The 72,089-nt window shown below is 45.3% G+C and overlaps 1 protein-coding gene and 1 pseudogene across 1 annotated transcript; both read left to right on the forward strand.

Moving 5' to 3' along the window:
* The first annotated feature begins 9,293 nt into the window (after positions 1 to 9,293).
* LOC147103023 (uncharacterized) lies at positions 9,294 to 14,751 on the forward strand (annotated as a pseudogene).
* An 18,679-nt stretch (positions 14,752 to 33,430) lies between these two features.
* Positions 33,431 to 38,785, forward strand: LOC147103024 (somatostatin receptor type 5-like). Its single transcript, XM_085962290.1, has 2 exons — positions 33,431 to 33,531; positions 35,032 to 38,785. The coding sequence occupies exons 1-2, from the start codon at positions 33,462 to 33,464 to the stop codon at positions 35,937 to 35,939; spliced, it is 978 nt and encodes a 325-aa protein (XP_085818416.1). The 5' UTR covers positions 33,431 to 33,461; the 3' UTR covers positions 35,940 to 38,785.
* The last annotated feature ends 33,304 nt before the right edge of the window (positions 38,786 to 72,089 follow it).

Raw genomic sequence — 72,089 nt, forward strand, 5'->3', positions numbered from 1 at the left:
TCCTCAGGATTATTGCATTTTCTGGCCAATTTATATGTCCTCTCCTTGGATCTTAAGCTATCCCTAATTTCCCTTGTTAGCCACGGTTGAGTCACCTGTTTTGTTTTATTTTTATGCCAAACTGGGATGAACAAATTCTGTAGTTCATCCATTCGGTCTTTGAATGTTTGCCATTGCCTATCCACTGTCAACCCTTTGAGTGACATTCTCCAATCAATCCTACCCAACTCGCTCCTCAGACCATCGTAGTTTCCTTTATTTAAATTTAGGACCCTAGTCTCTGATTCAACTACTTCATTCTCCATCTTAATGAAGAATTCAATCATATTATGATCGCTCCGACCCAAGGGGCCTCGTACAACAAGATTACTACTTAATCCTTTCTCGTTACATAATACCCAGTCTTAGATGGCCTGATCTCTGGTTGGTTCTTCGACCTGTTGGTCCAGGAAACCATCCCGTAAACACTCCAGGAACTCCTCCTCCAGAGTATTGTTACTGATTTGGTTAGCCCAATCCATATGTAGATTAAAGTCACCCATGATGACTACTGTGCCCTTAATGCACGCATCTTTAATTTCCCTTTTAATGCCATTCCCAGCCTCCGCCTTACTGTTTGGAGGTCTATATACCACTCCCACTAACGTTTTCTTCCCATTAGTATTTCTCAATTCTACCCATACAGATTCCACATCATCAGAGCTTATATTCTTCCTTACAATTGTGTTAATCCCTTCCTTAACCAGTAACGCTTGGCCACCTCCCTTTCCTTTTTGCCTATCTTCCCTGAATATCAAATAACCCTGTATGTTGAGTTCCCAGCCTTGGCCATCCTTGAGCCACATTTCCGTAATCCAAACCAAATCATATTTGTTTACCTCTCTTTGTGCAGCCAATTCATCCACCTTATTAGGAATGCTCCTCACATTAAGACACAAAGCCTTCAGGCTTGTTTTTTTAACGCTCTTAGACCTATTAGAATTATTAGTTACTGGGGCCACATTTGATTTAAACCGTTGGTTTCTCTGACTGCCACTTTTGTTTTTCTCCTTCCTATCTTTTGCTTTTATCCTTGTTTCCCTTTCCTCTGTCTCCCTGCTCAGGTTCCCAACCCCCTGCCATTTTAGTTTAAACCCTCCCCCAGAGCACTAGCAAACACTCCCTCTAGGACATCGGTTCCAGCCCTGCCCAGGTGCAAACCGTCCGGTTTGAACTGGTCCCACCGCCCCCAGAACCGGTTCCAATGTCCCAGGAACTTGGATCCCTCCCCCTTGCACCATTCCTCTAGCCACGTATTCATCTGAAATATCCTTCTATTTCTACTCTGACTAGCAGGTGGCACTGGTAGCAATCCTGACATTACTACCTTTGAGGTCCTATTTTTTAATTTACCTCCTAACTCCCTATATTCCGCTATTAGGACCTCATCCTCTTAGGTCCGTGGGACTTCAATTATGCTGAGAGTGTGGAGAAGCTGAGATTGTTTTCCTCAGAAGGTTAAGAGGAAATTTAAACGAGGCTTTCAAAATTACAAGGGGTTTTGATAGAGGAAATAAGGAGAAACGCTTTCCAGTGGCAGGAGGGACGATAACCAGAGGACAACGATTGAAGATAACCAGCGAAAGAAGCAGTATGTGGAGAATTGTCTTACACAGCAAGGGCAGAGGCCTAATGAATATCTTAATGCTCAGGATAAGTTATCACCCAGGCACTCTTTCATTCCAGTCTTGCACACGTTGCTAATATTTCAAATGTGGCATTTTTCACACTGGCAATGAATTGATTGATAGCTGTGCTGTGATAAGCTAAGTTTGTTAGGGAGATGCAGTCAGCAAGAAAATACTTGGAAGACGGATAATAACCGTGACTGTTCTGACACTGCGAGGTACAGTTAAATGTGGGCATGTAAACATTTAAAGTGTCGAGTTCCCAATCTCATTTCCTGCTGACTTTGAAACAACAGGTATTTTACAGAAGGCAAGGAAGTTCATTTTGTATCTTATGATGCGCTGCTGACTGTTGAGGCAGCAGCAGCGGTGTGGAAAGTTTGATCAGGAGCAAGCATTGCTTCGCACGGGTGCTTTGATTGTTGGCATTTCAACCAGCCCCAAAATACACTATTCCCTGACCGGTAACCGAACCCCGGCTACGGGGGTGTATGCACCGAATCCTAACCACTAGACCACCAGGGAAGCTGCGGGAATCGTCCTGCCAGCAAGCAGAGCAACGCAGTCTTTCCTCCTTGCTGCTTTGAAATTCAGATCACTATCATGCCAGGCAAACTTTTCGTAAAAGATGATATTTTTTAGGCGAGATCACAAAGGACATGTATTGTCATCAAAAATAATGTTAGAATAGGGTTACCACCAAAAATGTTAGAGTTGGCTGACCACAAGTAATGAGAGTGTAAACTCGCCAACCGTAATGTTACTATCGGTCTCCGCAAGTAATGTTAGATTAAGGTCACCACCAATGAAATTATAATATAGTCCCCAGATGCAATGTTAGAGTGGGGTCACTACCAGTAACAATAGCGTATAGTCCTCAACAGTAGGATAACAACTAGCAATGCTAGAATAAAGTCCTCAACACCTATGTCAGTGTACGGCCATTACCATTAATGTTAGAGTAGGGAGGTCACCAGCGAATTTACAATAAGGCTGCCACCTGTAATGATAGAGTAGGGTCACCACCAGTAATGTTGATTAGAATCACGACCACTAATGGTAGACTAGATTCACCACCAGTAATATAACAGTAGGGTCACCAACAGTACTGTTACAGTAGGGTCACCACCAGTAATGTTACATTAGAGTCACTGCCAGTAAAGTTAGTGTACGCTCATCTACAGTACTGTTAGAGTTGGTTCCCCACCAGTAATGTTAGAGTAGAGTCACCACCAGTAATTTTGGAGTAGGGTCACCAGCCGTAATGTTAGAGTAGAGTCACCACCAGTAATTTTAGAGTAGAGTCACCACAAGTAATGTTAGAGTAGGGTCACCAGCAGTAATGTTTGAGTCATAGGCCTAGAAATTCGGTTGGTTGCGCCAGCGATTAGCGCCTAAAGAGCCCGAGAATTGGGGCGTTACCCAATATTCGGGCGGGCGCAATGAAGATAGCGCCACCTCCCATATTGAGTATCCTTTTAGCACCTGCGCTAACTCTTTGCATGCGCCCGCGTGCGCAGGCAGATCCTGACGTCATTTCAGTGTGCAATGCCTTTTTGGCGCCCCGGACCGGATATTCGGTGGCGCCCGCAACCTTCCGCCTGGCGCTATTAGTGACAGTTGGATGGAACTTTCCCAGGCCCTTCTCGGAGTCGGGGGCGCTATTTAAAGAGGACAGCTCTAGTATAAAAGCTGCAACCACTTGGCCTGTTCATTCTGATCGTTGCTGGAGAGAGTTGCTGACCTTCTGTTGCACAGTAATTTTCTGATTTAACCTTCGGAGACTTGGGACCTGAAGCCCTGTCCGGAGCAGTTGGAGCGTTAGACTTAACTCTGTCTTGCCCGTCTGGCATAGCAATGGGAGCTGCTTTGGAGGGGAATGTACTCATGGCCGGACATTTGGCAGGGGCACAGAGACGTTGGGAGAGAGGGCCAGGATTGGCCAGAAGGAGGAGGGGCAATGGAGGTCAGCCAATCCAACGATACGCTGAGAGGGTTTTCAGGCAGCAGGTGTCATACGTTACCATGTCGGAGGAGCAGTGTCTGCGAAGGCTCAGATTCATAAGAACATAAGAAATAGGAGCAGGAGTAGGCCAATCAGCCCCTCGAGCCCGCTCCGCCATTCAATAAGATCATGGCTGATCTGATCCTAACCTGAAATCTACTATCACTCTCCATCCCACCCGAACCCATGTGATCTCCCGGGAGAGGCGAAAAACCAGATTTTAAAAAAAAACAATGGCCAATTTGGGAGAAAAAAATCTGGGAAATTCCTCTCTGACCCATCTAGGCAATCGAAACTCGTCCAGGAGATCACTCTGTCCCTGTATTTTCTACAGTACTTACCTTCTGTAAAGGCGATTTCCACCCCAGCCACGAACAGGAATAAAACCATCTCCTGAAATCTAACACAGAATTAGAACACAAGAAGTAGGAGCAGAACCAGGCTACACGGCCCCTGGGCCCGCTCCACTACCCACAGGGCCATGACCATTCCGAACCTAGACTCATGTCCAATTTCCTGCCCGCTCCCCATAACCCTTAATTCCCTTTACTTCTAGGAAACTATGTATTTCTGCTTTAAATTTATTTAATGATGTAGCTTCCACAGCATTCTGGGGCAGCAAATTCCACAAACCTACCACCCTCTGAGCGAAGAAGTTTCTCCTCATCTCAGTTTTGAAAGAGCAGCCCCTTATTCTAAGATTATGCCCCCTAGTTCTAGTTTCACCCATCATTGGGAACATCCTCACCACATCCACCCGATCAAGCCCCTTCACAATCTTATATGTTTCAATAAGATCGCCTCTCATTCTTCTGAACTCCAATGAGTAGAGTCCCAATCTACTCAACCTCTCCTCATATGACCACCCCCTCATCCCCGGGATTAACTGAGTGAACCTTCTTTGTACTGACTCGAGAGCAAGTATGTCTTTTCTTAAGTATGGACACCAAAACTGTCTGCAGTATTCCAGGTGCGGTCTCACCAATACCTTGTACAACTGCACCAATACCTCCCTGTTTTTATATTCTATCCCCCTAGCAATAAAAGCCAACATTCCATTGGCCTTCTTGATCACTTGCTGCACCTGCATACTAACTTTTTGAGTTTCATGCACCAGGACCCCCAGATCCCTTTGTACTACAGTACTTTCCAGTTTCTTGCCATTAAGATAATAACTTGCTCTACGATTTTTCCTGCCAAAGTGCATAACCTCACACTTTCCAGTATTGTATTCCATCTGCCAAATCTCTGCCCACTTACTTAGCCTGTCTATGTCCCTTTGCAGGTTTTTTATGTCCTCCTCACTCACTACTTTCCCTCCCATCTTTGTATCAACTGCAAACTTTGATATGTTACACTCGGTCCCCTCCTCCAAATTGTTAATATAGATTGTAAAGAGTTGGGGACCCAGCACTGACCCCTGCAGAACACCACTAGTTACTGATTGCCAGTCTGAGAATGAACCATTTATCCCAACTCTCTGCCTTCTGTTAGATAGCCAATCCTCTATCCATGCCAGAATATTACCCCCAATCCGTGATTTTTTATCTTAAGCAATAATCTTTTGTGTGGCACCTTGTCAAATGCCTTTTGGAAGTCTAAATACATATGTCCACTGGTTCCCCTTTAGCCACCCTGTATGTGACTTCCTCAAAGAATTCCAGCAAATTTGTCAAACATGATATCCCCCTGTTTGTCCAGTGTTGGGATATTCTTAGTGTCCTCTAGTGTAAAGACTGATACAAAATATTTGTTCGGCGTTTTTGCCATCTCCATGTTTCCCACCATTAATTTCCCGGTCTCATCCTCTAAGGGACCAACATTTACTTTAGCCTCCCTTTTTCTTTTTATATAACTATAGAAACTTTTGCTGTCTGTTTTTATATTTTTTGTTAATTTACTTTCATAATCTATCTTCCCTTTCTTAATGAATCTTTTAGTTATTTTTTGCTGTCTTTTAAAGACTTCCCAATCTTCTATCCTCCCACTAGATTTGGCTACCTTATATGCCCATGTTTTTAGTCGGATACTATCCTTAATTACTTTACTTAGCCACGAATGGCTATCTTTTCTTTTACACCCTTTTTTCTCAGTGGAATATATATTTTTTGGAAGTTGTAAAATAACTCCTTAAATGTACACCACTGATCATGTGCCGTCTTACCCTTTAATCTATTTTCCCAGTCCACTCTAATCAATTCCGCTCTCATACCTTCATAGACTCCTTTATTCAAGCTCAGCATGCTTGTTTGAGATCCAACCTTCTCACCCTCTAATTGAATATAGAATTCAACCATGTTATGGTCACTCATTCCAATGGGATCCTTTACTAGGACATTTTTAATTAATCCTGCCTCATTACACAGGACTAAATCTAAGGTTGCTTGTCCCCTGGTCGGTTCAGTTACATACTGTTCAAGAAACCCATCCCTAATACACTCAATGAACTCATCCTCAAGGCTGCACTGCCCAATTTGATTTGTCCAGTTAATATGATAGTTAAAATCCCCCATAATTATAGCTGTTCCCTTATTACAAGCCTCAACTATTTCCTGATTAATACTCCACCCAACAGAGTTGCAACTGTTCGGAGGCCTATCGACTACGCCCACTAGTGTTTTTTTCCCCTTATTATTCCTTATCTCCACCCAAACTGTTTCACTATCCTGCTCCTTTGACCCAATATCATTTCTCTGCATTATAGTGATTCCTTCTTTTATTAACATAGCCACCCCACCTCCCCTCCCTTCCTGCCTGTCCTTCCTGATTGTTAAATAACCTGGTATGTTTAATTCCCAGTCATGGTCACCCTGCAGCCATGTTTCTGTAATGGCTATAAGATCATACCCATATGTCGTTATTTGTGCTGTTAACTCATTCATTTTGTTACGAATGCAGCGTGCATTCAGATAAAGAACTTTCAAATATGTTTTGTGACACTTAGTTCCTGTTTTTTCCCCTTTTGCTACTTTACCTTTTACTCCATACCTTCTGTCCCTTCCTGACACATTCTGTTTTTTTATTCCCCCACTGTTACCTAAGTCTATGACCTTCTCCGTTGTCATTTCTATTATTTGCTCTCTAGAAACCTCCCCCCCACTAATTAGTTTAAAGCCCTCTCTACAGCCCTAGTTATATGATTCGCCAGGACTCTAATCCCAGCACTGGCCAAGTGGAGTCCATCCCAACGGAACAGCTCCTTCCTGTCCCAGTACTGGTGCCAGTGTCCCAAGAAGCAAAACCGTTTTCTCCCACACCAGTCTTTGAGCCACGCATTTAACTCTTTAATTTTATTTATCCTAGCCAAATTTGCTCGTGGCTCGTGTAATAACCCAGAGATTATTACCCTTGAGGTTCTGTTTTTTAATTTGACCCCTAGCTGCTCATACTCCCTTAACAGAACCGCCTTCCTTGTCCTATCTACGTCGTTTGTACCAACATGGACTATGACAACTGGATCCTCCCCCTCCCACTCCAAGTTTCTTTCCAGCCCAGAAGAGATGTCCTTAACCCTGGCACCGGGCAGGCAACACAGCCTTCGGGACTCCCGCTCTTGACTGCAGAGAACCCTATCTATCCCCCTAATGATACAATTGTCACGGGGCGGTGCATTCACGGGGCCGTTTTGCTAGGGTTTCGGTAGCGGTGGACCCAAGTGCAGGAAACGTATCCAAGGACTCGAGACCAGGTAGAACTTGAAAGATGCTTCCTTGAGGCTCGAGAACATAGAAACAGGGTAACACTCGAAAGGAGATTCACTTGAGACTCGAAAACACAGAAACATAGTAACACTCGAAAGGCAATTCCTTGAACCTCGAAAACACAGAGACTCGAGAGAGCTGCTACCTGCAGGCAGGCGAAGACTGAGCAAAGAGGACAGGAAACAGGAAGCTTAAATACAGGCCAGAGTGGTCACGTGACATAATTAATCAAATGAGACAGGAGACAAATACATTAACAAGACACAGGTGAGGCCAGAGGCATAGAGACAAAAGAGGGACAAAACCAAACAACTTTAATAACTAGCCTGATTACTCTGATGAGATCAATTACTCGAGAAACAGGTGAGGAGAGGGGCCCAAAGGTACGGCAGCAGCGCACCGAAGCCTCAAAAACCGCCCTCAGGCGGCGAGCAGAGGGAAGTGCCACTGCAGCCGTTACAACAATCCCCTACCACTACAACATTTCTTTTTACTCCCTCCACTTGAATGGCCCCCTGTACCACAGTGCTGTGGCCAGGTTGCTCATCCTCCCTGCAGTCCCCGCTCCCGCCCTCACAGGGAGTAAGAACCTCGATCCTGCTTGACAAGAGCAAGGGCTGCGGCTCCTTTAACACTTCCTCCTGGATCCCTCTACCTGCCTCACTCGTAGTCACACCGTCCTGTTCCTGACCACGGACTACATCTGCATTAATTAATTTCATAGATGTGACCACCTCCTGAAACATAGAGTCCAGGAACTTCTCCCCCTCCCTGATGTGTCGCAGTGTCTGAAGCTCGGTCTCAAGCTCTTTAACATGGAGCTTGAGTTCCTCTAGCAGCAAACACTTATCGCAAATGTAATCACCGTGAGCCTCAATGGGGTCCACCGGCTCCCACATTTCGCAACAGTGACACATCACCTGTTCACCCATATCTATGTGTATTCGGTAAGGAGGTTGTGACTGAGCTGTGCCACTTGCTTGCTGAAGATCTGCAGCCGCGTCTACTGTGTAGGACCTCTCTGTCGGTGGTCATCAAAGTGACTGTTGCCCTCAACTTTTAAGCCACTGGGGACATCGCGAATATATCACAATTTGCAGTGCATTGTTGCATCCGGCAAGTGATAGCTGCCCTCTATAGAAGCAGGGGGAGTGCACGCAGGGCTTCGCTGCTATTGCGGACTTCCCCATGGTGCAGGGGGCCATTGATTGCACACACGTGGCTTTGCGGGTGCCATTACAGAATCCTGAGGAGTTCCGCAACCGCAAGGGGTTCCACTCCCTCAATGTCCAGCTGGTCTGTGGCCACCGGCAGATGATCATGGCAGTCAATGCACAATTCCCTGACAGCAGCCACGATGCGTTCATCCTGCGGCAGACCTCAGTTTCTGAACTTTATGAGGGCCCGGCTCACCCACGAGGCTGGCTTCTTGGCGACAAGGGCTATCCTCTCTGCCCATGGCTCATGATCCCACTCCGTTTGCCCGCCACCCCGGCAGAAGAGCTTTACAACAGCAGCCATCAGGCAACCAGGAACATTGTGGAGCACACTATTGGTGTGCTCAAACAGCGTTTCCGCTGTCTAGACCATTCAGGGGGAGCCCTGCAGTACTCGCCGGAGCAAGTGGGTCGCATCATCGTCGTCTGCTGCATGCTCCACAACTTGGCCATTCGACGAACCCAGCCAATGCCAGCCGACCCTCAAGGTCCAGCAGAGCAGGCAGACGAGGAGGAGGAGGAGGAGGAGGAGGAAGAGCATGCAGATGAGGAGGAGGAGGAGGAGGAAGATGGGAGGGCTCCTGAAACTGGAAGGGCCATCCGTCAGAGGCTCATAAGGACTCGGTTCAAGGCCCCTCTGATGGAATGATGGGTGTCATTCGTACCGCGCACTTTGGCTCGCACAAAGCCTACGAAGCCCACCATGATTGTAAATAGTTCGGAGTACCATTGTAAATAAAAACAATTCTTTATTGTCAAAAAAGTGCTTTCTTCCAGCATTACAACGTCATGTCAACAGAAACCATAACTAACAAAATAACAGATAACTCTCTGGCAAAGCCACAAAACTAAACAAGCCATCACAAACAATCACAACAGGTGAGGGCGTCCTTGAATTTGGAGAAAGAAATGTCTCAGCACCTCCCTCTACTGCTGGCCCCTTGATGGAGAGCGACTTCTCTTTCGCGGTCGGTCCCTTCCCTCCCTGCAGCTCCTACGTAATTGAACCCCAGTGGCGGCGTCAAGGCTGGGGGACGCCTGCTGAGTGTCTTGAAGTGCAGAAGCCCCTGAGGGATGGCTTGGATGATCTCTGGGCTTGGAGGGTGCGGAAGCTGGCTGCTTCAACTGGGTATGGCTGGAAGCAGTCTGCACTGCAGGTGGTGGCAGCTGCACTGCAGACGTTCCAGCGGTGGCATCAGCAATGGTCACCTGCCGAGGGAGGACACCTGCACCATGGTCGGACGACACACTGGCTCTCTGAGGGGACCTGTTCAGATCATCCGCCACAATCGACAGACGATGACAATGCTCCACTGATTCATGGCCTCCTGTGGTAGTGGAAGGGCCCGGGGTGATCCTGGCTGATGCAGAGAGGGTGGCAGCAGTGAGAGTTCGCGTTGCCTCAATTTGGGTGTGGACGAGGCCAGCAAGTGACTGCGTGGCAGCAGTGAGGACCCTGGACAGTTCTTTCCATTGCTTCGGACAAGGCCGGAGCAGTCCGTTCCACTGCCTCGGACAAGCACTGGACAGACCTTTCCCTGGACATACCTTTCCAGGGATTGTCCGAAGCTCTGAACAGTCCTTTCCATAGCGGCCTCGAAGCCCTGGACGGTCCTCTCCATTGCTGGCCCGAAGCCCTGGACAGTCCTCTCCATTGCTGCCCCAAAGTCCAGCACACTCTTTGCCAGTGTGTCGATCGACTGAGGCATCCTCCCCACTGCAGCCATAAGCTCAGTGTGCCTGAGCTGGGCCTGGGTGCTCATTTCGGCAAGGCTACGCACCTCCTCTGCACTCTGTGCAGCAGTCATTGTGCCCTGCCTTGCCCTCCAGGGAGCCGATCCCCAAACTTGCCTACCCCCCTCGCGTTGCTGCAGGCCACTTGTTCCAGCAACTGGCTCCTCATCAGAGACCCCCCTCCCCTCCAGGGAACTACTATCCCCAGTCTGCAGATGTGTAGGCTCCCTTGAGGCTGGAATGGATGGTCCGGCTTCCTCCTGATCCTCGCCTCTGGAGGCACTGGCACTGGCAGCTTCAGGGCCCGGCTCCCGAGCTGGTGATGCAGCATCTGAAAGCAGGGAGGTGGAAGAGTGGCTTTAGCAAAAGGACAGCTTGGCAGCAAGGGATGCCAGATTGCGGCAAGGCTATGACATGGCTCCACAGTGAGAAAGCATGCTGGCGGGGGGAACAAGTGGAAGGAGACAGTTGTAAAATGTGAGAACCTTACCATCGCTGTTGACAATGGGGTCGGCAGCTGCAGTGGTAACAGGACCACTCAGACGTCCTCCAAGAATCTGGTGCACTCTCTCCTTGAGATCCGTGAGAGTGACCACTTGTGGAGGTCCTCCACCGGTTCTAAGCTGGTCTTTGCGAATCTTTGCCAGCTTGGACTGCAGGGGAAAGGAGGGGAAGTTATGTTACATGATGCCCTGACTTATCATCTCATGCGCCCCATGGTGCAAGAGCCCTTACATGATGCCCTGAGTTAAATGTGGATGTCTGTGCCCAGAAAGGGCCATCGGTGCTTGCTGGCAGATGGGCAATGCGGCACAGCCTACCCTGTAGCCATAAAGACAGGCGCAAATGAAGGGATGCAGAAGTTTTCAGAAACAACACCCACCCTCACGACCCGAGTGAGGTTGTTGAATTTCTTTCTGCATTGGACAGGACTCCTGGTCACCATGTTGCTGGAGTTGACCCTCTGGCATACATCCCTCCAAGCTCATCGGTAGTCCTTATGATTCGGCCTCCTGCCATTGTCTGGGTACAGAACATCTCGACGGCGCTCCACTGCGGCCACCAATTGCTCCAGAGCCTCATTGCTGAACTGCTCTGCTCTCTGTCTCACCTTCTCCATCTGGTCCAAGTTTTTAGCGCCAGAGAAGGGCCTGCGCCGATTCTGAGGCCTACAAGGCGCTGAGTGTGGAAGCTGAGGCTGACTGACCCACACCTTTAAGAGCCGGCCGGTGCCTGGAAGTCTCGTGGTTATCGGTAATTGAGAGCAGCTGCGCTGCGCCCATCCACGCCAATATTGGGTTGCGCTGGAAGTTTAGCGCCTTAGGAGTCCCGTGCAATGCCTGAATTCGCGCCTCAATCACCTTTGGGGGCGATGCAACCCAATATTGCGCCAGGCGGTGATAAGTTGCGTCTGGCTATAAACTTTGCACAGCGCCAGTTCTAATGCCTCAAGCGGAGTTATACCCAGTTTCTAGGCCTATGGCGATACAGCACAGAAGCAGCCACTTCGACCCATCGTGTCCATGTCGGCCATCAAGCCCCGTCTATTCTAATCCCATTTTCCATCACTTTTTCCATAGCCTTGTATGCTATGGCGTTTCAAGTACTCATCAAAATGCTTCTTGAATGTTGTGAGGGTCCCTGCCTCTACCACTCTTTCAGGAAGTGAGTTCCTGATTCCAACCACCCTCTGGGTGTTTCCTCAAATTCCCTCAAAACCTCCGGCCCCATATCTTTAATGTATGCCCCCTGGTTATTGAACACTCTACTAAGGGGAAATGTTCCTTTCTATCTACCCTATTTATGCCCCTCATAACTTGGTACACCTCAATCAGATCCCCGTCAGCCTCCTCTGCTCTAGGGAAAACAACCCCAGCCTGTCCAGGCTCTCACGCTCCAGCCCAGGTAACATCCTGGTGAATCTCCTCTGCACCCTCTCCAATGCAATCACATTGTTCCTATAGTATGACGTCCAGAACTGCACACAGTATTCCAGCTGCAGCCTAAATAGGGGTTTGTACAGCTCCATCATAACCTCCCTGCTCTTATACTCTATGCCTCAGCTAATGAAGGCAAGTATCCCACCTTATCTACCTGTCCTGCTGCCTTCAAGAATCTATGTGCATGCACACCAAGGTCCCTCTGATCCTCTGTCCTTCCTAGGGTCCTACCATTCATTGTGTATTCCCTTGCCTTGTTAGTCCTCCCAAAATGCATCACCTCACACATTTCAGTGTTAAATTCCATTTGCCACTGTTCTGCCCATCTAACTAACCCGTCTATATCGTCCTGTAGCCTGAGGCTTCCCTTCTCACTATTTACCACTCCGCCAATTTTCGTGTCATCTGCGAACTTACTGATCATACCTCCTACATTCATATCTAAATCATTAGTGTACACTACAAGCAGCATAGTACCCGGCACCGATCCCTGCGGTACACCACTGGACACAGGCTTCCAGTCACAAAAACAACCTTCGACCATCACCCTCTGCCTCCTGCCACTAAGCCAATTTTGGATCCAAGGTGACAAATTGCCCTGGGTCCCATTGGCTCTTACCTTCTTCACCAATCTACCATGCGGAACTTTGCCAAAAGCCTTACTGAAGTCCATGTAGACTACATCAACTGCACTAGCGTCATCCACACACCTAGTCACCCCCTCGAAAAATTCAATCAAATTGGTTAGACATGATCTCCCCCTGACAAAGCCATGCTGACTATTCTTGATTAATCCTTGCCTCTCCAAGTGGAGACTAATTCTGTCCCTCAGAATGTTTTCCACTAATTTCCCTACCACTGCTGTTAGGATCACTGGCCTGTAATTCCCTGGTTTATCTCGACGACCCTTCTTGAATAATGCTACTACGTTAGCTGTTCTCTGATCCTCTTGTACCTCCCCTGTGGCCAGAGAGGTCCTGAAAATTTGTGTCAGAGCCCCTGCAATCTCCTCCCTTGCCTCACACAGCAGCCTGGTATACATCTCGTCTAGGCTTGGGGATTTATCCTGGAAATGCTACCTCCTGCAGCAGAGAAGGACTCAGGAAGCTCCTTTGTTTCAGGGCCTATAAAAACAGGCTTTGCAGTGCGATTTTGCACTGAGTACGGTTTAAGCAGGGTGCTGCGAGTTGGGTGAGTCAGGGAGTTAGGTGAAGAGTGGAAGGAGTAGCTCCCTTGGTCGGCTTTGTTTTTCCTAACTTTTCACCCTGTAGGAATTGGTACTTACTTTGCACCAAGGAAACAGACCGAGAGTGGGAGCAGTCAAACAACAACAACTTTGAAACCGCTAAAGTGACGTCAAAACCAGGGAAGGAGCTGATTGGTAAGTAGGACCTGGTGAGTATTTCTACAGTCCAGTCGTTAAAGTAAAATTATTGTCTCTTGTTTAGAGTAAGTAGTGTTTTAAGAGAAGTTACGTCCCTAGTGTATTTAATATTATTTAATTGAAAGGATATAAAGGGAGTAAATTAAGTGTAGGACATGGCAGGATAGCTTGGCAGCATTGAGTGCTCGTCCTGTGCTTATTGGGAAGTCAGGGATACTTTCGGTGTCCAGGGTAAACACGTGTGCAGGAAGCGTCTCCAGCTGCTGCTACTCGAAATCCGCGTTTCGGAGCTGGAGCTGCAGGTGGAGTCACTGTAGAGCAGCCGTGAAGCTGAGATCTTCGTGGATAGCACGTTTAACGAGGTGGTCACACCACAGATAAAGAGTGCACACGCAGACAGGAAATGGGTGACCGCCAGACAGAGTAAAAGAACTGGGAAGATAGTGCAGGAGTCCCCTGGCTCCATCTCCCTCTTCAACAGATCTTCCATTTTGGACACTGAGGGGTGAGATGGTTTCTCAGGGGAAAGCAGCAAGAGCCAAGTCGGTGGCACTACGAGTGGCTCAGCTGCACAGGAGGGGAGGAAAATGACTGGGAGAGCAATAGTGATCGAGGATTCTATCGGTTGGGGAACAGATAGACGTTTCTGTGGCCGCAGAAGTGACTTCAGGATGGTATGTTGCATTCCTGGTGCCAGGGTCAAAGATGTCACTGAACGGTTGCAGGGCTTTCTGAATGGGGAGGGAGAACAGTCACAGGTCGTGGTTCACATTGGTACCAATGACATGGGTAGAAAGAGGGATGAGGTCCTGCAACACGAATTTAGGGAGCGAGGTAGCAGATTTAAAAGTAGGACCTCAGACGTTGCAATCTCCGGATTACTCCCGGTACCACGAGCTACTGAGTACAGAAATAGGAGAATAGGGCAGATGAATGCATGGCTAAAGAGTTGGTGCAGGAGGGAGGGCTTTAGATTCCTGGATCGCTGGGTCTGCTTCTGGGGAAGGTGGGACCTGTACAAGTCGGACGGGTTGCATCTGAACCGGAATGGGGCCAACATCCTTGCGGGACGGTTTGCTAGTGTTTTGGGGGGGGGGGGTTAAATTAACTTGGCAGGGGGATGGGATATGGAGTGGAGCTATAGTAAGGGCTGATGCACAGCCAAATATAGAGGAAAAAACAAGTCAGCCTGGAAGGCAGAACAAATATATAATGGCACAAGGGAGTATGGCAAGTCTGGATGGCATTTATTTTAATGCAAGAAGTCTTGCGAGTAATGCAGATGAATTGAAGGTGTTGATGAACAGATGAAAGTCTGATATTGTTGCTATCACAGAGACATGGTTGAGGGAGGGACAGGACTGCCAGATCAATATTCCGGGGTATAGGACACGCAGACGAGATAGAGAGGGGTGTACAAGAGGAGGGGGTGTCGCAATATTAATCAAGGAGTCAATTACTGCTGTAAGGAGGGATGATATCTTAGCAGGTTTCTCTAGTGAGGCCATATAGGTACAACTTAAAAACAAAAAGTGGGCAAGCACTTTGCTGGGAGTATACTATAGGCCCCCAACAGTCAGAGGGAGATTGAGGTGCAGATATGTAGGAAAATCTCAGAGAAGTGTAGAAATAATAGGGTAATAATCGTAGGGGATTCAACTTCCCCAATATTAACTTGGATAGTCAGAGTGTGAAAGGCTTAGAGGGTACAGAATTGTTAAAGTCCATCCAGGAGAGCTTTTTGAGCCAGCTTGTAGAAAGTCCTAGAAGAGAGGGGGCGGTACTGGACCTAATTCTAGGGAATGTAACTGGGCAAGTGGTAGAAGTTTCAGTAGGAGAGCATTTTGGTGACAGTGATCATGATTCGGTGAGATTTAAGGTAATCATGGAAAAGGACACAGATGGACCGGAAATCAAGGTTCTAAATTGGGGGAAGGCCGATTTTAATATGATAAGGCAGGATCTGGCCAAAGAGGTCTGGGATCAGCTACTTGTACGATAATCCACATCAGATTAATGGGTGTATTTCAGAAAGGAAATAGAGAGAGTACAACACCAACATGTTCCCGTAAAGGTCAGGGGTGGGAACAACAAGCCCAGGGATTCCTGGATGTCAAGTAATGTTAGTGCAGGGTCATTGTAAGTGTTGCTAGAGTAGGGTCAGCATCATAATGTTAGAGAAGAGTCACCAAAATAATGTTAATGTAGGGCCACCGCCAGTAATGTTGGAGTACAGTCACCAGTAGTAATGTTTGCGTAGGGTCACCACCAGTAATGTTAGAGTAGAGTCACCACAAGTAATTTTAGAGTAGGGACACCACCAGTAATGTTAGAGTAGGGTCACCACCAGTAATGTTAGAGTAAGGACACCACCAGTAATGTTAGAGTAGGGTCACCACAAGTAATGTTTGAGTAGGGTCACCACCAGTAATGTTAGAGTTGTGTCACCACCAGTAATGTTAGAGTAGGGTCACCACAAGTAATGTTGGAGTAGGGTCACCACCAGTAATGTTAGAGTAGGGTCACCACCAGTAATGTTGGAGTAGGGTCACCACAAGTAATGTTGGAGTAGGGTCACCACCAGTAATGTTAGAGTTGTGTCACCACCAGTAATGTTAGAGTAGGGTCACCACCAGTAATGTTAGAGTGGGGTCACCACCAGTAATGTTGGAGTAGGGTCACCACAAGTAATGTTAGAGTAGGGTCACCACCAGTAATGTTGGAGTAGGGTCACCACCAGTAATGTTAGAGTGGGGTCACCACCAGTAATGTTGGAGTAGGGTCACCACAAGTAATGTTTGAGTAGGGTCACCACCAGTAATGTTAGAGTAGGGTCACCACCAGTAATGTTAGAGTAGGGACACCACCAGTAATGTTAGAGTAGGGTCGCCATCAGTAATGTTAGAGTTGTGTCACCACCAGTAATGTTAGAGTAGAGTCACCACCAGTAATGTTAGAGTAGAGTCACCACCAGTAATGTTAGAGTAGGGTCACCACCAGTAATGTTAGAGCAGAGTCACCACCAGTAATGTTAGAGTAGAGTCACCACCAGTAATGTTAGAGTAGAGTCACCACCAGTAATGTTAGAGTAGAGTCACCACCAGTAATGTTAGAGTTGTGTCACCACCAGTAATGTTAGAGTAGAGTCACCACCAGTAATGTTAGAGTTGTGTCACCACCAGTAATGTTAGAGTAGAGTCACCACCAGTAATGTTAGAGTAGTGCCACCACCAGTAATGTTAGAGTAGGGACACCACCAGTAATGTTAGAGTAGAGTCACCACCAGTAATGTTAGAGCTGTGTCACCACCAGTAATGTTAGAGTTGTGTCACCACCAGTAATGTTGGAGTAGGGTCACCACAAGTAATGTTTGAGTAGGGTCACCACCAGTAATGTTAGAGTAGGGACACCACCAGTAATGTTAGAGTAGTGTCACCACCAGTAATGTTAGAGTAGAGTCACCACCAGTAATGTTAGAGTAGGGTCACCACCAGTAATGTTTGAGTAGGGTCACCACCAGTAATGTTAGAGTAGTGTCACCACCAGTAATGTTAGAGTAGGGTCACCACCAGTAATGTAAGAGTAGAGTCACCACCAGTAATGTTAGAGTTGTGTCACCACCAGTAATGTAAGAGTAGAGTCACCACCAGTAATGTTAGAGTAGGGTCACCACTAGTATTGTTAGAGTAGAGTCACCACCAGTAATGTTAGAGTAGGGTCACCACCAGTAATGTTAGAGTAGAGTCACCACCAGTAATGTTAGAGTAGGGTCACCACCAGTAATGTTAGAGTAGGGTCACCACCAGTAATGTTAGAGTTGTGTCACCACCAGTAATGTTAGAGTAGGGTCAACATCAGTAATGTTAGAATAGGACGACCACCAGTAATGTTAGAGTAGGGACACTGTAAGTAATGTTAGATTAGGGTCAGCAGCAGTCATGTTAGAGAGCAGTCATCACAATAATGTTAAAGTAGGTCCACCACCATTAATGTAAGAGTACAGCCTCCACCAGTAATGTTAGAGTAGTGTTTCTACCAGTAATGTTACAGTAGAGTCACCAGCGTTATTATTAGATTAGGATCACCCCCAGTAATGTTAGATTAGGGTCACCACCAGTAATTTTTGAGTAGAGTCACCGCCAGTTATGTTAGAGTAGAGTCACCATCAGTAATGTAAGAGTACAGTCAGCACAAGTAATGATAGAGTAGAATCACCACTATTAATGTTAGAGTAGGGCCACCTCCCCTAATGATAGAGTAGAGTCACCACCAGTAACGTTAGAGTAGAGTCACTATCAATAAAGTTAGTGTATGGTCACCACCAGTACCGTTAGAGCTGTTTCAACACTGGTAATGTTAGAGTACGTTCACTGCCAGTAATGTCAGTGTTAGAAACGTAGAAAAATAGAAGATAGGAGCAGGAGTAGGCCATTCGGCCCCTCGAGCCTGCTCCACCATTTAATGAGATCATGGCTGATCATCCAAATTCAGTACCCTGTCCCTGCTTTCTCCCCATATACCTTGATCCCTTTAGCCTTAAGAAATATATCTAACTGCTTCTTGAATATATTTAATGAATTGGCCTCAACTGCATTCTGTGGTAGAGAATTCCACAGGTTCACCACTCTCTGGGTGAAGAAATTCCTCCTCATCTCAGTCCTAAATGGCTTACCCCTTATCCTTAGACTGTGACCACTGGTTCTGGACTCCACCGCCATTGGCAACATCCTTCCTGCATCTAGTCTGTCTAGTCCTGATAGAATACAATAATTTTCAATGAGATCCCCTCTCATTCTTCTAAACTCCAGCGAATATACGCGCAAACGACCCAATCTCTCCTCATACGTCATTCCTGCCATCCCAGGTATCAGTCTGGTGAATCTTCACTGCACTCCCTCCATGTCAAGAACATCCTTCCTCAGATAAGGCGACCAAAATTGAACACAATACTCAACGTGTGGTCTCACCAAGGCCCTTTAAGACTGCAGCAAGTCATCCTTGCTCCTGTACTCGAATCCTCTCGCTATGAAGGCCAACATACCACTTGCCTTCTTAATCACCTGCTGCACCTGCATGCTTACCTTCAGCGACTGGTGCACAAGGACACCCAGGTCTCGTTGCACTTCCCCTTCTCCCAATCTATTGCCATTCAGATAATAACCTGCCTTCCTGTTTTTGCCACCAAAGTGGATAGCCTCGCATTTATCCACGTTATACTGCATCTGCCATGCATCTGTCCAATCACCCAACCTGTCCAAATCATGCTGATGTTTCTCAGCACCCTCCTCACAGCACACATGCCCACCCAGCTTTGTGTCGTCTGCAAACGTGGAGATACTACATCTAGTTCCCTTATCTAGATCATTAATATATATTGTGAATAGCTGGGGTCCTAGAACCGATCCCTGTGGTAACCCTCTAGTCAATGCCTGCCACTCAGAGAAAGACCCGTTTATTCCAACTCATTTCTTCCTTTCTGCCAACCAGTTCTCTATCCAAGTCAGTACCTTACGCCCAATCCCATGTGCTTTAACTTTGCACACCAATCTCTTATGCGGGACCTTATCAAAAGCCTTCTGAAAGTCTAAATACACCACATCCACTGGTTCTCCCTTATCTATTGTACCAGTTACATCCTCAAAAAATTCCAGCAGGTTAGTCAAGCACGATTTACCTTTTGTAAATCCATGTTGACTTTGTCTGATCCTGTCACTGTTTTGCAAGTGCTCTGCTATTACATCTTTTATAATGGACTCTAGCATTTTCCCCACTACCGATGGCTTAATTCCCAGTTTTCTCACTACCACCTTCTTTGAATAGTGGGGTAACATTAGCTACCCTCCAATCCATGGGAACTGTTCCAGAGTCTATAGAATTTTGGAAGATGACCAGCAATACATTTACTATTTCTAGGGCCACTTCCTTAAGTACCCTAGGATGCAGATTATCAGGCCCTTGGGATTTATCGGCCTTCAATCTCATCAATTTCCCTAACACCATTTCCCTACAAATACTGATTTCATTCAGTTCCTCCCTCTCATTAGACCCTATGTTCACCGACATCTCTGGGAGATTATTTGTTTTGTCCTTTGTGAAGACAGAAACAAATTATATATTTAATTGGTCTTCCATTTCTTTGTTCCCCATTGTAAATGCACCTGATTCTGACTGCAAAGGACCTATGCTTGACTTCACCAATCTTTTTCTCCTCACATAACTATTGAAGCTTTTACAGTCAGTTTTTATGTTTTTATGTTACATGCAAGCTTACTCTCAGACTCTATTTTCCCTCTCTTAATTAGTCCCTTTGTACTCCTTTGATGAATCCTAAACTGCTCCCAATCCTCAGGTTTGTTGCTTTTTCTGGCCAATTAATATGTCCTCTCCTTGAATAATATGCTATCCCTAATTTCCCTTGTTGCCACGGTTCAATGAATTTTTTGTTTTATTTATATTCCAAACAGGGATGAACAATTTCTGCAGTTCATCCATGCGATCATGAAATGTTTGCCATTGCCTATCCACCGACAACCCTTTAAGTAACGTTCCCCAATCCATCCAAGCCAACTCACACATCATACCATCGTTGTTTCCTTTATTTAAATTCAGCACTCTAGTCTCTGAGTCAAATACTTCACTCTACATCTTAATGAAGAATTCTATCGTATTATGATCGCACCGCCCCAAGGTGCCTCGCACAACAAGATTGCTAATTAATCCTTTGTCATTACATAATACCCAGTCTAAGATGTACTGATCTATAGTTGGTTCCTCGACATATTGGTCCAGGAAACCATCCCGTATACACTCCAGGAATTCCTCCTCCACAGTATTGTTACTAATTTGGTTAGCCCAATCTATATGTAGATTAAAGTCACCCATGTTAACTGCCGTGACCTTATTGCACGCATCTCTAATTTCCTGGTTAATGCCATCCCCAACCTCAGCATTACTGTTTGGGGGTCTGTATACAAGTCCCACTAATGTTTTCTGCCACCTGGTATTTCTCAGCTCTACCCATACAGATTCCACATCATCAGAGCTAATATCCTTCCTTACCATTGTGTTAATCTCCTCTTTTACCAGCAATGCTAGCCCACCTCCTTTCCCTCTTTGCCTGTCTTTCCTGAATATTGAATACCCCTGGATGTTGAATTCTCAGACTTGGTCACCCTGGAGCCATGTCTCCATAATTCCAATTACATCATGTCCATTTACATCTATTTGCGCAGCTACTTCATCCACCTTATTATGAATGCTGTTTGTTGTTTCACCTCCAGTAATGTTAGAGTAAGTTCACTGCCAGCAATGTTATAGTAGAGTCACTACCATTAATATTATTGTACCGGCACGACGAATAATGTTAGAGTAGGTTCACCACCAGTAATGTTAGAGCTGGGTCACCACCAGTAATGTTAGGGTAGGGTCTCGACCAGAATTGTTAGAGATGTGTCACCACCAGTAATGAAAGCATAGAGTCAACACCAGTAATGTTAGAACAGGGTCACTGCCAGTAATGTTAGAGTAGAGTCACCACCAGTAATGTTAGTGTAGGGTCACCGCCAGTAATATTAGAACAGATTCACCACCAGTAATGTTGGAGTAGAGTTGCCACTAATAATGTTAGAGTGGAGTCACCATCAGTAATGTTTGAGTTTGGTCACCGCAATTATGTTAAATATAGTAACCACCAGTAATGTTAGAGTAGAGTTACCACCAGTAATGTTAGAGTAGAGTTACCACCAGTAATGTTAGAGTAGGGTCACCACCATAAATGTTAGATTAGGTTCACCACCAGTAATATTAGAGTAGGGTCACCACCATTTATGTTAAATATAGTAACCACCAGTATAATTAGAGTAGGGTCACCACCAGTATAATTAGAGTAGGGTCACCACCATTTATGTTAAATATAGTAACCACCAGTATAATTAGAGTAGGGTCACCACCAGTAATGTTAGAGTAGGGTCACCACCAGTAATGATAGCATAGATTCAAAACCAGTAATGTTACAGTAGGGTCACTACCAGTACCGTTAGATTTGGTTGACCTCCAGTAATGTTAGAGTATGGTCACCGCCAGTAATGTTAGTGTTGGTTCACCTCCAGTAATGTTAGATTAAGATCACTGCCAGCAATATTAGTGTAGAGTCAACACCAGTAATGTTACATTAGAGTAACTACCAGTAAAGCTACTGTACGCTCACAACCAATACTGTTAGAGTTTGTTCCCCGCCATTAAAGTTAGAGTAGTGTCACCGCTAGTAATGTTAGATTAGGGTCACCACCATTAATGTTAGATTATGTTCACCACCAGTAATGTTAGAGTAGAGTCACTACCAGTAAAGTTAGTGTACGGTCACCACCAGTACCGTTAGAGTTGGTCAGCTCCAGTAAAGTTAGAATAGAGTCACTAGCAGTAAAGTAAGTGTACAGACACCACCAATAATGTTGTGTTAGAACAGGTTCAACGCCAGTACTGTTAAAGTAGAGTCACCACCATTACTGTTAGAGTAGAGTCACCACCAGTAATGTTTGAGTAGGGTCACTACCACTAATGTTAAAGTAGGGTGACCACCGGTAATGTTAGAGTAGGTTCACCGACAGTAAAGTTAGGGAATGGCCAACGCCAGTAATGTTAGAGTAGTGTCACTACCAGTAATGTAAGAGTAGAGTCACCACCAGTAATGTTAGAGCAACATCATTACCAGTAATGTTACAGTAGAGTCATCACCATTAATTTAGGAGTACATTTACCACCATTAATGTTAGAGTAGGGTGACAGCCATTAATGTCAGGGTTGGGTCACCACCTCTAATCTTAGAGTACAGTCACCACCAGTAATGTTAGAGTAGAGTCACCACCAGTAATGTAGAGTAGGGGCACCAGCATTAACGTTAGAGTAGGGTCACCACCAGTAATGTAGAATAAGATTACCGCCAGTACAGTTAGAGTGGGCCTGGATGAGTAATTTTTGGGTTGGGTTACCAGCTGTAATGTTAGACAAGGTCACCACCAGCAAGCTTAGAGTTCAGTCAACACCAGTAATATTGTAGTAGATTCACCACCAATAATGTAGGTCTAGTGTCACCACCAGTAATGTTAGTGTCGGGTCACCATTAGTAATGTTTGAGTAGGGTCACCGCAATTATGGTAGAGTAGAGTCACCACCAGTAATGTGAGAGTAGGATCATCAACCAGTAATGTTACAGTAGGGTCACCACTGTAATGTATATACCTTTAAGTGGGGAACTATCTTTTACAGCTCATGTATACTGTAGTACCGGCAGTGACCACACCTGTATATAGCCCTGAGTAGTAATCTGTACAGATCAGTTGCAGTCTGAGCCACGTTGAGTAAACACCTATTATACCGTTCTCCGCAGTCTGTGTCTTCTTATACACGGACGTAACATTGGCGACGAGGCAGGTTCGAACCTACCTGCAACTCTGCATCACCTCCCGGAGATTCGTTCCTGGAGTTCAGTGGATTGGAGGTCAAGGCCAGAGACTCGGGCATCGACCACAGGCAGCCACCCAGTCATCCAGCAGAGACTTGAGAATTGCGGGGGAGGCTGTCGAGAGCCAGGCTTGGCTTTCCAGTCGAGGTGGTCCAGCGAAACGGGTTGGCAACAGGTAGTGCACAGACCCTTCCCGGACAGCGGCGGGCTACAGCTCGACCGAGCGGCACAGCAAAGGGCCGAGCAGCGTCGACGGGGGAGAGAGAGAGAGGGCAGAGCGCACAGGGCGCAGCCAGTGTTCAGGGGCCGAGCAACGTCGGGGAGAGTGAGAGAGAGAAGCGCGCAAAACCTACAGGGTGCCGCCATTGCCACGAGAACCGCCGGGAGTGGCATCGGCAGCAGCGGGGGAGGAAGGAAAGCGTGGGAGACGCCATTTTAAGCCATTGGGAGAAGCCATTTTAAACCACACCCAAAATGCCGAAGAGTGGCAGTATCACCGCATTTGACAATGAAGTCGAAGATTGGACTACATATGTCGAATGAATAGAGGTGAACTGCGAGGCAAATGAGGTGTCAGATGACAAGAAAGCATCGGTATTATTAAATTTAATGGGTGCAAAGACGTATGGTTTATCACGAAATCTAGTATCCCCAATGAAGCCAATGGAAAAGAGCTTTGAAGACATAGTAACGATACTAAAGGAACATTTAAACCCCACACCGCTGCTGATAGCAGAAAGATTCAAGTTTCACAAACGGAACCAGCATAAGGATGAAAGCAATGCTGATTATTTAACAGAACTGCGCAAACTATCGAAACACTGCCAGTTTGGAGCGGGACTGACAGATGCCTTAAGGGACAAGTTTGTGTGTGGGCTTCAAAGTGAAGGAACCCAGAAACGGCTTTTATCTGAAAAGGACCTTACGCTAGAAAAGGCTTTCAGCATTGCGGTATCATATGAAGCAGCAGCACAGGGCGCTGCAGAGATACAACAGAGACCGCAAGAATATGGCACAAACGAAATGTCATATGGAACAGAGAAGTGCTATTGCTGCGGCAGAACAACACACGACCAGAATGATTGCTGGTTCAAAGACAAAGTGTGCAGACAGTGTGGAAAAGTAGGACACATAGCACGAGTCTGCAGGTCGGGAAAGAAAACCAGCAATAAGAAACCTACCAAAGGAAAGTACCAGAAGGTACATAAGATGACGGAGAATAGTTTAGACGAACAAAAGAGTGATAACAACTCCGAAAGCAGGGAACTGAGTTGTCTGAAACTACATAATGTGATCACAACGGAGGATCACTGAACCATTTGGGTCACTCTCAAGATAGCAGGAGTCCAGGTAAAGGAGGAATTGGACAATGGATCAGCCCTAACAGTCATAAACCGACGGGACTATGAGCGGCTATTCTCACACATACCCTTGAGAGACACAAACGTTATTTTGAAGACGTACACGGGGCAAAAAGTCTACCCCAAAGGAAAAATAAGGGTGACCATTATATATAATGGTAAGGAAACACCAAAACTAGACCTGTATGTATTGCAAGATGGAGGACCACCATTACTGGGATGTGAATGGATCCGGAAAATACAACTGGATTGGCATTCCATACAGGCACTGACTGTGGCTGACAAAAAGGATGACGACGTCACACCTGGGCGACTGTCAACGATCCTAACTGATGTGAAAGAAGTGCTCCAGCAAGGACTCGGAACACTAAAAGGTATGACAGCGACGATTAAAATTGAAGAAAACGCAAGCCCAAAATTTTTTAAGGCCAGACCGGTACCTTATGCGATCCGCCCAGCTGTCGAAGCAGAGCTGGAGAGTCTGGAACGTTCAGGTGTACTGTCCAAGGTAGACTGGAGCGAGTGGGCTACACCCATCGTCCCTGTGATGAAAAAGTCGTTGAGCAGCACGCCTGGGGAACCAAAGAAGGTTCGCATCTGTGGGGACTTTAAGGTAACAGTGAACCCTCTCCTTCACACCGTACAATATCCACTTCCGCGGATTGAAGATATTTTCGCCTCGCTATCTGGAGAGAAACGCTTCACTAAAATTGATCTGGCCCAGGCGTATCTGCAAATGGAGGTAGAAGAAGCATCAAAAAAATACCTCACAATCAACACCCATACAGGTCTCTACCAATACAACCGGCTGGTATTCGGGGTAGCATCAGCTCTGGCTATTTGGCAGAGGGCAATGGAACAAGTCCTGCAAGGGATCCCAGGGACCCAGTGTTATTTGGACGACATCCTGGTCACGGGCGAAAATGACAATGATCACCTTGCCAACCTGGAGCAGGTGCTCACTAGATTGCAGGAATATGGACTCCGAGCTAACTGCCCCAAATGTGAGTTTTTTAGAAAACAAATCTCGTATTGTGGACACGTTATCGATAAAGAGGTGTTACATAAGTCCCCAGAGAAGATTGAGGCAGTAGTCAAGGCTCCAGCACCGGAAAATGTGTCACAACTGAGGTCGTTCCTCTGGCTGGTAAACTATTACCATAAGTTCTTGCCAAATTTGTCTACAATACTACACCCACTGAACACCCTACTGCAAACTGGGGTGCCATGGAAGTGGAGTGACGAAAGTAGATGAGCTTTCCAGAAGAGCAAAACACGAATCACATCGAAAGAGGTATTGGCCCATTACAACCCAGCATTACCAATTCGGTTGGCATGTGATGCGTCACCCTACGGCATTGGAGCGGTGCTGTCGCACAAATTCTTGGATGGCTCAGAGAGGCCAATAGCCTTTGCGTCACGATTACTAACCTCAGCCGATTGTAACTACACCCAGATTGACAGGGAGGCCCTCAGCCTAGTGTGGGGAGTGAAAAAGTTCAATCACTATCTGCACGGGCAGAAATTCACCTTGCTGACTGATCACCAGCCTCTTGTCTCCATTTTTAATCCAAAGAAGGGCGTTCCGGTGATGACTGCGCAATGACTACAAAGATGGTCACTTTTTCTAGGGGCGCACCACTATGAGATTGAATATAAGGGCACGAAACAGCGTGGAAATGCTGATGGGCTATCACGCCTGCCACTGCCTACTGCAGAGGAAGCACCAGCAGTGGATCCTGTCGCAATATTCCATTCGACTATAGTTGAATACCTACCGGTAACTAACGCTTGTATCGAAAAGGAAACCCGAAATGACCCGACACTGTCTCGGGTATATGATTTGACAGTGAAGGGATGGCCAGCACATGGCGACTCACTGTTGCCAGCATTCTCGACAAGGAGAGAACAGCTGTCAGTGTGCCGGGGGACCTTGATGTGTGGATCCCGAGTGGTAATTCCACCCAAGTTAAGGGATAGAGTGCTCAATGAGCTTCATGAGGGTCATCTGGGAGGGGTAAAAATGAAAAGCCTAGCCAGGGCTTGCTTATGTGTGGTGGCCGGGAATCGATAAACAAATCGAGGACCTGACCAAGAGCTGCTCAGGATGCCAGAAAGTCCAAAATGCACCACCACAAGCCCCTCTACACCCATGGGAGTGGCCCTCATCTCCATGGCAATGGGTACATATTGATTTTGCTGGTCCATTCATGGACTCAATGTTTTTAATAGCCGTGGATGCACACTCGAAATGGCCTGAGGTCATCAAAATGTCCTCCACCACCACGGAGAAAACTATTGCAGTCCTACAGACCATTTTTGCCAGGAATGGCTTGCCAGAACAGAGTTGCTCTGACAACGGACCACAGTTTGTGTCCGAAGAGTTCCGGAGGTTCTTGAAAAAGAATGGGGTAAGGCATTACACATCCGCCCCGTATCATCCAGCCACAAATGGATTGGCTGAGAGGTTCGTACAAACCTTTAAGAAGGCAATAAAGGCTATGTACAATGACAACATTCCACTGCAGCACAAGGTGGACAATTTCATGTTCGCCTACTGGAATGCGACACATGCAGTCACCAACCAGGCCCCGGCCATGATGTTCTTTAACTGAAGGTTAAGATCTCGCCTGGATTTGCTCAGACCAAACGTACGAAGAGATGTTGAGAGTAAGCAATTCCAGCACATCTATGAGAAGCCAACAAGGAGCTTCAATGTAGGGCAACCAGTCTTGGCCCGCGACTACCGAACAGAAAAATGGCACACGGCAGGGCCCACTAATGTACACAGTGGACGTTGGGGAGAGCATCGTGAGATGCCATGCTGACCAGATCCTAGAGTCACAGGAGCAAGTCAACCCCATGCCTCGCCCATATGTACCTGGTGATGAACCCAATGTACAGGTCGCATCTACCCCAGAAACAGTAGCATCGGAAGCTGATGAACCAACCGACGACAGTGGGCCAGAATCGCCTCCGCACCAAGAGCAAGACACTCGGGAAAGGCGCTATCCAGAAAGGATCAGGAAGCCTCCCCAAAGACTGAATATATAAATAGACTATTTTCAGCTAATGTTGCATGTTAAAAGTGTTAATTGTAATTAGTTTGATATTTAATTGTTAAATGAGTGTTATGGTACTGTTAATCTAAAAGGGGAGGAATTGTAATGTATATACCTTTAAGTGGGGAACTATCTTTTACAGCTCATGTATACTGTAGTACCGGCAATGACCACACCTGTATATAGCCCTGAGTAGTAAGCTGTACAGATCAGTTGCAGTCTGAGCCACATTGAGTAAACACCTATTATATCGTTCTCCACAGTCTGTGTCTTCTTATACACAGACGTAACAACCACCATTTATGTTAAAGTACAGTCACCACCAGTATAATTAGAGTAGAGTCACCACCAGTAATGTTACAGTAGAGTCACCAACATTAATGTTAGAGTATGGTGACCACCAGTAATGTTAGAGAAGTGTCACCGCCAGTAATGTTACAGTAGACTCACCACCAGTAATGTTTGAGTGAGACACCACAAGTAATGTTTGGATAGGTTCACCACCAATAATGTTATAATAGGCTCACCACTTGTAAGGGTAGTGCAGGGTCATTGTCAGTAATGTTTGAGTAGGGTTGCCACAATTATGTTAGATTAGGGTCACTACCGGTAATGTTAGTGTAGGTGCACCATCAGTAATGTAGAGTAAGATTACCACCAGTAATGTTAGAGTTGGCCCTCACGGATACTTTTTGGGTTGGGTTACCAGCTGTAATGTTAGAGTAGGGTCACCACCAGTAATGTTAGAGTAGTGTCACCACCGGTAATGTTAGAGTAGGGTCACCACCATTAATGTTAGATTACGTTCACCACCAGTAATGTTAGAGTACAGTCACCACCAGTAATGTTAGAGCAGGGTCTCTAACAGTAATGTTTGAGTAGATTCACCACCATTACTGTTAGAGTAGGGTGACCAGCAGTAATGTTAGCGTAGGACCACCACCAGTAATGTAAGAGTAGGGTCACAACCTGTATTCTTAGAGTACAGTCACCACCAGTAATGTTACATTAGTGTGAACACCTGTAATGTTAGAGTAGCGTCACCACCATTCATGCAGATTAAGATTACCACCACTAATGTTAAAGTGGCCCTTCACGAGTACTTTTTGGGTTGGGTTACCAGCTGTAATGTTAGAGTAGGGTCACCACCAGTAATCTAAGAGTCCAGTCACCACCAGTAATGATAGAGTAGAGTCACCACCAGTAATGGTAGGGTAGGGTCACCGCCAGTTATGCTAGAGTAGTGTCATCAGCAGTAATGTTAGAGTAGAGTCACCACCATTAATGTTACAGTATGGTGACCACCAGTAATTTTAGCAAAGTGTCACCACCAGTAATGTTACAGTAGACTCACCACCAGTAATGTTTGAGTAGAGTCACCACAAGTACTGTTTGTGTAGGTTCACCACCAATAATGTTATAGTAGGCTCACCACTCGTAATGGTAGAGCTGGGTCACTGTCAATAATGTTTGAGTAGGGTTACCACAATTATGTTAGAGTAGGTGTACCATCAGTAATGTTAGAGTAGGGTCACCACCTGTAATGTAGAGTAAGATTACCACCAGTAATGTTAGAGTGGGCCCTCACGGGTACTTTTTGGGTTGGGTTACCAGCTGTAATGTTAGAGTAGTGTCACCACCAGTAATGTTAGAGTAGAGTCACTACCAGTAATGTTAGAGTAGGGTCAACACCATTAATGTTAGATTACATTCACCACCAATAATGTTAGAGTAGGGTCTCTAACAGTAAAGTTAGAGCAGAGTCACCACCATTACTGTTAGAGTAGGGTCACCACCAGTAATGTTTGAGTAATGTCACCAACACTGATATTAAAGTAGGGTGACCACCAGTAATGTTAGACAAGGGTCACCGACAGTAAAGTTGGGAAAGCGCCTCCACAAGTAATGTTAGAGTAGTGTCACCACCAGTAAGTTAAGAGTACAGTCAGCACCAATAATGTTAGAGCAGAGTCACTACCAGTAATGTTACAGTAGGGTGACCACCAGTAATGTTAGCGTAGGACCACCACCAGTAATGTTAAAGTACGGTCACAACCTGTATTCTTAGAGTACAGTCACCACCAGCAATGTTAGCGTAGAGTCACCGCCATTAATGTTAGAGTAGCGTCAATCACCAGTAATGTTAGATTAGTGTGACCACCAGTAATGTTAGAGTAGCGTCGCCACAATTAATGTAGAGTAAGATTACCACCAGTAATGTTAATGTGGGCCCTCACAAGTACTTTTTGGTTGGGCTACCAGCTGTAATGTTAGACTGGGGTCACCACAGTAATCTTAGAGTTCAGTCACCACCAGTAATATTAGAGTAGCGTCACCACCAGTAATGTAAGTCTAGTGTCACTACCAGTAATGTTAGAGTAGGGTCACCACTAGTAATGTTAGAGTTAGGGTCACTCTCAATAATTTTTGTGTAGGGTCACCACAATTATGTTAGAGTAGCATCACCACCAGTAATGTTAGAGTAGGGTCATCAGCCAGTAATGTTACATTAGGGTCACCAGCATTGATGTTAGATTAGGTTCACCGCCAGTAATGATAGCGTAGATTCACCACCGGTAATGTTACAGTAGGGTCACTTCCAGTAAAGTTAACATATGGTCACCAGCAGTACCATTAGAGTTTGTTGCCCTCCAGTGATGTTAGAGTATGGCCAACGCCAGTAATGCTAGTGTTGCTTCACCTCCAATAATGTTATACTAAGGTCACTGCCAGCAATGGTAGAGTAGTTTCACAACCAGTAATGTTACATTAGAGTCATTACCAGTAAAGTTACTGTACGCTCACCAGCAGTACTGTTGGAGTTTGTTCCCCACCAGTAATGTTTGAGCAGGTTCACCACCAGTAATGTTAGATTAGTGTCACCACCAGTAATGTTAGAGTAGGGTCACTACCAGTAAAGTTAGTGTACTGTCACCACCAGTAATGTTAGAGTTGGTTCACCTCTAGTAATGTTAGAGTACAGTAACCACCAGCACTGTTAGTGTTGGTTCGCCTCCAGTAATGTTAGAGTAAGATCACTGCCAACAATGTTAGAGTAGAGTCACGACGATTATAGTTAGTGTATGTCACCACCAGTAATGTTAGATTAGGGTCACCACCTGTAATTTTAGAATAGAGTCACCACCATTAATGTTAGATTAGGATCACCGCCAGTAATGTTAGAGTAGCGTCACCAGCAGTAATGTTATTGAAGAGTCACCACCATTAACGTTAGAGTAGGGTCACCGCCAGTTAATGATAGAGTAGACTCACCACCAGTAATGTTTGAGCAGAGTCACCACAAGAAATGTAGGATAGCAAAATACTGCAGCTGCTGGAAATCTGAAATAACAAAAGAAAATGCTGGAAAAACTCAGCAGGCCAGGCAACATCCGTGGAGAGAAATTAGAGTCAACGTTTCGGGTCAAAACCCTTTATCAAGACTAAAGAGGCACAGGGAATGAAATAGATTAAAAGGCCGGGCTGGGAGAGAACAAAAGAGAAGAAGAGACATTAAGAGGTATTCAAAATGAGACGAGATGGTGATAGGACTAGGGGAGACAAAAGACAGCTCTAGATTAGGTGTGAAATGCGCTGGCAGAATGGGAGACAGTTGCCATGTGGGAGAGAGAGAAAAATAAAAGGAAAGGGGGGGCGAAACCAAAACAAAGGTGTGGATAAAAAATATAAGTAAAAATGTAATAGGGGCCGAGGTAATGATCTGAAATTGTTGAACTCGATATTGAGCCCGGAAAGCTGTAAACTGCCTAATCGGAAGATGAGGTGCTGTTCCTCGAATTTACATTGAGCTTCCATGGAACAATGCAAGAGGCCAAGGACGGCGAGGTCCTTCCCATGCAAGCACAGGAGATGTAACACCTGCCCTTATACCTCCCCCCTTCCCACTGTCCAGGGCCCCAAACACCCCTTCCAGGTGAAACAGCGATTTACTTGTACTTCTTGCAATCTAGTATACTGTATTCGCTGCTCATGATGCAGTCTCCTCTACACTGGGGAGACCAAATGCAGATTGGGCGACCGCTTTTCGGAACACCTCCGTTCAGACCGTAAGGGTGACCCCCAGCTTCCGGACGCCTGTCAATTTAATTCACCGCCCCATTCCCACTCAGACCTCACCATCCTTGGCCTCTTGCATTGCTCCACAGAAGCTCAATGTAAACTTGAGGAACAGCGCCTCATCTTCCGATTAGGCACTTTACAGCTTTCCAGACTCAATATCGAGTTCAACAATTTCAGATCATAACCTCGGCCCCTATTACATTTTTACTTATATTTTTTATCCACACCTTTGTTTTGGTTTCCCCCCACCTTTCCTTTTTTTTTTTCTCTCTCCCACATGGCAGCTGTCTCCCATTCTTCCAGTGCATTTCACACCTAATCTAGAGCTGCCTTTTGTCTCCACTAGTACTATCGCCATCTCGTCTTGTTTTGAATACCTCTTAATGTCTCTTCTCTTTTGTTCTCTCCCAGCCTGGCCTCTTAATCTATTTCATTCCCTCTGCCTCTTTAGTCTTGATAGAGTCGGGATACCACCAGTAATGTAAGAGTACTTTCACCACCAGTAATGTTAGAGCAGTTTAATTACCAGTAATGGTACAGTAGAGTCACCACCGGTAATGGTAGAGAAAGGTCAACACTATTAATGTTAGATTAGGGCCACCGCCAGTAATGTTAATGTAGAGTCACCACCAGTAATATTCGAGTAGGGTCAGCACGAGTAATATTAGTGTAGGGTCACCACCAGTAATGTAAGAGTGGAGTCACCACCAGTAATGTTAGAGTGGAGTCACCACCAGTAATGTTAGAGTGGAGTCACCACCAGCAATGTTAGAGTAGGGACACCACCAGTAATGTTAGAGTAGAGTCACCACCAGTAATGTTATAGTAGGGTCACCACCAGTAATGTTATAGTAGGGTCACCACCAGTAATGTAAGAGTAGAGTCACCACCAGTAATGTTAGAGTAGGGTCACCGCCAGTAATGTTAGAGTAGGGTCACCACCAGTAATGTTAGCGTAGGCTCACCACCAGTAATGTTAGAGTAGAGTCACCACCAGTAATGTAAGAGTAGGGTCACCACCAGTAATGTTAGAGTAGGGTCACCACCAGTAATGTTAGAGTAGGGTCACCACCAGTAATGTTAGAGTAGGCTCACCACCAGTAATGTTAGCGTAGGCTCGCCACCAGTAATGTTAGAGTAGGGTCACCACCAGTAATGTTAGAGTAGGGTCACCACCAGTAATGTTAGAGTAGGGTCACCACCAGTAATGTTAGAGTAGGCTCACCACCAGTAATGTTAGATTAAGTTTACCAGCAATAACTTTAGAGTGCGCCCTCACCGGTATATTTTGGGTTGGGTTACCAGCGGTACTGTTAGAGTATAATCCCCACCAGTAGTGGTAGAATAGTATCACCACCATTATTGTCAGCGTAGCTTCATCACCATTAATATTAAAGTAGGGTAACCGCCAGCAATATTAGTGAGTAGTCATCACTAGTGATGTTAGCGATGAATCATTGCCATTTATATTAGAGTGGAGTCATCATTACAGTAAAAAATTAAATTTTGATTTTGCAATGGATGAGAAAACTGTTCACCGAATAAATGTGTGACTTGAAGAGTCTAACGCAGAGTCCAGGAGGGATGTTACATTTAGCGTTCAGGGACCAAGCGCAGGGCACATTCCCTCTGGAATTACCTTCCATACAATTTCCCCACTGGCGGCCTGGCGCTCTGAAGCGGAAAATCGCTCCTTGTTTCTTAACTGACTGTAACTAACGCCTATTATTGTGTAACCTGTTTTTCTGACCGAGGCTCCGATTGTTCTATAAATGGGGAGTATTTACCGATCTCAGATTCAATCCAGTCCGAACCCTAAAGCTGGACAGATTTCGCACGTTTTTTTCAAAATGCAACTGCCAACAATTTTACAGATAGAGCAAATTTATTACCCAATTCTCGCAACCTTCGGTGTTCCCGGTAAGTCAATGTATTATGTTGCCTAATAGCTGTTGACTGTCTCAGTGTTAATGTAACAGATTCCGAGAATGTCCTCATTGCAGAGTCATTGATCCACCGGGACCAGTCGGTGAATATCAGCGGGAATTCTATCAGTCCGCGCGACTGCTGAGGCGCTGCTCTGGTCGCTGGATCGTGGCCACCGGGAGCTCAACTTTGCTCCACTTACTGAGGGTGGACGAGGTTGATTCCCCGGCCCCTCAGATCGTACATAGATCACCAAAGAATGTGTTGCTTAGTGCCCATGTTAATCATGTCATCTGTACCATTGTTCCCTGTGTACACTAAGTGTATAATTCCTTGCACTGCAGCCACCTCCACCCATCAGAGGACTGTGAAAGATATTTGGAGCAATAATTGCCACTCAGGGAGCTGCTCCCTTCCCCTCGGCTGCAAAGAACCTTCACGGCTCCACCAACTCCCGCTCTTTTACCGAGCAGCTTCCTCGGGGCGATTGTAAATAGAAGAAGTGCAGAGTTTCCACCAATCCCGAATGTTTGTGTCTCAGCTGAATGTATTATTTGAATTTATATCTTTCCAGTAATTGTAGGTAAGTTATATTGAATACAGGTGACACCTGATTCCGAGATCCCCCTCGCAAATTAAACCGATGTGATTAAATGTAAAATTCCATCGATTGCTCCCTGGGGCCGCTGTAACTCATCAAATTGGCTCGGTGCATCACATGGTACCAGCCTCATGGCGGGATGCTTTCAGCGCTCCACACTGCAATGGAATATGTGTTTGGATGTATGTTAGGAAATCAGCTTCTTTATTGTCTCTGAATTTGAACAAGTTATAGAACCATCCAAGTTTGCACGTTAAGGGACTTTAATCTGTAACTGTACTGTCCCTGCGAGGTACTGCGGCTTGACATGGACCGCACCATTAAAGTCTGAACCGAGACTCAATGGCTTTCAAACGAAAGGCATCGACATGAAACGTTAACTTTGTTTCCCTCTCTACAGATGATGCTGGTCTTGCTGAGTATTTGCAGATTTTTCTGTCTTTATGCATGAATATAGTGTCAGTGGCGATAGTGATGGAAATTCAATCGAAGACATGGATCATGGTCAGCTGATCCGTTGACGCCCGTTTTACAATGTCGCACCAAGTCAACATTCCCCTCCGTTGTGCCATCAGTGCCTGGTTGTCAGTGTTGTTGACCTCGCTATCTGTTGCCATTGCCGATACTGAATACGAGCGACCCTCCCAACACCAACCTCCACCCATCACCTTGACACAGGCTGACTGAGGTGTGCTGGAAGGACGGTGCATTCCTGCTCCCTCGATATTGATTGTTTAATGATTAATTTCGTTTGAAAAGCTCTATTGTCAATGCTCCTATATAATAAGGTGTGCATAATCCTAAATAGGAACACATCGTTTCATCTCCCCACAATACGATGTAAGATTTATCCGAGTGTCCCCGTTACTTACTCGTGTCCCTCTTTCTTACAGCGAACCTGTTGACAATGGTGGTTCTCTCCAGAGGAAACTGCGGCCTTTCCAAATGTATCTCGGCCTACATGGTGGCCATGGCAACAGCGGATCTACTGGTCATGATCGTCAATGTAATTGTATATAAGGTTTTGAGTAAACACTTTCCAAATCCATTCCTGTCCTACACTGCCGTTTGTAAGTTCATGATGTACATGTCTTGTGCCAACCTGGATATGTCGGTGTGGTTTACCGTCTCCTTCACATTTGATCGATTTGTAGCTATATGTTGTCAGAAGTTTAAAACAAAGTATTGCACAGGGAGAACTGCAGCCGTGGTTATAACAACGGTCACTGTCCTTGTTTATTTAGAGAACATCCCCCATTGGTTTGCCTTTGAACCCAAACGAATAATCAACAATGTTCCCTGGGGTTTCCGTCCCAGTGCGGCTTTTTATACATCGCCTGCAGGTGTAGCCTACTCCCACTTAGAACCTATTTTAATTACATATCTTCCTTTTGCTTTGATATTACTGTGTAATTGTTTGACAGTCAACCGTATTTTAGTGGCCAGTAGAGCCCGCAGGAAACTCCGGGGTCACAGCAGCGAGAAGCAAAGTGATCCAGAGATGGAGAGTCGAAGGAAATCCATCATTTTACTGTTCGTTGTATCGGGCAGTTCTTTATTGTTGTGGCTGACATCTGCCGTGAGTTCTATAGTTAGCAGCCTGGCCGTGCATCGTCGACCCGTTTATGCATCTCCTGCATACATCGCCATTCAAACCGGATATATGCTCATGTATCTGAGTTCCTGTACAAACACGTGTATTTATGCAGCTACACAAACTAATTTCAGGGAAGAGCTGAAGAAGGTGTTGAAATCTCCTTGGACATTGCTTCTGATGTTGGTTAAAAAAATGAAAAATTAAACTACAGCTTCCTTTAAGTAGAGTTAAATTACAGCCCGTGCTCCATTTTCGAATGGCCGTCTTACTGTTAGGAACAAAGCCGATTGTTGCTGTGAAAATGAACAGGTATCAGAAAACCTTTCTTCCTTTTTGTGCCGTGTGTTTTGTGTCTGCTGCTTTCCCTGGGTCAGCCGTCGCTCAGCTGGGAGCAACCTCGTGAGAAGTCCCACTCCAGGGACTCAATAATCTACCATAATCTAGGCTGACAGGCCAGTGCAGGGCTGAGGGAGTGCTGCACTGTCGGAGATGCCCTCTTTCGAATGAGAGATTAAACCAAGACTCCATCTGCCCTCTCAGGTGGACGTAGAAACATAGAAACATAGAAGATAGGAGCAGGAGTAGGCCATTCGGCCCTTCGAGCCTGCTCCGCCATGAGATCATGGCTGATCATCCAAACCCTAGCACCTGGTCCCTACACCGACAGCCATCCCACCCAAGCCCTATCCCCGTAACCCTGTAACCCCACATATTTAATCCCCCCTAACACTAAGGGCCAATTTTTATCATGGCCAATCAACCTAACCCGCACATCTTTGGACTGTGGGAGGAAACCGGAGCACCCGGAGGAAACCCACGCAAACACGGGGAGAATGTGCAAACTCCACACAGACAGTCACCCGAGGCCGGATTTGAACCCGGGTCCCTGGCGCTGTGAGGCAACAGTGCTAACAACTAAAAGATCATTTGCCCTATTTCGAAGAGGAGCAGGGAGTAATCCTGGGTGTCCCAGCCAATATTCATCCCTCAATTAACAGCAGTAACAAAACTAATTATCTGGTCATTATTACATTGCTGTTTGTGGGAGCTTCGTGTGCGCAAATTGGCTGTCGAGTTTCCTACATTACAACAGCGATTACACCTCAAAAAGTACTGCATTGGCTGTAAAGGGCCGGTGGTCGTGACAGGAGCTATATTAATAGAAATCTTTCCTATTCTTTCTTTTACCCCGGATCAATATAATCATTTTCCGCTAATCAGAATATCCTAAAGTCTGCTGATGTGATAAGGGATTGGTTTATCTTTCTATTGTAGCAATGATAACATTTAGCCTTTTCCTGTTAAGCAGCGAAGTACAAGTCTGTTTAAAGTACCGCTGGGCCGTTGGGCCACGGCTGACCCTGCAGCAATGGTCAGTTTCACGATGAAGTAATAAGCGGATTTAATGAAACTCGACATTGCAAACAAATTCTCCAATTTCAGGGAACTTTAATCATTTGGTAACAGTTTGGGATGAAAGCTAGTTCTGCAAAGGGCAACTTCTGGACATCCATCATCATTTTCAATTAGTACAATAGATACAGAAACAAGAAGTCTTACTGTTAAAGGTTTCACTTGGTATAATTGCAATTATATGGGCCAAGAGTGAAACTATCGATCAGATAAATCAATTAAGTTATCTTTATGTGGAGTTTTATTTTATCTTTGATATAATTGTGTAATGCAGAAAGGTGAGGATTGTCGAGTACAGGGAGTGAGAACAATGAATGCAGACTAAGAGTTTCGAATGAGTATTCGGTTTGGTGAAGGCCTGAGCTCAGGACTGTGACATGTTTGGGTCTCCACACCAACCATCATCAGGTGTGCTTCTCATTTCTACCTTTTAAATGTGTGTGTAAGGACTATGGCATATGAGCTGAATATACCTATGGCACCTCACGCCAGTGTTCAAGAACCTTATTGAAAAGCTTATGCTGACAATAGCCTTTGTAATTTTATTGTGAATGGGCTTCATTTATTAACTGTGATTAAGAGCCCGCTTTACCCGACACTCTTTAACGTTCCACCTGACCCAGACCTTCTCCAAAACCACAATTCTCTTGGCTGCAGGGCCCCGTGGAGCATGGGTTCTGCCAAACCGGCTGGCATCCTGCTTCTGGGGGAAGTGGTGATTAGTTGCGGCCGGTATGTGTAAGAGCCACATTCTCATTTTACTGGATGCGGACCACCAGTAGTATTTAAGGACCGAGTCAGGCAGCCGGCAGAGGTTTCAGTTCCATCAGTCAGCGATGTTCTGAACCTAGCTACAATCGTGAGAAGGCGACCTGCAATCAACCACATCATCCAAACTCAACAGGTAAAATAGAAACCAACGGCATGTATAATTAACCATTACATTACCGTGTCACGTTCAATCTGATGTGGTTGTGATTCCCCGTCTCCTGTTTCGAATTAACCAGTTGTTGTATTCCCTTGTGTTTCTCTGTTTCTAATTAAACAGTTACTGTGTTTCCCTGACATTCCCGTCTCCTCTATTTCTAAATAAACAGTTTCTGTCTCCCCAGACCCTTACTTTTAAATGAAGTGTTATTGTGACCCGCTGGTCCCTATTTCTAACAGCAGTTGCCATATTCCACTGACCTCTTTCTAATTAAACCATTCCTCTGTTCGCCTACATTCCCTTTATTCTATTTCTAATTAAAAGTTAATTTATTGCACTTAATTTTCCTTTTCTCCATTTCTAATTAAACATTTACAGTGTTCCCCTAAATTCCCCTTTATTCTAATTCTAATCCTCCTGTCCTCTAGTTTTAAATATAAAGATTCGGAAGGAAGCCTGTTCCATAGATAGACAGTCGCTCACTGAAACAATGTTTACAGAGATTCGTTTTGAATTTGCCCATTCAATCTCAGGCCGTGTCCTCTGGTTCTACTGTTCCGGACAAGGTGAAGCAGCTCATCATTGTTCAGCTTATCGAGTGGATTAAGAACAGTGTCTCGTACACATTCAGATCCCGGATATTCTTGTAACCTTTGATGTTTGTAATAGGATTGTTAATACGAAAAGTATAATTAAACTGCTGGTGGTGGGGTGAATTACAATTCAACAGTTTCAATGGTTTACATTATATTTCAATTCAGAATCTATCAGCCTATATCATCGGCCTGTATATCATCCAAAGCAGACTTGTCCTGTTATTACAATTTCACTATAAAATCTCACTGACACTCTACTTCACTACAAGGTCGCAAAAAAATAAACGCTGTGAGTGGCCGGCAGGATTCCATTGGATTTAATGAACCGCAAGAAAAGTCCGCACCTACCTGGTGCCTCTGTACCTTCGAAGACTCATGCTCCTGGGCCTCCAGGCGGATGCCTGCATAAAGGCCCACATATCCCACGGGTGCATGCGGTTCGCAACCGTCCCTGGGATCATGTGGGCCGGTCCAACCAATCAAAAACGGGGATTCCCATTATGCTTATTGGGATTCCATTTATGTACAGAATTCCCCATAAGCATAATAGGAATTCCAACACTTTCACAACACTCAAATAAAAATAAATCATTACATGTCTAGAATGAATTAATATACAATTTAATTAAACATTTAAAATAAAACAACTGATTTGAAAAATAACTTTAGACATTTTTCAAGGGCAGCCGGCGCATGGGAACATCACCATCTCCAAGTTCCCCTACAAGTCATACACCATCCTGCCTTGGAAATATATCACAGATCCTTAGCGTCGCTGAATCAATGTCCTGGAACTCCCTCCCTAACAGCACTGTGGGTGGAACTTCACCACACGGACTGCAGCGGTTCAAGAAGGTGGTTGACCACCACCTTCTCAAGGGCAATTAGGGATGGACAAAAAAAAAGTCAGGGCAGGGGAGTGTGACTAGCTGAAGTGCACTTGCAGAAAGCAGGCAGGAGCTTCATGGGCCGAATGGCCTTCTTGAATAAGAACATAAGAATATAAGCAATCATAGCAGGGGTAGGCCATTTGGCCCTTCGAACCTGCTGCGCCATTCAATAAGATCATGGCTGATCTTCTACCTCATCTTCACTTCTGTAAGCATTCTATGATTCTATGATTCTGAGAAAAATTGCGACAACATACAATAAAATGGTAACAAACTTGCAGAATGTGAGTGTAAATGACCAACTAATTTCAGTATAAGAATGTGAAGTGCTCTATTTTGGTAGGAGGAATAAGGAGGCCACGTATTCTGAAAGAAAAATTAATATTTAACTTGTATAGAAACTTGGTTAGGCCACACTTGGTGTACTGTGCAGAGATTGGTCTCCATCTTACAAAAAAGGATATTGAGGTATTGGAGAAGGTGCAAACAGTCTGGGCTTGCAGCAAGTGGTGAGCGAACCAGCACAAGGGAAAACCTATTTGACTGAGAGGTTATAACTTTCTGAAACGACTGAAAAGTCAGGGACTCTTTTCTCTAGAAAAGAGAAGGCTAAGGTGGGACCTAATAGAGGTTCCAAAATTATGAATTGTAAACATCAATGTTTTCAGGAACAGCAACAGATTATGTTAGCATGGTGGTTATGTTTTTGACACAGTAATCCAGAAGCATGGGTTAATTATCCTGTGATGACAGCTCAAATCACAGATGGCAATTTGCTGAATTTCAATTCAGTTAACTAAATAAATCAGAAAATCTACTGTGATTAATGTTGACCATGAAACTATTGGATTGTCATATAAAGCTAACTGGTTCTCTAATGTCCTTCAGTTAAGGAACCATGTTGCCTTTACTCGGTGTGGCCTGTATTTTTAATTCATTCCTGGGATGTGGGCTTCGCTGGCAAGACCAGCATTTATTGCCCATCCCTAAGGGCCCCTGAGGCAGTGATAGTGAGCCATCTTCTTGAACGGCTTCAGTCCGTGCAGTGCAGGTACTCCCACAGTGCTGGTAGGGAGGGAGTTCCAGGATTTGGACTCAGCGATGCTGAAGGATCAGTGTTATATTTCCAAGTCAGGATGCTGTGTGACTTGGAGGGGAACTTGGAGATGGTGATGTTCCCATGCACCCGCTGCCCTTGTGCTTCTAGGTTGTAGAGTATGTGGGTTTGGGAGGTGTTACTCCCCAACCGCATATAATGTTAGAATAGCGACACAACTGGTAATGACAAATTCAGGATTCCCACCAGCAATGAGAGTAGTGGGCTCACCACGAGCAATTTTAGTATTGGGATCACCAACAGTGATGGTAGTATTGGTAGAACCAACAGCAATGTTAATAGTGGGAGCAACACCACCAATGTTAATAGTGGGAGCACCACCACCAATGTTAGTAGTGGGATCACCACAAGCAATGTTAGTATTGGGATCACCATGGGCAATGTTAGTATTGGGATCACCACCAGCAATGTTACTATTTTCACAGAAATCACAGAAATCACAGAAACCCCACAGTGCAGATAGAGGCCATTTCAGCCCATCGAGCCTGCACCGACACATATCCCACCCGATCCCCATAAACCCTGCACCAACACATATCCCACCCTATCCCGTAACCCCACGTATTTAATCCCCCTAACACTAAGGGTCAATTTACCATAGCCAATCAACCTAACCCGCACATCTTTGGACTGTGGGAGGAAACCGGAGCACCCGGAGGAAACCCACGCAAACACGGGGAGAATGTGCAAACTCCACACAGACAGTCACCCGAGGCCAGATTCGAACCCGGGTCCCTGGTGCTGTGAGGCAACAGTGCTAACCACTATGCCACTATTGATCACCACTAGCAATGTTAGCATTGGAATCCCCACCAGCAATGTTAGTATTGGGATTCAGGGAATTGACGAATTCCCAACTAATAACTGAGGTCGACTCAGGCGATCAAACAAACAGGTTTTTAATGTAAAACTAAATGTGTTCAAACAGTTTGTTGAGATCGATACAGGAGAACGACGAAAACAGGTCTTTACAAGATGTAGCTTCCATGAGGACTGCCAGGGCGGTCCCGTGGATGGCGTCATGACGTCATCACGTTTTTCCCGCGCTTGGGGGTCACATGATTAGCAGCATGACGTCATCGTGTTTGCCCGCATTGTACTGCAGTCTTAAAGGGACCACGCCCCGTACATGCAAACAGTATGTACAAACGCAGAAATAACTAACAGACTGGTACAGGCTTAGGCTGGTGTTAGACATCGTAAAAGGGAATTATATACAGTTGCCCAGAGTCATTCAGTGGCTCCACCACATGCGACCCCCCAAAATTCGCTTTAACAGACAAAGTCAAATGGCGAGGGCGTCTGTTGAGCCTGCCAGAACGACTCCTTTACACCTGAGGTGGAGGCTGCTGGGCGGCTGGCCGTCTGGCGGGCCGTTGCGATTGGGCTGCCGGAACGGCGATGGGTGGCCGACCTCGTCTCGGCGGTTGTGCTGTCTCGACGGGGCGATCGAAGTCCAGATGTGCTGGCTTTAATCGATCAACTGAATTGTGATCCAGCTTACCACCGACATCTACCTTGAAGGTTTTGTCCCCTGCTGCCAACATGCAGAAGGGACCAGTATACAGGGCCTTGAGTGGATCCCTGTGAGCATCGTGGCGAATAAAGACATATTCTGCCGTGTGCAACTCCGTTGGAACATGCGAACTCTGCAGCCCGTGGTGCGAAGTGGGCACCGGCGCGAAACATCTGGCCGCCTCCTGGTGACTAGTAAGCTGGGCAGACGCGGACCAAGATTTCGTCGAATCTAGTAGGAAATCCCCTGGGACTTGCAGCGGTTGCCCGTACACCAGCTCCGTGGATGAAGAATGAAGGTCTTCTTTGGGAGCCGTGCGAAGGCCCAACAGGACCCATGGTAGCTTGTCCGCCCAACCAGCGTCCTGGAGGCTGGCCCTCAGGGTGGCTTTCAGTTTGCGGTCGAAACATTCACAGAGACCATTCACCTGTGGGTGGTAGGCTGTGGTGCGGTGTAATTTGACACCGAGTCCTTGAGCCACTGCATTGCAGAGTTCAGAGGAAAACTCTGGTCCCCTGTCTGAAGAAATATCAGTGGGCACTCCGAAACGGGCGACCCAGGTGGAAATGAATGCCCTGGCCACGTCCGGCGAAGCAATGGATGATAGGGGAACCGCCTCCGGCCATCTGGTGGTGCGGTCAACCATGGTCAGGGTGTGTGAAAAACCATGGGAGGGTGGGAGTGGACCCACCAGGTCCACATTGACATGGTCAAATCGCTGCTCCGGCACTGTGAAGGTGGCCAATGGAGCTTTGAAGTGACGCTGTACTTTGGCCTTCTGCAGACCACGCAGGTGTAGGTCCAGTCGCGGACATCCTTGTGCATGCTGTGCCATACGAATTTCGCTGACATCAGCTTCTGGGAGGACTTCATTCCTGGGTGTGTCAACCCATGTATGGCGTCAAACACTTTGTGGCACCAGACGGCCGGTACGACAGGGCGAGTGTCCCGTACGGAGACGTCACACAAGAGCGTGGTACCTGCGCATGGAATTTGACGTCGGCAACTGGAGGCCAGTGACAGTGGTTCTGTGGGCTTGGACTTCTGGGTCCGAGGCTTCATCCGCTGCCATGAGGGCGTAATTGATGCCTAAATGAATTGTATTGACGGTCGCGCGGGAGAGGCAGTCGGCCACCAGGTTGTCCTTACCAGCCACGTGCTGTATATCTAAGGTGAACTCGGATATGTAGGTCAGGTGATGTTGCTGTCGGGATAACCAGTTCAGCGGTCTTGGCCATGGCGAAGGTAAGCGGCTTATGGTCCACGAAGGCGGTGAAGGGACGTCCTCCCAGGAGAATGCGAAAATGGCAGATGACCAGAAAAAGAGCGAGCAACTCCCGGTCGAACGTGCTATACGTTCTCTCGTTCTGCCGTAGTTGATGGCTGAAGAATGCCAGCAGCTGCCAGGTCCCATTCACCCATTGCTCTTGTACGGCGCCGATTGCATAGTCTGACACGTCAGTGGTGAGGGCGATGGTGGGTCCTGGCAGTGGGTGCGCCAGCACAGTCGCATTGGCCAAGGCTCTTTTTGTGTCGGTGAATGCCCGGGCCATGTCCTCCGTCCAGTCTACCGTGTCTTTACCAGTCTTGCCCTTGAAGGCCTCATACAGGGGCTGCATGAGCAGTGCTGCCTTAGGCACGAAACGGTGGTAAAAGTTTACCATGCCTAGGAATTCCTGCAGGGCCTTAATGGTTTGCGGGCGTGTAAAAGATGTTACCGCCTCTACCTTCGCTTGTAAAGGAACTGCTCCCTCTGAAGTGATGCGATGCCCCAGTAAATCAATTTGTTGCAGGCCAAACTGACACTTGGCCGAGTTGATAATCAGGCCGTGCTGGCTGAGACGCTGAAAAAGGGTGCGTAGGTGACAGATGTGTTCTTCTTTGGTGGGACTGGCAATGAGAATGTCATCTAGATAGACGAAGAGGAACTTGAGGTCCCGCAGCATGGAGTCCATCAGGTGTTGGAAAGCCTGGGCGGCGATCTTTAAGCCAAATGGCATTCTTAAGAACTCAAAGGCTGAATGGGGTGATGACGGCGGTCTTCTGAACATCTTGGGAATGAACGGGGACCTGGTGGTAGCCCCGGACAAGGTCAACTTTCGAGAAGACAGTGTTCCCTGCCAAATGGGCGGAGAAATCCTGGATGTGGGGGATCGGGTACCGATCAGGAGTGGTGGCATCATTTAGGCATCGATAGTCGCCGCATGTCCGCCATCTGCCGCCAGGGTTTGGGATGATGTGGAGGGGTGAAGACCAAGGACTATTCAACAGGTGAATAATCCCTAACCGTTCCATGGTCGCAAACTCTGCTTTTGCGACCGCCAGCTTGCCAGGTTCCAGGTGCCGGACCCGCGCGTAGACTGCAGGGCCATTAGTGGTGATGTGGTGTTCCATACCATGTTTCATGGCCGTGGAGGAGAACGTGGGTCTTGTGAGGTCGGGGAATTCGCCGAGCAGGCGAGCGAACTCAGCCGGAGCCGGAAAAGCACAGGCAACGGTGCGCGGCGTGGTGTTACTGCGGTAACAAGGGATAGAATGAAAAGTAGACATGTTGATCAACCACTGGTTCCTCACGTCAACCAGGAGGCCGTTGGCACACAGGAAATCTGAGCCGAGAATGGGTTGTGTAACCTTGGCCATCACAAACTCCCAGTGGAAACGTTGGCCCCCGAAACACGACTGCACCCGCCATCTGCCGAAGGTCCGAATTGCTCCGCCATTGGCCACTTCAAGGGCGAGGCCATGAATCCCAGTCTGTACATCGAGGGCAGGTGCGGGTAAAATGCTGCACTGCACCCTGGTGTTGCACAGATAACGACAACCAGATAGGGTATTGGTGATAAACAGCAACTTGCCCGCATTGCCGATTGCCACCGCGGCTGCGGGGCACCTGTTAGACCCATTCCTCGGTGGTCGTAGCTGGTTTTTTGTTTTTTTGTGGGGGAGACTGCAGGGAGGGCGGCAATGTCTTGCTTTCGTGCTGAACTGCGCGTGGTAGGAACACAGCCCAACAGGTTGACGAGCTTGGGCGGCGTCTGTGGGGGATGGGCGCCTCGTGGCGGCGCAGTGCTGCTGAGTAACGGCGAAAATTTTGTCCGCCTCTGCCGCGAGTGCTGCTCAGTCCTCAACTTTGGATCTGGCCAGGGCGGCTTGCACCTGTTCCGATAGCTGGCTGAGGAATAATTCCCGGAATAGGAAGCATTCCAGTTCGGAGCCAAGGAGAGCGATCATTTGGCTCACAAACTCCGAAGGCTTGGAGTCCCCGAGCCCGGCATAGCGAGCAGTCGACGGGCGCACTCCGATTTAGCGAGGCCGAAGACTTGTAGCAACCGCGCCTTGATGGTTTCATACCTGCGCTCCATTGGAGGATTCTTGAGGGGGCTGATGATACGCGAGGTGGTAGAGCCATCGACTGCAGAGACCACTTGGAGATATTTAGTCTGATCCACAACGTTGCCTCTCAGGGCGAACTGGGCTTCGACCTGGATGAAACACAAGGTTGCTTGCTGCTCCGAGAACTGCGGTAGCTTCAGCAAAATGGCGTTGGCCTCCATGATGTGTTCTTTTTGCGAAAAACGTTCACAAAAGACAGGGTCACTGATGTGGGAATTGATGAATTCCCAACTAATAACAGAGGTCGACTCAGGCGATCAAACAAACAGGTTTTTAATGTAAAACTAAACGAGTTCAAACAGTTTGTTGAGATCGATACAGGAGCACTACGAAAACAGGCCTTTACAAGATGGAGCTTCCACGAGGACTGCCAGGGCATTCCCGTGGATGGCTTCATGATGTCATCGCGTTTGCCCGCGTTGTACTGCGGTCTTAAAGGGACCACACCCCCTACATGCAAACAGTATGTACAAACACAGAAATAACTAACAGACTGGTACAGGCTTAGGTTGGAGTTAGACATCGTTAAAGGGAATTATATACAGTTGCCCAGAGTCATTCAGTGGCTCCACCACAGGATCACAAACAGCAATTTTAGTACAGGTAGACCATCCTTTATCCGAACTTCCGAAAACCGAAACCCTCTAAAAACCGAAAGTTTTTTCGTTCAGCGGAAGTCGTGCGCATGACATGACCAGAGTGGCGCACGACTTACGCTGAGCAGGGCAGAGGGTCACTGAGTTCCCTCCTGGGTAGGAGATTGCAGGCTGAGCCGGGCAGTGTGAAGGAGGTACCGGGAGAGTGAACCCAACAATACAGCGGCCCGTCCGATAGCTGCAGCGGACTGTCCGATATTCTTTTCTCCCCCCCAACCCCCGACCCACCGCCGACCCCCACCCTTTCGGATAAGGGATAGTGTACCAGCCTTTATCCGCACTTCCAAAAACAGAAAACCTCTGAAAACCGAAAGTTTTTTCATTCAGCGTAAGTCGTGTGCACGACATGACCCGAGTGGCGCAAAACATGACCCGACGCGGCCGATGCTTGACCCACGCAGGTGTGAGGCATCAGTTGTGTCTCAGTGCTGTCACACGTGCGCCTGCTGCTCTCTTTGATATTTGTTGGTTTTTTACGATTTGTGAAAATGCTAAAAAGAGCTGCAGATACCCCTATGGGTAACAGTGAGAAGCAGAGAAGGAAGCATCTCTCATTATCAATATCGCAGAAAGTGGAGTTATTGCAGAAGCTTGATCATGGTGTGTCTGTGCGACGTCTTACTGAAGAATATGGTGTGGGAACTACCACCATATATGACTTAAAGAAACAGAAAGACAAGTTGTTGAAGTTTTACACTGACAGTGATGACCATAAACTAATGAAAAGTAGGAAAACATTGCATTGGGCAAAAAATGAAGATCTTGACCGTGTGCTGATTGAGTGGATTCGACAACGCAGAGGTGAACGCAGTGTGCCACTGATTGGTTTGATGGTCATGAAACAAGATAGAATATACCATGAAGAACTGAACATTGAAGTTGAGTGTGAATATTCAGAAGGTTGGCTGCATAAATTTAAGAAGCGTCATGGTATAAAATATCTGAAAATCTGTGGTGAAAAAGCTTCTGCTGATCATGAAGCAGCTGAAAATTACATAGATGAATTTGCAAAAATAATATCTGATGAAAACCTCGGTCCTGAGCAAATTTACAATGCTGATGAAACAGCTCTGTTCTGGCGCTACGTTCCTAGAAAAACATTAGCAACGGCTGATGAGAGTGCACCAGCAGGTTTTAAGGATGCTAAGGACAGGTTGACTGTTCTTGGGTGTGCCAATGCTGCAGGCACACACAAGTTAAAGTTGGTAGTGATTGGAAAAAGCCAACATCCGAGATGTTTGAAAGGTGTATGCAATTCACCTGTGCATTATTATGCGAGCAAGAAAGCATGGGTAACCAGAGGAATATTTTCTCACTGGTTCAATAACCACTTCGTACCAGTGACACGAGCTCATTGCAGGCAAGTTGGACTGGAAGAAAACTGCAAAATTTTATTGTTCCTGGACAACTGCTCCGCACATCCCCCTCCTGAACTTCTTGTGAAAAGTTATGTTTTCGGCATTAACTTTCCCCCTAATGTGACATCTTTAATATAGCCTTGTGACCAAAGAATTTTACGCTCCATGAAGAGCAAGTATAAAGACATTTTTTGAACTCTATGCTTGATGCAATCAACAGAGGCATAGGAATCCAAAGCTTCCTGAAAGAATTCAATGTTAAGGATGCCATTTACGCAGTTGCTAATGCTTGGAACGATGTTGACAAACCAACATTAATAAATGCTTGGCACAGACTGGCCTTCAACGATGTTTCATGAAGATGGACCTGCAGATGAAGATTTTTAAGGATTTCCTGTCAGTCAGGAGAAGATGATGATATCAAACCTCCTTACTTACGCCAAAGGTTTATCATCCGAAAGTGTAAATAAGTTAGAGGAAGCTGACATTGAAGAAGTGCTGAACATTGACAATGATGCACCTGTTGTGAATTCGTTGAGTGATGGGGAAATTGCTGAAATGGTGTTAAATAAAGACAAGCATGAGGATAGTAGTGATGATGATGATGACATTGTGAACACAGGTGAAAAAATCCCCATAGACGATATGCTGACAATGTGTGATCAGTTAATTGCTGGCCTTGAACAACGTGCATTTATCAGTGAGCAAGAGAGTATGCAAGTTTACTCAATTAAAGAGAGACTGCTTAGACAGAAACCAATGTTAATGAGACAGAAGACACTGGAAGAAATCTTTAAAAAGGCCGTCTGTCGTAGTGCTGCTTCATCACTTGAGAATCCTGTTCCTGGCCCATCTTCAGATGTCCAACTCCAACCTGATGACAATGATGACAACACTGATGTACCCTCTTCTCCAAGATCCTCAAGCCAGATGTAATGTAACTTTACTGCATGTATATGTACAGGTATTGAGCTTAGTTTGTACCTGTATATGTTTGAAGTTTTACTGAATGTCTTCCTTACAAATAAACTGTACTAGAGTATTTATCCTTGTCATACTACAGTATTTATAGACTTTATTTATCCCACTCAGTGTGAATACAGGTATTCATAAGGTTCGCTGCAGAAATATTAATGTGGTGGCTTACGGGGTGCTGCCCCGTAATACCTTCTGAAATCCGAAATTTTCCAAATACCGAAACACGGCTGGTCCCAAGGTTTTCAGATAAAGGATAGTCTACCAGCAATGTTAGTACCGTGATTACAACTAGCAATGTTAGTACTGCGATCACCACCAGCAATGCTAGTATTGAGTTCATCACCAGCACTATTAGTATTGGGATCAACACCAGCGATGTTAATATTGGGATAACCACCAGTGATGTTGGTATTAAGATCACCACCAGCAGTGTTAGTATTGGGATCACCACCAGCAATGTTAGTATTGGGATCACCACCAGCAATATTACTATGGGATCACCACCAGCAATGTTAGTATTGGGATCACCACCAGCACTGTTAGTATTTGGATCACCACCAGCACTGTTAGTATTGGGATCACCACCAGCACTGTTAGTATTGGGATCACCACCAGCACTGTTAGTATTGGGATCAACACCAGCAATGTTAGTATTGGGATCACCATCAACAATATTAGTATTGGGATCACCACCAGAAATGTTAATATTGGGATCAACACCAGCAATGTTTATATTGATATCACCACCAGCAATGTTAGTATTGGGATCACCACCAGCAATGTTAGTATTGGGATCACCACCAGCAATGTTAGTATTGGGATCAACATCAGCATTGTTAGTTTTTTGATTATCACCAACAATGTTAATATTGGGATCAACACCAGCAAGGTTTGTATTGGGGTCACCACCAGCGATGTTAGTATTGGGATCACCACCAGCAATGTTAGTATTGGGATCAACATCAGCAATGTTAGTAGGAGAATCACCACCAGCAATGTTTATAGTGATATCACCACCAGCAATGTTAGTATCGGGATCACCACCAGCATTGTTAGTTTTTTGATTATCACCAACAATGTTAATATTGGGATCAACACCAGCAAGGTTTGTATTGGGGTCACCACCAGCGATGTTAGTATTGGGTTCACCACCAGCAATGTTAGTATTGGGATCACCACCAGCAATGTTAGTATTGGGCTCACCAGCAGCAATATTAGTATTGGGATCAGCACCAGCAATATTAGTATTGGGCTCACCAGCAGCAATATTAGTATTGGGCTCACCAGCAGCAATATTAGTATTGGGATCACCACCAGCAATGTTAGTATTGGGATCACCATCAGCAATGTTAGTAGGAGGATCACCGCCAGCATTGTTAGTTTTTTGATCACCACCAGCAATGTTAGTATTCAGGACACCACCATCAATGTTACTATTGAGAACACCACCAGCATGTTAGTATTGGGGTGCAGCACCAACAATGTTAGTATTTGGATCTTCACCAGCAATTTTAGTATTGAGGTCACCACCAGCAATGTTAATATTGAGATCACCACCAGCAATATTAGTATTGGGATCACCACCAGCAATGTTTGTATTGGGATCACCACCAGCAATTTTAGTATAGGGATTACCACCAGAAATGTTAGTATTAGGATCAGCCACCAGCAATGTTTGTATTGGGATCACCACCAGCTAAATTTATATAGAGATCACCACCAGCAATGTTAGTATTGGGATCACCACCAGCAATCTTAGAACTGGGATCACCACCAACTAAATTTATATAGAGATCACCACCAGCAATGTTAGTATTGGGATCTCCACCAGCAACGTTTGTATTGGGATCACCACCAGCAATGTTAATATTGGCATCACCAACAAGCAATATTAGTATTGGGATCACCACCAGCAATGTTAGCATTGGGATCACCACTAGCAATGTTAGGACTGGGATCACCACCAGCAATGTTAGTATTGGGCTCACCACCAGCAATGTTAGAATTGGGATCACCACCAGCAATGTTAGCATTGGGATCACCACCAGCAATGTTAGTATTGGTATCAAAACCAGCAAAATTAATATTGCGATCACCACAAGAAATGTTAGTATTGGGATTAACACCGGCAATGTTAGTATTGAGATCACCACCAGCAATGTTAGTATTTGGATCACCACAAGCAATGTTAGTATTGGGATCACCACCAGCATTGTTAGAATTGCGATCACCACCAGCAATGTTAGTATTGGGATCACCATTGGCAATATTAGTATTGGGATTACCACCGGCAATGTTAGTATTGGGATCACCACCAGCAATGTTAGTATTGGTATCAACACCAGCAATGTGAATATTGGGATCAGCATCAGCAATGTTAGCATTGAGATCACCATCAGCAATGTTAATTTTGGGATAACCACCAACAATAATGGTATTGGGATCACCACCAGCAATGTTAGTATTTGCATCACCACCTGCAATGTTAGTATTGGGATCACCACCAGTAATGTTAGTATTTGGATCACCACCAGCAATTTTAGCATTGGGATTACCACCAGCAATGTTAGCATTGGGATCACACCAGCAATGTTAGTATTGGGATTACCACCAGCAATGTTAGTATTGCGATCACCACCAGCAATGTTAATATTGAGATCACCAACAGCAATATTAGTATTGGGATCACCATCAGCAGCGCTAGTATTGAGATCACCACCAGCAATGTTAATATTGGGATCACCACCAGCAATGTTTGTATTGGGATCACCACCAGCAATGTTATTATTTGGATCACTACAAACAAAGTTAGTATTGAGATCATCACCAGCAATGTTAGAATTGGGATCACCACTAGCAATGTTAGTATTGGGATCACCACCAGCAATGTTAGTATTGGTATCAATACCAGCAATGTTAGAATTGTGATAACCACCAGCAATGTTAGTACTTGATTCACTAACAGCAATGTTAGATTTGCGATCACCATCAACAATATTGGTATTGGGATCATCTCCAGCAATGTTAGTATTGGTATCAACACCAGCAATGTTAGTGTTGAGAACACCACCAGCAATGTTAGTATTGGGATCACCACCAGCAATGTTAGTTTTGGTATCAACACCAGCAATGTTAATATTCGGATCACCACCAGCCATTTTAGTATTGGGATCTCAACCAGCAGTGTTAGTATTGCAATCACCACCAGCAATGTTAGTATTCAGATCATCAGCAATGTTAGTTTTGGGATCACCACCAGCAATGTTAGTATTGGGATCACCACCAGCAATGTTTGTATTGGGAACATCAGCAATGTTAGTATTGGGATCACCACCAGCAATGTTAGCATTGGGATCACCACCAGCAATGTTAGTATTGGCATCAAAACAATCAATGTTAATATTGCGATCACCACAAGAAATGTTAGTATTTGGATCATCACCAGCAATGTATGTATTTGGATCACCACCAGCAATGTTAGTATTTGGATCACCACCAGCAATGTTAGTATTTGGATCACCACCTGCAATGTTAGTATTGGTATCACCACCAGCAATGTTAGTATTTGGATCACCACCAGCAATGTTAGTATTGGGATCATCAGCAATGTTAGTATTGGGATCACCAACAGCAAGTTTAGTATTTGGATCACCACCAGCAATTTTAGTATTGGGATCACCACCAGCAATGTTAATATTTGGGCAGCCACCAGCAATGTTAGCATTGGGATCACCAGCAGCAATGTTTGTATTGGGAGCACCACCAGCAATATTAGCTTTGGGATCACCACCAGCAATATTAGTATTTGGATCACCACCAGCAAGATTATTATTGGGATCATGACCAGCAGTATTAGTATTGGGTTTATCAACTGGATTGTTAGTTTTGAGATCAACACCAGCAATGTTAGTATTGGGATCACCTTCAGCAATGTTAGTATTGAGATCACCACTCGCAATGTTAGTATTGTGATCACCACCAGCAATGTTAGTATTGGGATCACCACCATCAATGTTAGTATTGTGATCACCACCAGCAATGTTAATAGTGGGATCACCACCAGCAATATTAGTATTCGGATCACCACCGGCATTGTTAGTATTGGGATCACCACCAGCAATGTTTGTGTTGAGATCACCACCAGCAATATTAGTATTGGGATCACCACCAGCAATGTTAGAATTGCGATCACCACCAGCAATGTTACTATTGAGAACACCACCAGCAATGTTAATATTGGGATCCAGCACCTGCAATTTTAGCATTTGGATCTACACCAACAATGTTAGTATTGGAATCACCACCAGCAATGTTAGTATTGCGATCACCACCAGCAATGTTTGAATTGCGATCACCACCAACAATATTTGTATTGGGATCACCAGCAGCAATTTTAGTATTGGGGTTCCCAACAGCAATGTTAGTGTTGAGATCACGACCAGAAATGTTAGTATTGGGATCCACCACCAGCAATGTTAGTATTCGGATGACCACCAGCAATGTTAGTATTGGAATGAGTGACCATAACATGGTTGAATTCCAAATTCAGTTGGAGGGTGAGAGATTTGGATCTCAAACCAGCGTACTAAGCTTTAATAAAGGAGACTATGAAGGTATGAGAGTAGAGTTGACTAAAGTGTATTGGGAAAATAGATTAAGGTGTAAGACGGCACATGAGCAGTGGTGTACATTCAAGGAGATATTTCACAACTTTCAAGAAAAATACATTCCACTGAGGAAAAAGGGGCATCAAAGAAAAGACAGCCATCCATGGCTAAGTAAGGTAATAAAGGGTAGTATCCAACTGAAAACAAGGGCATATAAAGTAGCCAAATCTAGTGGGAGGATAGAAGATTGGGAAGCATTTAAATGCCAGCAAAGAATAACTAAAAGATTAATTAAGAAAGGGAAGATAGATTATGAAAGTAAACTAGCAAAAAATATAAAACCAGATAGTAAGAGTTTCTACAGTTATATAAAAAGAAAAAGGGTGGCTAAAGTGAATTTTGGTCCCTTAGAGGACGAGACCAGGAAATTAGCGGTGGGTGACATGGCAGAAACGCTGAACAAATATTTTGTATCAGTCTTTACAGTAGAGGGCACTAAACATGTCCCAACACTGGACAAACAGGGGGCTAAAATGGGGGAGGAGCTAAACACGATTAAAATCGCTAAGGAGATGGTACTCGGTAAGATAATGGGACTTAAGGTGGATAAATCCCCTGGACCTGATGGCTTACATCCTAGGGTCTTGAGAGAAGTAGCGGTAGGGTTTGCAGATGCATTGGTGGTAATTTTCCAAAACTCCCTGGATTCAGGAAAGGTCCCAGCAGATTGGAAAACTGCTAATGTAATGCTCTTATTTAAGAAGGGATGTAGACAAATGGCTGGAAACTACAGACCAGTTAGCCTAACATCTGTGGTAGTTAAAATGTTGGAGTCCATTATTAAGGAAGCAGTAACAGGACATTTGGATAAGCATAATTTAACCAGACAGAGTCAGCATGGTTTTATGAAGGGGAAGTCATGTTTGACAAATTTGCTCGAATTCTTTGAGGATGTAACAAACAGGGGGGATAAAGGGGAACCAGTGGATGTGGTGTATTTGGGCTTCCAAAAGACATTTGACAAGGTGCCACACAAAAGATTACAGCACAAGATAAAAAATCACAGGATTGGGGGTAATTTACTGGCATTGGTGGACGATTGGCTATCTAACAGAAAACAGAGAGTTGGGATAAATGGTTCATTCTTGGGTTGGCAATCAATAACTAGTGGTGTTCCGCAGGGGTCAGTGCTGGGACCCCAACTCTTTACAATCTATATTAACGATTTGGAGGAGAGGACCAAGTGCAACATATCCAAGTTTGCCGACGATACAAAGATGGGAGGGAAAGCAGTGAGTGAGGAGGACATAATAAACCTGCAAAAGGACATAGACAGGCAAAGTGAGTGGGCAGAAATTTGGCAGATGGAATATAATGTTGGAAAGTGTGAGGTTATGCACTTTGGCAGAAAAAATCAAAGAGCAAGTTATTATCTAAATGGAGAGAAACTGCAAAGTGCTACAGTACAAAGGGATCTGGGGGTCCTGGTGCATGAAACACAGAATGTTAGTATGCAGGTACAGCAGGTGATCAGGAAGGCCAATGGAATCTTGTCTTTTATTTCAAGTGGGATGGAGTATAAAAGCAGGGAAGTCTTGCTGCAGTTATACAGGGTACTGGTGAGGCCACACCTGGAATATTGCGTGTAGTTTTGGTTTCCATATTTAAGAAAAGATATACTTGCTCTCGAGGTGGTTCAGAGAATGTTCACTCGGTTGATTCCGGAGATGAGGGGGTTGACTTATGAGGAAAGGTTGAGTAGGTTGGGCCTCTACTCATTGGAATTCAGAAGAATGAGAGGCGATCTTATCGAAATATATAAGATTGTGAGGGGTCTTGATCGGGTGGATGCGGGGAGGATGTTTATACTGATGGGTGAGACTAGAACTAGGTGGGATAATCTTAGAATAAGGGCTGTCCTTTCAAAACTGAGATGAGGAGAAACTTCTTCACTCAGAGGGTAGTAACTCTGTGGAATTTGCTACCCCAGAGAGCTGTGGAAGCTGCGACATTAAATAAATTTAAATCGGAGATAGACAGTTTCCTAGCTGATAAGGGAATTAGGGGTTACGGGGAGTGAACAGAGAAGTGGATGTGAGTCTAGGTTCGGATCAGCCATGATCCTATTGAATGGCGGAGCAGGCCCGAGGGGCCATATGGCCTACTCCTGCTCCTACTGCTTATATTCTTAAGTTCTTATGAGATCACCACCAGCAATATTAGTATTGGGATCACCACCAGCAATGTTAGTGTTGTGACCACCACCAGCTAAGTTTATATTGAGATCACCACCAGCAATGTTAATATTGGGATCACCAACAGCAATATTAATATTGGGATCACCACCAGCAATATTAGTATTGTGATCACCACCAGCAATGTTAGTATTGGGACCAGCACCAGCAAAGTTTATATTGATATAAAAACCAGCAATGTTAGTATTCAGGTCACCACCAGCATTGTTAGTATTGCGATCACCACCAGCAATGTTTGTAGTGTGATCACCACCAGCAATGCTTGTATTGGGATCACCACCAGCAATGTTGTTGTTGGGATCACTACAAGCAAAGTTAGTATTGAGATGACCATCAGCAATGTTAGTATTTGGATCACCATCAGCAATGTTAGTATTTGGATCACCAACAACAATGTTAGTATTTGGATCACCGCCAGCAATGTTAGTATTGAGATCACCACCAGCAATGTTAGAATTGTGATCACCACCAGAAATGTTAGTATTGGGATCACCACCAGCTATTTTACTATTGGGTTCACCACCAGCAATGTTAATATTTGGATAACCACCAGCAATTTTAGCATTGGGATCACCACCAGAAATATTAGTATTGGGATCACCACCAGCAATGTTAGTATTTCGATCACCACCAGTAATGTTAGTATTGAGATAACCACCATCATTATTAGTACTGGGATCACCACCAGCAATGTTATTATTGGGATCACCACCAGCAATGTCAGTATTGGGATCACCAGCAGCAATGTTAGCATTGGGATCACCACCAGCAATGTCAGTATTGGGATCACCACCAGCAACATTAGTATTGGGATCATCACCGGCAATGTTAGTATTGTGATCACCACCGGCAGTGTTAGTATTGTGATCAGCACCAGCCATTTTAGTGTTGGGATCACCACCAGCAATGTCAATATTAGGATAACCAGCAGCAATGTTAGCATTGGGATCACCACAATTATGTCAGTATTGGGATCACCACCAGCAATGTTAGTATTGGGATCACCACAATTATGTCAGTATTGGGTTCACCAGCAGCAATGTCAGTATTGGGATCACCAGCAGCAATGTTAGTATTGGGATCACCACCAGCAATGTTTGTATTGGGATCACACCAGCAAGTATGGTATTGGTATCACGACCAGCAATTTTAGTTTTGGGTTTACCAACAGCATTTAGTGTTGAGATCACCACCAGCAATGTTACTATTTGGATCACCTCCAGCAATGCTAGTATTGAGATCGCCACTAGCAATGTTAGTATTGCGATCACCAGAAGCAATGTTAATATTGGGAGCACCACCAGCAATGTTAACATTGCGATCACCACTAGCAATGTTAATATTGGGATCACTACAAGCAGTGTTAGTACTGAGATCACCACCAGCAATGTTAGTATTGGGACCAACACAAGCAACGTTAGTATTGCTTTCAACACCAGCAATGTTAGTATTGGGATCACCACCAGCAATGTTGGTATTGGGATCCACCACCAGCAATGTTAGAATTGGGATCACCACCAGCAATGTTAATATTGGGATCCACCACCAGCAATGTTTTTAAAGGGAACACCTCCGGCAATGTTAGCATTGTGATCACCACCAGCAATCTTAAAACTGGGATCACCACCAGCAATTTTAGTACTGGTATCTCAACCAGCAATGTTAGTATTGCGATCAACACCAGCAATGTTAGTATTGAGATCACCACCAGCAATGTTATTATTGGGATCACCACCAGCAATGTTAGTATTGTATCACCAACAGCAATATTTGTATTGGAATCACCACCAGCAATGTTAGATTTGCGATCTCCACCAGCAATGTTACTATTGAGAACAGCACCAGCAATGTTAGTATTGGGATCCAGCACCAGCAATGTTAATATTTGGATCTTCACCAGCAATGATAATATTCGGAACACCACCAGCAATGTTACTATTTGGATCACCTTCAGCAATGTTAGTATTGAGATCACCACTAGCAATGTTAGTATTGCAATCACCACCAGCAATGATAATATTGGAATCACCACCAGAATTATTAGTATTGGGATCACCACCAGCAATGTTAGTATTGGGACCAGCACCAGCAATGTTCATATTGATATAACAACCAGCAATGTTCGTATTTGGATCACCACCAGCAATGTTAGTATTTGGATCACCACCAGCAATGTTAGTATTGGGATCGCCACCAGCAATGGTATTATTTGGATCACTACAAGCAGTGTTAGTACTGAGATCACCACCAGCAATGTTAGTATTGAGATAACCACCATCATTATTAGTACTGGGATCACCACCAGCAATGTTATTATTGGGATCACCACCAGCAATGTCAGTATTGGGATCACCAGCAGCAATGTTAGCATTGGGATCACCACCAGCAATGTCAGTATTGGGATCACCACCAGCAACATTAGTATTGGGATCATCACCGGCAGTGTTAGTATTGTGATCACCACCGGCAGTGTTAGTATTGTGATCAGCACCAGCTATTTTAGTGTTGGGATCACCACCAGCAATGTCAATATTTGGATAACCAGCAGCAATGTTAGCATTGGGATCACCACAATTATGTCAGTATTGGGTTCACCACCAGCAATGTTAGCATTGGGATCACCACCAGCAATGTTTGTATTGGGATCACACCAGCAAGTATGGTATTGGTATCACGACCAGCAATTTTAGTTTTGGGTTTACCAACAGCATTTAGTGTTGAGATCACCACCAGCAATGTTACTATTTGGATCACCTCCAGCAATGCTAGTATTGAGATCACCACTAGCAATGTTAGTATTGCGATCACCAGAAGCAATGTTAATATTGGGAGCACCACCAGCAATGTTAACATTGCGATCACCACTAGCAATGTTAATATTGGGATCACTACAAGCAGTGTTAGTACTGAGATCACCACCAGCAATGTTAGTATTGGGACCAACACAAGCAACGTTAGTATTGCTTTCAACACCAGCAATGTTAGTATTGGGATCACCACCAGCAATGTTAGTATTGGGATCCACCACCAGCAATGTTAGAATTGGGATCACCACCAGCAATGTTAATATTGGGATCCACCACCAGCAATGTTTTTAAAGGGAACACCTCCGGCAATGTTAGCATTGTGATCACCACCAGCAATCTTAAAACTGGGATCACCACCAGCAATTTTAGTACTGGTATCTCAACCAGCAATGTTAGTATTGCGATCAACACCAGCAATGTTAGTATTGAGATCACCACCAGCAATGTTATTATTGGGATCACCACCAGCAATGTTAGTATTGTATCACCAACAGCAATATTTGTATTGGAATCACCACCAGCAATGTTAGATTTGCGATCTCCACCAGCAATGTTACTATTGAGAACAGCACCAGCAATGTTAGTATTGGGATCCAGCACCAGCAATGTTAATATTTGGATCTTCACCAGCAGTGATAATATTCGGAACACCACCAGCAATGTTACTATTTGGATCACCTTCAGCAATGTTAGTATTGAGATCACCACTAGCAATGTTAGTATTGCAATCACCACCAGCAATGATAATATTGGAATCACCACCAGAATTATTAGTATTGGGATCACCACCAGCAATGTTAGTATTGGGACCAGCACCAGCAATGTTCATATTGATATAACAACCAGCAATGTTCGTATTTGGATCACCACCAGCAATGTTAGTATTTGGATCACCACCAGCAATGTTAGTATTGGGATCGCCACCAGCAATGGTATTATTTGGATCACTACAAGCAGTGTTAGTACTGAGATCACCACCAGCAATGTTAGTATTAGGATCACCACCAGCAATGTTAGTATTAGGATCACCACCAGCAATGTTAGTATTTCGATCACCACCTGCAATGTTAGTATTTGGATTACCACCAGCAATGTTAGTATTGGGATCACCACCAGGAATGTTAGTATTGTGATCAACACCAGAAATTTTAGCATTGGGATCATCACAAGCAATGTTAGTATTGTTATCAACACCAGCAATATTAGGGTTGGTATAACCACCAGCAATGTTAGTATTGTGACCATCACTGGCAATGTCCACCATCAGCAATGTTAGTATTGGGATCAGCACCAGCAGTGTTAAAATTGTGATCAACACCAGCAATGTTAGTATTGGGATCATCACAAGCAATGTTATTATTGATATCAACACCAGCAATGTTAGTGTTGGGATCACCACCAGCAATGTTAGTATCGGCTTCACCACCAGCAATGTTAGTATAGGTATCAACACCAGCAATGTATGCATTGGGATCACCACCAGCAATGTTTGTTTTGGGATCGCCACCAGCAATGTTATTATTTGGATCACTACAAGCAATGTTAGTACTGAGATCACCACCAGCAATGTTAGTATTGACATCACCACCAGCAATGTTAAAATTGGGATCACCACCAGCAATGCTAGTATTAGAATCACCACCAGCAATGTTAGTATTTGGATCACCACCAGCAATGTTAGTATTGGGGTCACCACCAGCAATGTTAGTATTGTTATAAACACCAGCAATGTTAGTATTGGGATCACCACCAGCAATTTTAGTATTGGGATCACCACCAGCAATGTTAGTAATAGTATCAACACCAGCAATGTTAGTTTTGGGATCACCACCAGCAATGTTAATATTGGGATCACCTCCATCAATGGTATTAACGGGAACGCCTCAGGCAATGTTCGTATTGTGGTCACCACCAGCAATCTTAAAATTGGGATCACCGCCAGCAATTTTTGTATTGGGATCTCAACCAGCAATGTTAGTATTGCGATCACCACCAGCTATTTTAGTATTGAGATCACCACCAGCAATGTTAGTATTGGGATCACCACAAGCAATTTTCGTATTTGTATCACCACCAGCAATGTTAGTATTGGGATCACCACCAGCAATGTTAGAATTGCGATCAACACCAGCAATGTTACTTTTGAGAACACCACCAACAATGTTATTATTGGGAACCAGCACCAGCAATGTTAGTATGTGGATCTTCACCAGCAATGATAGTATTGGGATCACCACCAGCAAAGTTAGTATTTGGATCACCTCCAGCAATGTTAGTATTGAGATTACCACTAGCAATGTTAGTATTGTGATCAGCACCAGCAATGTTAATATTGGGAGCACCACCAGCAATGTTAGTATTGCGATCACCTCCAGCAATGTTAATATTTGGATCACCACCAGCGATATAAGTATTGGGATCACCACCAACAATGTTAGTATTGGGACCAGCACCAGCAATGTGCATATTGACATAACAACCAGCAATATTAGTATTTGGGTCACCACCAGCATTGTTAGTATTGGGATCACCACCAGCAATGTTAGTATTGGCATCACCACCAGCAATGTTTGTATTGGGATCAGCACCAGCAATCTTAAAATTCGGATCACCACCAGCAATTTTAGTATTGGGATCTCAACCAGCAATGTGAGTGTTGCGATCACCACCAGTAATGTTAGTATTGAGATCACCACCGGCAATGTTAGTATTGGGATCACCACCGGCAATATTAGTATTAGGATCACCACCGGCAATATTAGTATTGAGATCACCACCGGCAATGTTAGTATTGAGATCAGCACCGGCAATGTTAGTATTGGGATCACCACCGGCAATGTTAGTATTGAGATCAGCACCGGCAATGTTAGTATTGAGATCACCACCGGCAATGTTAGTATTGAGATCACCACCAGCAATGTTAGTATTGAGATCACCACCGGCAATGTTAGTATTGAGATCACCACCGGCAATGTTAGTATTGAGATCACCACCGGCAATGTTAGTATTGAGATCACCACCGGCAATGTTAGTATTGAGATCACCACCAGCAATGTTAGTATTGGGATCACCACCAGCAATGTTAGTATTGAGATCACCACCGGCAATGTTAGTATTGAGATCACCACCGGCAATGTTAGTATTGAGATCACCACCGGCAATGTTAGTATTGGGATCACCACCAGCCATATTATTATTGGGGGATCACCACCAGCAATGTTAGTATTGAGATCACCACCAGCAATGTTAGTATTGGGATCACCACCGGCAATATTAGTATTAGGATCACCACCAGCAATGTTAGTATTTGCATCACCACCAGCAATGCTAGTATTGGGATCACCACAAGCAATGTTAGTATTAGGATCACCACCAGCAATGTTAGTATTTGGTTTACCACCAGCAATGTTAGTATTTGGATCACCACCAACAATGTTAGTATTTGGATCACCACCACCAATGTTAGCATTGGGATCACCACCAGCAATATTAGTATTGGGATCACCACCAGCAATGTAAGTATAGAGATCACCACCAGCAATGTTAGTATTGGGATCACCATCCTCAATGCTAGTATTTGGATCACCACCAGCAATGTTAGTATTGGGATAACCCCCAACAATATTAGTATTGGGATCACCACCAGCAATGTTTGTATTGGGATCACCACCAGCAAATTTAGTATTGGGATTACCAACAGCAATGTTAGTTTTGAGATCACCAGCAGCAATGTTAGTAATGGGATCACCACCTGCAAAGTTTGTGTTGGGACCACCACTTCCTTAAATACCCTAGGAGGTAGATTATCAGGCCCTGGGGTTTTATTTGCCTTCAATCCCATCAATTTCCCTAACACCATTTCCCTACAAGTACTGATTTCTTTCAGTTCCTCCCTTTCATCAGACCCTATGATCCCTGACATCTCTGGGAGGTTATTTGCGTCCTCCTTTGTGAAGACAGAACCAAAATATGTATTTAGTTGCTCTGCCATTTCTCTGTTCCCCATTATAAATTCCCCTGATTCTGACTGCAAGGGACCTATGCTTGACTCCACCAATCTTTTTCTCTTCACATATCTATAAAAGCTTTTACAGTCAGTGTTTATGTTCCCAGCTAGCTTACTCTCATATTCTATTATCTCCTTCTTAATTAATCCCTTTGCCCTCCTTTGTTGAATCGTAAATTACTCCCAATCCTCAGGATTATTGCTTTTTCTGGCCAATTTATATGTCCTCTCCTTGGATCTTATGCTATCCCTAATTTCCCTTGTTAGCCACGGTTGAGTCACCTTTTTTGTTTTAATTTTATGCCAAACTGGGATGACAAATTCTGTAGTTCATCCATGCGGTCTTTGAATGTTTGCCATTGCCTATCCACCGTCAACCCTTTGAGTGACATTCCCCAATCAATCCTACCCAACTCGGGCCTCAGACCATCGTAGTTTCCTTTATTTAAATTGAGGACACTAGACTCTGAGTCAACTACTTCATTCTCCATCTTAATGAAGAATTCGATCATATTATGATCACTCTGACCCAAGGGGACTCGTACAACAAGATTGCTAATTAATCCTTTCTCGTTACATAATACCCAGTCTAAGATGGCCTGATCTCTAGTTGGTTCCTCGACATATTGGTCCAGGAAACTATCCTGTAAACACTCCAGGAATTCCTCCTCCACAGTATTGTTAATAATTTGCTTAGCCCAATCTATATGTAGATTAAAGTCACCCATGATGACTGCTGTGCCCTTATTGCATGCTTCCTAAATTTCCCTTTTAATGCCATCCCCAACCTCCACCTTACTGTTTGGAGGTCTATATACCACTCCCACTAACGTTTTATGCCCCTTGGTATTTCTCAATTCTACCCATACAGATTCCACATCATCAGAGCTAATATCCTTCCTTACAATTGTGCTAATCCCTTCTTTAACCAGAAATGCTGCCCCACCTCCCTTCCCTTTTTGCCTATATTTCCTGAATATCGAATACCCCTGGATGTTGAGTTCCCAGCCTTGGTCATCCTTGAGCCACGTTTCCGTAATCCCAACCAAATCATATTTGTTTACCTCTATTTGTGCAGCCAATTCATCCACCTTATTACGAATGCTCCTGCATTAAGATATAAAGCCTTCAGGCTTATTTTATTAATGCTCTTAGACCTATTAGAATTAATATTTACTGTGGCCACGTTTGATTTAAACCGTTGACTGCTCTGACTGCCACTTTTGTTTTTCTCCTTCCTATCTTTTGCTTTTATCCCTGTTTTCCTTTCCTCTCTCTCCCTGCTCAGGTTCCCAACCCCCTGCCATTTTAGTTTAAACCCCCCCGAACAGCACTAGCAAACACTCCCCCTAGGACATCGGTCCCGGCCCTGCACAGGTGCAAACCGTCCAGTTTGTACTGGTCCCACCTCTCCCAGGACCGGTTCCAATGTCCCAGGAATTTGAATCTCTCCTCCTTGCACCATTCCTCCAGCCACGTATTCATTTGAAATATCCTCCTGAAGTGCTGCATTAGATTGAAGTGCTGTATTAGATTGAAGTGCTGTATTAGACTGAAGTGTTGTATTAGATTGAAGTGCTGTATTAGATTGAAGTGTTGTATAAGATTGAAGTGCTGTATTAGACTGAAGTGTTGTATTAGATTGAAGTGCTGTATTAGATTGAAGTGCTGTATTAGATTGAAGCGCTGTATTAGATTGAACATAAGAACATAAGAACATAAGAAATAGGAGCTGGAGTAGGCCAATCAGCCCCTCGAGCCTGCTCCGCCATTCAATAAGATCATGGCTGATCTGATCCTAACAGGCAATCCACTATCACAGAACCATCTCCTGAATCTAACAGAATTAGACACACAAAATAGGAGCAGGATCAGGCTACACGGCCCCTGGGCCTGCTCCGCTACCCCCAGGGCCATGACCAATTCGAACCTAGACTCATGTCCAAATTTTTGCCCGCCCCCCGTAACCCTTAATTCCCTTTACTTCTAGGAAACTGTCTATTTCTGTTTTAAATTCATGTAATGATGTAGCTTCTACAGCTTTTTGGGGCAGCATATTCCATGGACCTACCACCCTCTGAGTGAAGTAGTTCCTCCTCATCTCAGTTTTGAAAGAGCAGCCCCATATTCTAAGACTATGCCCCCTAGTTCTAGTTTGACCCATCATCGGGAACATCCTCCCTGCATCCACCCGATCCAACCCCTTCACAATCTTATATGTCTCAATAAGATCGCCTCTCATTCTTCTGAACTCCAATGAGTAGAGTCCCAATCTACTCAACCTCTCCTCATATGTCCATCCCCTCATCCCCGGGATTAACCGAGTGAACCTTCTTTGTACTGACTCGAGAGCAAGTATGTCCTTGCTGAAGTATGGACACCAAAACTGTACACAGTATTCCAGGTGCGGTCTCACCAATACCTTGTACAACTGAAGCAATACCTCCCTATTTTTATATTCTATCCCCCTAGCAATGAAAGCCAACATTCCATTGGCCTTCTTAATCACTTGCTGCACCTGCATACTAACCTTTTGAATTTCGTGCACCAGGACCCCCAGATCCCTTTGTACTTCAGTACTTTCCAGTTTCTTGCCATTAAGATAATAACTTGCTCTACGATTTTTCCTGCCAAAGTGCATAACCTCACACTTTCCAGCGTTGTATTCCATCTGCCAAATCTCTGCCCACTTACTTAGCCTGTCTATGTCCCCTTGAAGGTTTTTTATGTCCTCCTCACTCACTACTTTCCCTCCCATCTTAGTATCATCTGCAAACTTTGATATGTTACACTCGGTCCCCTCCTCCAAATGGTTAATATAGATTGTAAAGAGTTGGGGACCCAGCACTGACCCCTGTGGAACACCACTAGTTACTGATTGGCAGTCTGAGAATGAACCATTTATCCCAACTCTCTGCCTTCCATTGGATAGCCAATCCTCTATCCATGCCAGAATATTACCCCCAATCTCGTGATTTTTTATCTTAAGCAATAATCTTTTGTGTGGCACCTTGTCAAATGCCTTTTGGAAGTCTAAATACACTACGTCCACTGGTTCCCCTTTTTCCACCCTATATGTTACTTCCTCAAAGACCTCCAGCAAATATGTCAAACATGACTTCCCCTTCATAAAACCATGCCGACTTTGTCCTATTAAATTATGATTATCCAAATGTCCTGTTACTGTCTCCTTAATAATGGACTCCAAAATTTTACCTACCACAGATGTTAGGCTATCCGGTCTATAGTTTCCAGCCATCTGTCTGCTGCCCTTTCTAAATAAGTGTGTTACATTAACAGTTTTCCAGTCTGCCGGGACCTTTGCCGAGTCCAGGGAGTTTTAGAAAATTATTACCAATGCATCCACAATCCCTACCGCCACTTCCAGCAAGACCCTAGGATGTAATCCATCAGGTCCAGGTGATTTATCCACCTTGAGTCCCATTATTTTACCGAGTACCACTTCCTTAGTGATTTTGATCGTGTTTAGCTCCTCCCCCCCATAGCCCCCTGTTTGTCTAGTGTTGGGATATTCTTAGTGTCTTCTACTGTAAAGACTGATATAAAATATTCATTCAGTGTTTTTGCCATCTCCATATTTCCCACCATTAATTTCCCGGTCTCATACTCTGAGGGACCAACATTTACTTTAGCCACCCTTTTTTTATATAACTATAAAAACTCTTACTCTCTATTTTTTGCTAATTTACTTTCATAATCTATCTTCCCTTCCCTTTCTTAATCAATATTTTTGTTATTTTTTTCTGTCTTTTAAAGTTTCCCCAATCCTCTATCCTCCCACTAGATTTGGCGACCTTATATGCCCTTGTATTTAGCGCTGTATCAGATTGAAGTGCTGTATTAGATTGAAGTGCTGTATCAGGTAGAAGTGCTGTATTAGATTGAAGTGCTGCATTAGATTGAAGCGCGGTATTGGATTGAAGCGCGGTATTGGATTGAAGCGCGGTATTGGATTGAAGCGCTGTATTAGATTGAAGCGCGGTATTGGATTGAAGCGCGGTATTGGATTGAAGCGCGGTATTGGATTGAAGCGCGGTATTGGATTGAAGCGTGGTATTGGATTGAAGCGCGGTATTGGATTGAAGCACGGTATTGGATTGAAGCGCGGTATTGGATTGAAGCGCGGTATTGGAGAGAAGCGCGGTATTGGATTGAAGTGCGGTATTGGATTGAAGCGCGGTATTGGAGTGAAGCGCGGTATTGGATTGAAGCGCGGTATTGGATTGAAGCGCGGTATTGGATTGAAGCACGGTATTGGATTGAAGCGCGGTATTGGATTGAAGCGCGGTATTGGATTGAAGCGCGGTATTGGATTGAAGCGTGGTATTGGATTGAAGCGCGGTATTGGATTGAAGCACGGTATTGGATTGAAGCGCGGTATTGGATTGAAGCGCGGTATTGGAGAGAAGCGCGGTATTGGATTGAAGTGCGGTATTGGATTGAAGCGCGGTATTGGAGTGAAGCGCGGTATTGGATTGAAGCGCGGTATTGGATTGAAGCGCGGTATTGGATTGAAGCGCGGTATTGGATTGAAGCACGGTATTGGATTGAAGCGCTGTATTGGAGTGAAGCGCGGTATTGGATTGAAGCGCGGTATTCGATTGAAGCGCGGTATTGGATTGAAGCACGGTATTGGATTGAAGCGCGGTATTGGATTTAAGTGCGGTATTGGATTGAAGCGCGGTATTGGATTGAAGCGCGGTATTGGATTTAAGCACGGTATTGGAATGAAGCGCGGTATTGGATTGAAGCGCGGTATTGGATTGAAGCGCGGTATTCGATTCAAGCACGGTATTGGATTGAAGCGCGGTATTGGATGGAAGCGCGGTATTGGATTGAAGCGCGGTATTGGATTGAAGCATGGTATTGGAGTGAAGCGCGGTATTGGATTGAAGCGCGGTATTGGAGTGAAGCGCGGTATTGAATTGATGCGCGGTATTGGATTGAAGTGCGTTATTGGATTCAAGCGCGGTATTGGATAGAAGCGCGGTATTGGATTGAAGCGCGGTATTGGATTGAAGCGTGGTATTGGATTGAAGCGCGGTATTGGATTGAAGCACGGTATTGAATTGAAGCGCGGTATTGGATTGAAGCACGGTATTGGATTGAAGCGCTGCATTGGATTGAAGCGCGGTATTGATTGAAGCGCGGTATTGGATTGAAGCACGGTATTGGATTGAAGCGCTGTATTGGATTGATGCGCGGTATTGGATTGAAGCGCGGTATTGGATTGAAGCGCGACATTGGATTGAAGCGCGGTATTGGATTGAAGCGCGGTATTGGATTGCAGCGCGGTATTGGATTGAAGCGCGGTACTGGATTGAAGCGCGGTATTAGATTGAAGCGCGGTATTGGATTGAAGCGCGGTATTGGATTGAAGCGCCGTATTGGATTGAAGCGCGGTATTGGATTGAAGTGCGGTATTGGATTGAAGCGCGGTATTGGATTGAAGCGCGGTATTGGATTGAAGCGCGGTATTGGATTGAAGCGCTGTATTGGATTGAAGCGCGGTATTGGATTGAAGCGCGGTATTGGATTGAAGCTCGGTATTGGATTGAAGCGCGGTATTGGATTGAAGCGCGGTATTGGATTGAAGCGCGGTATTGGATTGAAGCGCGGTATTGGATTGAAGCGCGGTACTGGATTGAAGCGCGGTATTGGAATGAAGCGTGGTATTGGATTGAAGTGCGGTATTGGATTGAAGCGCCGTATTGGATTGAAGCGCGGTATTGGATTGAAGCGCGGTATTGGATTGAAGCGCGGTATTGGATTGAAGCGCGGTATTGGATTGAAGCACGGTATTGGATTGAAGCGCGGTATTGGATTGAAGCGCGGTATTGGATTGAAGCGCGGTATTGGATTGAAGAGCGGTATTGGATTGAAGCTCGGTATTGGATTGAAGCGCGGTATTGGATTGAAGCGCGGTATTGGATTGAAGCGCGGTATTGGATTGAAGCGCGGTATTGGATAGAAGCGCGGTATTGGATTGAAGCGTGGTATTGGATTGAAGGGCGGTATTGGATTGAAGCGCTGTATTGGATTGAAGCGCGGTATTGGATTGAAGCGCAGTATTGGATTGAAGCGCGGTATTGGATTGAAGCGCGGTATTGGATTGAAGCGCGGTATTGGATTGAAGCGCGGTATTGGATTGATGCGCGGTATTGGATTGAAGCGCTGTATTGGATTGAAGCGCGGTATTGGATTGAAGCACGGTATTGGATTGAAGCGCGGTATTGGATTGAAGCGCGGTGTTGGATTGAAGTGCGGTATTGGATTGAAGCGCGGTATTGGATTGAAGCGCGGTATTGGATTGAAGCGCGGTGTTGGATTGCAGCGCGGTATTGGATTGAAGCGCGGTATTGGATTGAAGCGCGGTGTTGGATTGCAGCGCGGTGTTGGATTGAAGCGCAGTATTGGAGTGAAGCATGGTATTGGATTGAAGCGCGGTATTGGATTGAAGCGCAGTATTGGATTGAAGCGCGGTATTGGATGGAAGCGCGGTATTGGATTGAAGCGCGGTATTGGATTGAAGCGCGGTATTGGATTGAAGTGCGGTATTGGATTGAAGCGCGGTGTTGGATTGCAGCGCGGTGTTGGATTGAAGCGCGGTATTGGAGTGAAGCACGGTATTGGATTGAAGCGTGGTATTGGATTGAAGCGCAGTATTGGATTGAAGCGCTGTATTGGATTGAAGCACTGTATTGGATTGAAGCGCGGTATTGGATTGAAGCGCTGTATTGGATTGAAGCACTGTATTGGATTGATGTGCGGTATTGGAGTGAAGCGCGGTATTGGATTGAAGCGCTGTATTAGATTGAAGCGCGATATTGGATTGAAGCGCGGTATTGGATTGAAGCGCGGTATTGGATTGAAGCGCGGTATTGGATTGAAGCGCGGTATTGAATTGAAGCGCGGTATTGGATTGAAGCACGGTATTGGATTGAAGCGCTGTATTGGATTGATGCGCGGTATTGGATTGAAGCGCGGTATTGGATTGAAGCGCGGTATTGGATTGAAGCGCGGTATTGGATTGAAGAGCGGTATTGGATTGAAGCTCGGTATTGGATTGAAGCGCGGTATTGGATTGAAGCACGGTATTGGATTGAAGCGCGGTATTGGATTGAAGCGCGATACTGGATTGAAGCGCGGTATTGGATTGAAGCGCGGTATTGGATTGAAGCGCCGTATTGGATTGAAGTGCGGTATTGGATTGAAGCGCGGTATTGGATTGAAGCGCGCTATTGGATTGAAGCGTGGTATTGGATTGAAGCGCGGTATTGGATTGAAGCGCGGTATTGGATTGAAGCGCGGTATTGGTTTGAAGAGCGGTATTGGATTGAAGCTCGGTATTGGATTGAAGCGCGGTATTGGATTGAAGCGCGGTATTGGATTGAAGCGCGGTATTGGATTGAAGCGCGGTATTGGATAGAAGCGCGGTATTGGATTGAAGCGTGGTATTGGATTGAAGGGCGGTATTGGATTGAAGCGCTGTATTGGATTGAAGCGCGGTATTGGATTGAAGCGCGGTATTGGATTGAAGCGCGGTATTGGATTGAAGCGCGGTATTAGATTGAAGCGCGGTATTGGATTGAAGCGCGGTATTGGATTGAAGCGCGGTATTGGATTGATGCGCGGTATTGGATTGAAGCGCTGTATTGGATTGAAGCGCGGTATTGGATTGAAGCACGGTATTGGATTGAAGCGCGGTATTGGATTGAAGCGCGGTGTTGGATGAAGCGCGGTATTGGATTGAAGCGCGGTATTGGATTGAAGCGCGGTATTGGATTGAAGCGCGGTGTTGGATTGCAGCGCGGTGTTGGATTGAAGCGCAGTATTGGAGTGAAGCATGGTATTGGATTGAAGCGCGGTATTGGATTGAAGCGCAGTATTGGATTGAAGCGCGGTATTGGATTGAAGCGCGGTATTGGATTGAAGCGCGGTATTGGATTGAAGCGCGGTATTGGATTGAAGCGCGGTATTGGATTGAAGCGCGGTGTTGGATTGCAGCGCGGTGTTGGATTGAAGCGCGGTATTGGAGTGAAGCACGGTATTGGATTGAAGCGTGGTATTGGATTGAAGCGCAGAATTGGATTGAAGCGCTGTATTGGATTGAAGCACTGTATTGGATTGAAGCGCGGTATTGGATTGAAGCGCTGTATTGGATTGAAGCACTGTATTGGATTGATGTGCGGTATTGGAGTGAAGCGCGGTATTGGATTGAAGCGCTGTATTAGATTGAAGCGCGGTATTGGATTGAAGCGCGGTATTGGATTGAAGCGCGGTATTGGATTGAAGCGCGGTATTGAATTGAAGCGCGGTATTGGATTGAAGCACGGTATTGGATTGAAGCGCTGTATTGGATTGATGCGCGGTATTGGATTGAAGCGCGGTATTGGATTGAAGGGCGATATTGGATTGAAGCGCGGTATTGGATTGAAGCGCGGTATTGGATTGCAGCGCGGTATTGGATTGAAGCGCGGTAATGGATTGAAGCGCGATATTGGATTGAAGCGCGGTATTGGATTGAAGCGCGGTATTTGATTGAAGCTCCGTATTGGATTGAAGCGCGGTATTGGATTGAAGCACGGTATTGGATTGAAGCGCGGTATTGGATTGAATCGCGGTATTGGATTGAAGCGCGGTATCGGATTGAAGCGCGGTATTGGATTGAAGCGCTGTATTGGATTGAAGCGCGGTATTGGATTGAAGCGCGGTATTGGATTGAAGAGCGGTATTGGATTGAAGCGCGGTATTGGATTGAAGCGCGGTATTGGATTGAAGCGCAGTATTGGATTGAAGCGCGGTACTGGATTGAAGCGCGGTATTGGATTGAAGCGCGGTATTGGATTGAAGCGCCGTATTGGATTGAAGCGCGGTATTGGATTGAAGCGCGGTATTGGATTGAAGCGCGGTATTGGATTGAAGCGCGGTATTGGATTGAAGCGCGGTATTGGATTGAAGCGCGGTATTGGATTGAAGCGCCGTATTGGATTGAAGCGTGGTATTGGAGTGAAGCGCGGTATTGGATTGAAGCGCGGTATTGGAGTGAAGCGCGGTATTGAATTGATGCGCGGTATTGGATTGAAGTGCGTTGTTGGATTCAAGCGCGGTATTGGATAGAAGCGCGGTATTGGATTGAAGCGCGGTATTGGATTGAAGCGCGGTATTGGATTGAAGCGCGGTATTGGATTGAAGCGCGGTATTGGATTGAAGCGCGGTATTGGATAGAAGCGCGGTATTGGATTGAAGCGTGGTATTGGATTGAAGGGCGGTATTGGATTGAAGCGCTGTATTGGATTGAAGCGCGGTATTGGATTGAAGCGCGGTATTAGATTGAAGCGCGGTATTGGATTGAAGCGCGGTATTGGATTGAAGCGCGGTATTGGATTGATGCGCGGTATTGGATTGAAGCGCTGTATTGGATTGAAGCGCGGTATTGGATTGAAGCACGGTATTGGATTGAAGCGCGGTATTGGATTGAAGCGCGGTGTTGGATTGAAGTGCGGTATTGGATTGAAGCGCGGTATTGGATTGAAGCGCGGTATTGGATTGAAGCGCGGTGTTGGATTGCAGCGCGGTATTGGATTGAAGCGCGGTATTGGATTGAAGCGCGGTGTTGGATTGCAGCGCGGTGTTGGATTGAAGCGCAGTATTGGAGTGAAGCATGGTATTGGATTGAAGCGCGGTATTGGATTGAAGCGCAGTATTGGATTGAAGCGCGGTATTGGATGGAAGCGCGGTATTGGATTGAAGCGCGGTATTGGATTGAAGCGCGGTATTGGATTGAAGCGCGGTATTGGATTGAAGCGCAGT

Source organism: Somniosus microcephalus, chromosome 20, assembly GCF_052327205.1.
Source record: "Somniosus microcephalus isolate GS21.2 chromosome 20, FLI_Smic_1.0, whole genome shotgun sequence".
NCBI lineage: Eukaryota > Metazoa > Chordata > Chondrichthyes > Squaliformes > Somniosidae > Somniosus > Somniosus microcephalus.

Coding starts and splice junctions, on each gene's coding strand:
- LOC147103024 (XM_085962290.1), top strand. CDS start 33,462: ATGCAACTGCCAACAATTTTACAGATAGAGCAAATTTATTACCCAATT. Junction 33,532..35,031: donor CGCAACCTTCGGTGTTCCCG/GTAAGTCAATGT, acceptor TCTTTCTTACAG/CGAACCTGTTGACAATGGTG.